At 38.2% G+C, this 71,571-nt stretch overlaps 2 protein-coding genes across 3 annotated transcripts; one reads left to right on the top strand and one right to left on the bottom strand.

Moving 5' to 3' along the window:
* The first annotated feature begins 16,643 nt into the window (after positions 1-16,643).
* On the top strand, positions 16,644-38,855 carry LOC308507824 (cytochrome P450 2C19-like). 2 transcript variants are annotated; one of them, XM_081073515.1, is made up of 10 exons: positions 16,644-16,823; positions 18,743-18,940; positions 20,161-20,323; positions 20,493-20,642; positions 22,316-22,476; positions 23,675-23,851; positions 28,419-28,560; positions 32,531-32,718; positions 36,213-36,354; positions 37,781-38,855. In XM_081073515.1, the coding sequence occupies exons 2-10, from the start codon at positions 18,773-18,775 to the stop codon at positions 37,960-37,962; spliced, it is 1,473 nt and encodes a 490-aa protein (XP_080929641.1). In that variant the 5' UTR covers positions 16,644-16,823; positions 18,743-18,772; the 3' UTR covers positions 37,963-38,855. The 2 variants fall into 2 exon arrangements, with proteins under 2 accessions (XP_080929641.1, XP_080929642.1); XM_081073516.1 differs by having other exon boundaries at positions 16,655-16,842.
* Positions 38,856-49,435: 10,580 nt separating this feature from the next.
* On the bottom strand, positions 49,436-69,494 carry LOC308508158 (cytochrome P450 2C21-like; the record flags this gene model as incomplete). The annotated part of the gene is made up of 9 exons (XM_081074529.1): positions 69,321-69,494; positions 66,783-66,945; positions 65,966-66,115; positions 63,223-63,383; positions 60,517-60,693; positions 59,439-59,580; positions 52,722-52,909; positions 51,730-51,871; positions 49,436-49,617 (listed from the first exon to the last, which is right to left on the bottom strand). The coding sequence occupies exons 1-9, from the start codon at positions 69,486-69,488 to the stop codon at positions 49,436-49,438; spliced, it is 1,473 nt and encodes a 490-aa protein (XP_080930655.1). The 5' UTR covers positions 69,489-69,494.
* Between the last annotated feature and the right edge of the window lie 2,077 nt (positions 69,495-71,571).

The following is a 71,571-nucleotide window of genomic DNA, read 5'->3' as shown; positions in this document are numbered from 1 at the left end:
GGAGCCGTTTCTCCTCTTCATGTTCTAAATAAAAAGAACAATTTACTGTGGCCGTCTCAGACTTTCCTTCCTTTGTACATAATGCAGATTTAAAAAAAAAAAGAAAGAAAATAGTGTAAAGGGGCCATAAAGGTGCTCAACAAAGGAACAATGGCTTTTGCCAACACTTCTGTCGGGGAGAAAGTTGCCCCTTCAACTCTCACTCAGAAGCCAGACAATTCAGTTCCTTCCTGTGTGTCCCTGGTACCGTTCAAGTACTACCCCAGTGCTGCAGCTTAGAGCAGGTGAGTTCATCAGTGAATACGTCCATGGTGTGGGCCCTTTATGAGGAATACCTGGGATTCCAGCAGTACCCTATCTCACTCAGCCACAATCTGCACAGGTTTTCATAACCAAACATTGCAGGGTCTTCTCTTCCCAGCACATTAAACCCTGTGCTGGGGGGCCCTGTGTAGGGTTGGGAACCCTCACTCCTCAGCAGGGTCCTCCGCAGCTGAGATATCCCTTCTGATTTTTTATCAGCACACGCAGGTGTGGGTCCAGCCCGTTCCACATCTCTGTCCCTCCTACCCATCTAGATTTAGCTTCTTCTGTGTATTCTTAGTTATAGGATTTCTATTCAGCTAGACTTTAGCCAATTCTTAATGATTATTCTCTAGTTTAGTTATAATTTGAGGTGGTCGTGGGAGGAGGCAAGCACAGTGTTTACCTGTTCCGCCATCTTGACCAGAACTGAGGACAGTCATTTCTTGGGTTAATAATATGCTATTTATATTTTGAAGCATTTCATAATTTCTATTTGTATTATTTCTCTTGTATGCTAACATATGGGTGCACACAGATGTATCTCAAAGCCTAGCTTGTATAATAATCACATGCATCTATATTATGAAATTTTCTCTATGTCTAGGTATATTTCAGGGCATATAACTGATATTTATAATGACATTGGGACACCGTCATATTTCTTCATCTATTCCTGAAATGGTATGCAAATGTGGTATGCATTTTTCTTTTTTTTCATCAGTCTTACTTGTGTCTTATTAGCTAAAGTCCAGGAAGAGATTGACTGTGGTTGGCAGGCACCAGAGCCCCTGCATGCAGGACAGGAGCCGCATGCCCTACACGGATGCCGTGGTGCATGAGGCCCAGAGATACATAGAACTTGTCCCCACCGATCTGCCCCATGTGGTGACCCATGACATTAAATTCAGAAACTATCTCATCCCCAAGGTAAGATGTGTTTCTCTTCTACTGATCTCAGTGGTTTTGAAGTTCCCATTTTCACAATATAGGTCCAGTCTTTTATGAACACAAGATGAAAGAAGTACAAAAATAGTATGTGTGGCAGCTGGATCGACTCTGTTGTTTCTAGTTTAGACTATAACGCTTTATAACAGGCTTTGATACCTGGCAGTGTAGGTCTTACAAATTTGTTATGCTTCATTTTCTTTTTTTTAAATTAAAGTTTACTGGGGTGACAATGGTTAGTAAAGTTACATAGATTTCAATTCTTCAATTGTGTATGTTCAGCTCCTTTCATTTTGTTTGGGTAATCATAGCTACGTACGTTTCCAAAAGAATGTTAGTATCTGTTTATAAATTTACCAAAATGCTCTGCTGGGAGTTTTATCAGTGTAATATTAGACCAATTTAGAAAGACTTGATAGCATGATGCATTAAGTATTTCATTTAAAGGATATGGTATAGGCTACTAATTTATTCAGGCATTCTTTTATTTTTCAATATTGTTTTGTTTTCCATCAGTGGCTTGCACATCTCTTTGTTTTTTTCCTAGAGAAATTATATTTTTGATGTTATTATATATTGTATAATTTTTAAATGCAATTCTACTTTTTGGTATATGGATATGTAATTGATTTTATTATTTTGATGTCCTTATATCTAGCAACCTTTCCAAATTCATTCACCATTGCTAATAATGTATTTGTGGATTCATTTGTAATTTCTTTGTACAGAATTCTGCAATCTCATCTAACATTTGTTTTATTTCTTATTTTCCAGTTGTCATGACTTTAATTTCTCTTTAATGCATTATCACAGTAGCGGGATTTGGGGGATAGTATTGAATACAAGTGATGATAGTGAGAATTGTTTCACTTCTGATATCCAGGAAGGGGTGGGGAGTTTAATATCTCATCATTAAGAATGATATTTGTGTATATTTAAAAATATTTCAGGGGCGGCCAGTTGGCTCAGTTGGTTAGAGCACAGTGCTCATAACACCAAGGTCACTGTTCGATTTCCAATGGGCCAGGGAGGTGCACCTTCTACAACTAGATTGAAAATAATGACTTGACTTGGAGCTGAGCTACACCACCCACAACTAGATTGAAAACAACAACTTGACTTGGAGCTGATGGGTCCTGGAAAAACACTATTCCCCAATAAAACAAACAAACCAGCTTTTAAAAAAAATCTTTTTTTATCATAATATGGAAGTACTCCCTCTTCCCTTATTTTTGTATAATTTTTTATATACTTTTTTATATGTAAATGTTATATTACACACAGAGGGGATGGTGCTCAGTCCTTCTTGGCTGCTGCCTTCCTCATGGCTTCAAGGACATTGCTCAGCTCTTCTGTCTTTCTGTTGGCACAGATTTCTTGCTGAGGGACGTTCATTATTGTTGTTGCGTGTTTTTTGTGCTGTCACAACAATGTCTGAGCTTCAATTAGAGCAATGAACAAACACTAAATTTTTTGTTAAACTTGGCAAGAGTGGGAGAGAAATGAAGGACATGTTAGTCAAAGTTTATGGAGATAATGCCATGAAGAAAATGGCCAAGTACAAATGAATTAAATGTTTTTCTGAGGGGAGAGAATACATCACTGGTGAAGAAAAGTCACGGTGGCCAGTAATGAGGAGAACTGATGAAAACATTGCAAAAATTCATAGAATTGTGCATCAAAATCATCGGCTGACTGTGGGAAGCATAGCAGACCAAGTAAACATTGATAGAGAAACAGTTAGGAAAATCTTAACTGAAAATCTTGTCATGAGAAAGGTGTGTACAAAAATGGTCCCAAAGGAGTTCACCAATGAAAAAAAGCAAAGGAGAGTCGAAGTTTCCAAGACCTTTTGGAGAGGCAAGACGTTGTTTTGGGCCAGGTTAGCAGTGGTGATGAAACATGGTTGTGCCAATACAACCCTGAAATAAAGCAGCAAAGTGCACAATGGAAGTCAGCCAATTCTCCATGACCAAAAAAGTCAGTCCAAATCAAGATTGTCAAAAGGATGTTGCTAACCTTTTTTGATGTTAGAGGTATTATTCACTATGAATTTCTGCCAACTGGACAAACAGTTAACCAAGTTTACTATTTGGAAGTGCTGAGAAGGCTGTGTGAAAAAATTAGTTAAAAACGAACTGAACTTTTCACCAACAATTCAATGGCTCTTGCATCACGACAATGCACTAGCTCATACGGCACTGTCTGTGAAGGAGTTTTTAGCCAGTAAACCAATAACTGTATTGGCACCCCCTCTCTATTCACCTGATCTGGCCCCCAATGAATTCTTTCTTTACCCAAAGATAAAGGAAATATTGAAAGGAAGATGTTTTGATGGCATTTGGGTCATCAAGGATAATACGACAACAGCTCTGATGGCCATTCCAGGAAAAGGGTTCCAAAATTGCTTTGAAGGGTGGTCTAGACACTGGCATCAGTGCACAGCTTCTCAAGGGGCATATTTCGAAGGTGACCATAGTGATATTCAGCAATGAGGGATGCAGTACTTTTACTATGATGAATGCTTGAACTTAATTGTCAGACCTCGTATTCTGACATTTTTGGTATCCTACAAGTTACTCTCATTTGAAGCCACATATATTACTATTATACAGGCTTTGTGGAAGAGCAGAAATTGCTGCTGAATACAATAAATGCTCAATATGCAAATGAATCATGACAATAAACAATTATTTTAAAAATTACATAACTAAAAATTCTACTTTGAGGGGGAAAAGGGTTGTGAGTTTAATAAGACTGAAATTACTGCTGCTGTCTTCTCAGGAAGAGGGAATTCTGAATATCTGTGTTGTCCCACTAGTCACTTATGTCTATTGAGTATGTGAAGTGTGATTAATACAACTGAGAAACTGCATTTTGAATTTTATTTACTTTCAATTAGATTTAATTTAAATATAAATAACCATGGATCACTCAAGGGTACTATGTTATACAGAGCTGCCCTAAGGGGGTTTTGTTTATTTGTTTGTTTTTTTCTGTAACACGAGTTTAGAAATCCCCCACACTTAATTTTGTAATACTAACCCTGCACAGCTAAAGAAGCCATCGACAAAATAAAGAGGCAACCAACCGAATGGCAGAAGGTTTTTGCAAACAACACCTCCTATAAGGGGCTAATATCAAAAATATATAAGGAACTCATACAACTCAACAACAAAAAAACAAACAATATATGGTGATGGAAGGAGAAGTGACTCTGAGTGGTGAACACACAATGGGATTTATAGATGATGTAATACAGAATTGTACACCTGTAATCTATGTAATTTCACTAACAATTGTCACCCCAATAAATTTTTAAAAAATGGGCAGAGGACCTGAATAGACATTTCTCCAAAGAGGACATACAAATGGCCAATAGACATGAAAAATTGCTCAATATCACTAATCATCAGTGAATTGCAAATAAAAACTACAATGAGATATCACCTCACCCCAGTTAGAATGGCTGTCATCAACAATACAAATAATAACAAGTGTTGGAGAGGCTGTAGAGAAAAAGGAACCCTCATACACCGTTTTTGGGAATGCAGATTGGTGCAGCCGCTATGGAAGGCAGTGTGGAGGTTCCTCAAAAAATTACGAATAGAATTACCGTATGACCCAGCAATCCCTCTCCAGGGTACCTACCCCAAAAATCTGAAAACATTTATCCATAAGATATATGTGCTCCGATGTTCATTGCAGCTTTATTTATGGTGGCCAAGACAAGGAAACAATGAAAGTGTCCTTCGATAGATGACTGGATAAAGAAGATATGGTATATATACACAGTGGGCTACTATTCTGCCATAAGAAAAGATGAAATAATGTCATTTGCGACAACATGGATGGATCTTGAGATTATAATGCTAAGTGAAATAAGTCAGAAAGAAAAAGTAGAGAACAATATGATTTCACTGACATGTGGTACACAAATTGAAAACAACAAAGGAACAAGACAAACAATGAAGAAACAAAAACTCGCAGACACACAAAATAGTTTAGTGGTTACCAGAGGGTAAGATAGATGGGGTAAAAGGGATCAAATATATGGTATGAAAGGAGAACTGACTCTGGGTGGTGAGCACACAATGTGATACATATATATATATACAGATAGATAGATAGATAGATAGATAGATAGATAGATGATGTATTACTGAATTGTACACCTGAAACCTATGTAACTTACAAACAATTGTCACTGCAATAAACTTTAATTAAAAAACAAAGAAGAAAAAAATACAGACACCATCGTAATTACTTGCTTCCTACTTTGTACTTCATAATGAAGACCAAATGACATATTGTTATCCTTTAAACCTTCTTTATTGACTATTAAAATGAAAAAAAAAATAATGTAAGTATTAGCAAATGTGTGGGCAAACAGGCAGTCTTGTGCATAGAATTTCAGATCCATTCTATTGGCTAATGCGATATAAATGGGAACTTAGTTGTGGGCAAGCCCACAAGGACTCCTTAGAGCTCTACTTGTGTTCCTCCTTTCTCCTCTTTCTACTCTCCTGAAACATTTTCTATGCTGTTTAGGGCAACTTCTGCCCTGCTGTTTGTCTCCACTATTATCACCCTGAAGTTTCCTTCATATGATGTCACACCATCAGAAGACCAGTTGTATTAATCATGTTATTGTTTTCTGTATTTTATGAGGCTTTGACATCTGGGGTCTCACTGACCAGTGAGAGACTACCCCTCCCAGGGTTAGCTAATTTCTAGAGGTCATAAATGACTTTGCTGGAGGCATGCATTTGAAGGGCAGACCAACCAATACTCCCCCATTTGCCCCCTCTATCTGGCTCTTACTCTCCAGAAGACACTATTCCTCTGCTCTAATCAATCCAGGGTCAGATACCAGGCAACCAGGGGCAGGACCTACACCTCAGAGCATGCTGAAGTTATTGAAACAGCCAATCCTAAGCTCACTTAGCAGACCTACCCTGCCTCACCCATCTTTGTCCACAAAAAGTATGATAAAGGCTTTTGCCTATGCTTTCCCCTCACCGCACTTCTGCCTCCCGACCAACCTGCATGCCTCTTCATGTCACCCGCCGTGTTGTGCCATGCCTCCAACTTCTAGGGAACTGAGAGCAAACATTTCTCCTGCATGACAATCATTTCTGTGTCGGTCTCACCACACCTGATTAAAACAAATCATGGGTACCTTTTAATGTAAGTGGTTCTTTTTTTTCTTTCTTTCTTTTTTTAATGTAAGTGGTTCTTAAAAGCGAATTTGTTAGGTTTTCTACATATAAATCCAAGCCTTTTGTGAAAAGGGAAAGTTTTCATTCTTTTTAATATTTTTATCTGTCTTCTCTTGTAGAAATGATGAGACTTTACCGTGTTCTCAATGGTGTAGGGAAACTTTTCCATGTTTCACCAGTAAAGACAATGTTAGCTTAAGACTTTTTATAGATGTACGTTATCACATAGAAGAAATTCCCTTCTATTTAATTTTGCTGTGAGTATTTTTTAGGTAATAAATGGGTGATGACTTTTTTCCAGTCATTTTTCTGAATCTAATGAGATTAATTTATCTTTTGTCTCTTTTACTTAATTAAGAAGAGTTGGCTTCAGATTGGTATTTTTAAAGGTTAACGTGCATTCCTGTTAATAAATGTCACTGCATCATGGTTTTAACCTCATCCTATCCTCATCATATCATGAATTGCTTTCTTATGAAAAAGCTGCCGAGATTTAATGATTATTATCTGAGATAATAATCTCTCAGATAATAATCTGTCAGTGAGAAGGTGAGACTGGATTAGTTACTCCACCATGAAGAAGGTGAACACTTCCATTGCATCATCCAACAGAAATGATCAACGATACCACAGCTCTTGCTTCAGAATGAGTTATTGGAGACAGCTCTGGGCAATTGTTTTATCCTGATTCCAAAGACGCCACTCCTAGTGGAAGCTTCCCGGACCACTGATAGGCAGCTCCTACTGTTGCACCCTGAGACCGATGGGGAACTTGAGACTCAGTGGTGGTCAGATAGTGTATGATTTCTCCAGCCCAGGGATCTGACACCAAGGATCTGTGGCACAGCTCCCCTGAAAACTCTGACAGCTGCTTTGCCCTAAATGTTTATGGATCTGGATCAGACTCAGGATTAGCACAGCTTGGTCTATTGTTTATAGTGTGGGACGAGCTTTGGCTTCAGACCAAGGACATTTGGCCTAGATACCTGACACTTTGGTTGTGCACTCTGCTCCCACACCCTCCCACGTGCCAACTCTGGAGATATATCTATCTCTGTCTCAGCTCTGGGCAGAGCTGCCTCATACCTTGGCCTTCAGTACCAAGGCCTCATACCCACGCTCTTAGGGCAAGATGCCGCTGAGAACATCATCATGTGAAGCAGGAAGACGCCATTTTGAAGATAGGGTGATATGGGGATAGGCCTGTTTTTCCGATGAAGACTGTGAGGGCCCTGGTGGCTACCCTGTCTCCTGGTGTGTAGGGGCAGTGTGAAGAGTGACAACCAAACCCACTTCACTGAACATCTACAATTATTCCAGCCTCTTTCAGAGCCCTACACAGCCAGAGGGCATTAGTCCTACTGGACTCTTCACTGCACAGACTGCCCTCTCCGCTCAGTCACCACACATTAGCCATTTTACAATTCAACTCTAATTAATTGAAACCATAAAGTAATTTTCATCTCTCTTGTAACACTCAGAGATAGAAATATTAACAGAGAAAAGAATTTCTATTTCAAGTGTCTCTGAAGATTAAAGTGCTCACAGATAATATTTAAGTTCAAGAAGAATGAATTGACTCATCAAAGAAATACTTACTAACATTTTTTAGAGGTATAATGTAAGGGAATTTACTTAAATGATCTTTGTTTTCTGAATTGATCCTGAAATCTACTCTAAAGATGAGAGAGGTCCGCAGCAGTTCCACGATGGTGGCCCATGGGGGGGGGGTGGCGGGGAGGCTGCTGGAAAACGCTAACCCACTCATCAAGGTGCGCTCTGGGGAGCGGCCAGTGACGGCAGGCGAGGAGGACCAGCAGGTTCCAGGCAGCACCCACGCACGTGAAATCTTCGATCTGATCCACTGCATCAATTATCCGGAGCATCCACTAACGCTGGAAGAATTGAACGTAGTGGAGCAAGTTCGGGTCAGGTGAGTGACCCTGAAGCACAGTGGCAGTGGCCTTCACACCCACCATTCCACACTGCAGCATGGCCACCCTTATTGGCCTGTCCATCAAAGTCAAGCTTTTGCTATCTCTTCCTCAGCGTTTCAAGATGGACGTGCACACTACATCGGGACCCATGCCTCAGAGCACGCAGTGAACAACAGTTGGCAGACAAGGCGTGGGTGGCGAGCACCCACATGCTGGAGGTTGCGAACCAGGGCCTGTCTGCCGGTTCCTGAGCCGGCTTTTCACCCCCAGGCCCACCCAGGACCCTGTGGCCTTATTTTCTTGAATCACTGACAATGAAAAACTAACATTAGGATTTGTAATAAACCCTTAATTTGTATATATATATATATATTTAAAAACGGTGACAGAAAGTAAGACTATTTGCAAAAAAGTGAGATTTCTGTTCTAAAAATGGATGCATGTGTAGTTCCATAATATTTTTAAGGAAAAATAAGAAACTCAGTGACCTGAAAGTCCCCAGTGTATTAGGAATTTTATGGTTAGTGTCATGAGGGAAACCCTAAGGTAACACACTTAGATTTTTAAGGATGGAGGTATTTAGGGGGGGAAAACCAGGCCATAATGGACAAAAACCCCTTGATGGCATGGGATTCATAGGCGTACACACAGCCATCCTGGAGTAGTAGAGCACATGCTCTTGCCAGATACTCCCCATTTGGATTGATGGGAAACATGAGTGGGAGAACGGAGCTGTAAGAGGAAGTTAGCCTGGCACCCAAGGGGAGGATCTAAGGAGAGGAAAGCAACATCCCATGCTGAGATTGGAAAGCCAATTTTCTCTGCCAAATGCTCCACTGGGATCCTCAGATGTCTGATAAACTTTATCAGAAGCTCAACTTTAATCCCAGTTAGGGGTTTTCTCAATTTTAATCCCAGTTAGGGTTTTTCTATGCCTGAGGTCTGCAACCTCTTCTCTGTGGATGATGAAGTTTCATTCAGTTTCCTTCTGAACTCTTAGGAGGTTTTACTTCTAAGGAAGAAGGAATGGTTCTCTCCAGCCTTTCTTTCCCGTCTTTGAATTGCTTTCTATAGGTCTTGAGCTCATTGGTTTCAAGGTTCATCAAGTCGTTTGCTCAGAACTTCCCACCTCTTGCTGCCACGTCACAATCTGCCATGACAGCTCATTCTGAGCTGCTCTTGTTTCTGTTGGTAAAGCTCAGTCATTCCTCCCACTCAGGATGTTGATCTGTCTATTTGATGAGGCTTCCTCAGTCTGGACATGTTTGTGATGTCAGGTGAGCTATTTCTCACCTTCACACGTGTTTGTATAGGATGGATTTTTCTTGTGATGTTGAAAGTTTGAATGTGCACTTGACTTTGGAGCATTCCACTGTACCTTCCTGGTACTTCTGACGGGTCACCGACATTCTCTCCATCCTGTGATTCCAGCTTATCACCTGTTTCACCTCCTCCAGGGAAGCTGTCAGGACTTTGATCTTCAGCCAGCCTCCAGCAGACACGTGACTGCACTCTCCACTCAGGCCCTAGAGCTCAGTGTGGAGACCATGAGCCTCTTTTCAGTTTCCCACAATAGATTTAGTTGTGTCTTAATCTTCTTCCATTTGGCTTGATGGGATTGGTTTCACCTTCCAGGGCCTGGATCTGTGTTTTGCAGGAACATACACCAAATGTTCTGTGTCTGAACACTGAAGGCTTGCTTTTCCCCCATGTTTTGCTTTGGTGCACGTCACAGGGTTGACGTGTCCAGGTCACCTGTCACTTCTGCATTTGCATCTCTTCTCTCACAGGATGAGACTTGTTGACCATTCCATTTTGCTACAGCTCATGCTGAACTGCCACTGGCAGGTTCCTTGTCTCCCTATAGCTGAAACCTGCAGATGACCATGTAACAACATTAAATAAAATTCACCATTTTGGACTACAGAAGATCCTCAGCCTTTTGAAAAAATCATGTGGTATAATACAGTACATTTCCTATAGCCTCATTTGAGTATAACTAAAGGCAAAGTGTGATGTAACAGAACAACTGCTGGGAAATAACTTTTGGATCAAAGAGGGCACCGAAACCACTAATGCACAATACTTTAAAAATACTAACCATGGCTCCGCTAATAATGAGCAGAATAGAGATAACATCATTCAATGAAGAAAATTTGTACCACTTACTACCTAACACTTATGACAAGCCTGTGAGAAGAGTAAAACAATAATGTAGAGAAAAAAGTTAGAAATTGAAAAGGAAGACAAAGAAGGCAGAGCAATGACAATAAGAACTTTTAGCATAGAACGTTTTAGAGCTCTGAGAATTGGAATGCTTGATACAGAAATGTAAGAATTGCTTGTAGAGTGGCTAACTTTTTTCTCTGAAGATTCCCAGGGAAGTCTGTGGACTCTGCAGAATGTTCCCCCAAGTAACAACTTAAACTCCAGTGGAAAAGTCACGTTCCTGGGAGATTTGCGGGGGGGTGAGGGGGGTGGGTTCTGTGAGCCAAACTATCACTCCTCAGAAATGGTGCTCTGTCCTGGGAAGCTGAGAGCCTTGTGTACAAATGTGGAGACAAGATTAGATGGGGAGCTGCTGTGTCCCTAAACCCCTGAACTTGCCCTCCTGGGGTGCCAAGGACAGGTCAGGCCATGTGACCCACCGCTTAGGAGTCGGGTGCTCCTGCTCGCTGGCTGTCACCGTAATCCATGATCCCCAGAGGGCACAGGGATGTCATGTTTACTACCCTTTTAAAAGTGCGTGTCATTCCTTATATTCTCCACTGCAGAGTATAAGACTTGCAGTTTTTCCACTCTGCCAATTCTTGTGGTTTTCAATCTTTTAGCATTGAACCTTTTTGTGAGGTACGAATAGTATCTTGTTTTCATTAGTATTTCTCTGGTGTATAATGATGCTGATCACTTTTTCATGTGCTCCTTTGCTTTAATTGCTTTGTTTCAGTTGTCTTTTCAAGTCTTAGGCCCATTTTTCATTTCTTTGTGTTTTTATGGTTGAGAGGTATTTATTGTGTATTGATTGTGGCAGTAGAGCTTGAATGGGGAGAGGAGGGTGTTGATACAGAGGATAAGGCTGCCTTGCTATGGGAAATAGAGTCAAGGAGAGGGGAGACGACATCCTCACGGAGGGCCAGCCAGGATGGGGTGTCACAGTCCAGGAGAGGTGAGGCAGATACAAGGACAGGTGGGGGAGCTGCCTGGTTTGTGGAGCCAGAGGCCACCCACCTGAAGAGTGTCAACATGATGGTGGCACCTTGACATGGGGAATCAGGATGAGCACGGTGAGAAGGGCTCCCTCACAGATGGGTGCCCCAGGGTGGCATATCAGAGCCTAAGCAGTGTCCACACCCGGGTGCGTCTGGCATGGTATATTGGCACCTTACAGGGTGAGTAGGGCATCCACAGGTAGGGTGGCCTGGTGTGGATATTGTAGGCCAATTAGGGCAAAACTTCCTTACCCCAGGAAGGGTTTGGTGGCAGAAATAAAAGATTGGTTCCATATAGGGGAATTAATCAAATACACAGATATACCAAGGAAAATGGGAGCCAAGTTTATCACTGTCAGCAAAGGGAGGTGTAAATATGGAAAGGACGCAACCCCTTAGGTGTTGGATTCGAATAGGATGTATCAGTTTGATTCATGTTCACCAGTACATGCAGGAAACTATAGTAATAAATGTAATACCCATATTATATTTCTATGTGCATATATATGAATACACACACACACACACACACACACACACACACACACTCCCTAATTCTGTCCACGGAGAAGGTCTGGGAGCTTCCCATAGCAATGAGCACACCTACTGCATAGATTTGACTTCTAAGACACATTTTTAACTAAGAACCACGGTCCTGGGAGAAATGGCTGACGGGAGCGCTGGGGCAGGAGAAGTATAAGATGAGACTGGACTACATTGTTGTGTAGACAGTGAGGAATTTCTCAAAGATAGCTGGGGAAATGTGTAAAGAACAAAGAATCCAGTCATGCTCTTTTTCGTGGTGCCTTGAAGGCAGTCGGCTGCTTCAGGATTGAGCTGACCATCTCTTTCCCAGCCACTAGCTGCTAGAAACTCATGAAGTGAACAATGAATGCAAACTTCGTACCTTTTTTCTTTAATTTTTCTTTTTTTTTTTAAATTTATTGGGGTGACAATTGTTAGTGAAGTTACATAGATTTCAGGTGTACAATTCTGTATTACATCATCTATAAATCCCATTGTGTGTTCACCACCCAGAGTCAGTTCTCCTTCCATCACCATATATTTGATCCTCCTTACCCTCATCTCCCTCCTCCCACCCCTCTTACCCTCTGGTAACCACTAAACTATTGTCTGTGTCTATGAGTTTTTGTTTCTCATTTGTTTGTCTTGTTCTTTTGTTGTTTTTGGTTTATATACCACATATCAGTGAAATCATAGGGTTCTCTGCTTTTTCTTTTTCTTTTTTTTTATTAATTAATTTATTTATTAGTTTCAGGTGTACAAAACAAGGTAATACTTAGACGTTCATCATTTATATCCCTCATACTGTGAACCCCCCTCCCCCCATCCACTATCCCTCCGACCTCACACTGAACCATCACATTATATATATAAAATTATAGTTGGCATTCATTAATGTTTAGCTTCTGATGTACAATGCCATGATCAGGTATCCACAGTATCCCTGAGGTGGTCTCCCAAATAGGACGCATGTCCATCGGATACCCAACAAAATCTTTACAACATTATAGAATACCTTCCCCAAATTAATTTTCAAAAGAAAAACCCTGAGGCCATCTTGTGGTTACCAGCTGCTTCCAAATCCCTTCACCTTTCCCCTTATCCCCAGGTTCTCTGCTTTTTCTGTCTGACTTAATTCGCTTAGCATTATACTCTCAAGATCCGTCCATGTTGTCACAAATGTTCCTATACCATCTTTTCTTAACGCCAAATAGTATTCCATTGTGTATATATACCACAACTTCTTTCTCCATTCATCTATCGAAGGACATTTTGGTTGTTTCCATGTCTTGGCCACCGTAAACAAAGCTGCAATGAACATTGGAGCACATGTGTCTTTATGGATAAATGTTTCCAAATTTTTTGGGTAGATACCAAGGATAGGGATTGCTGGATCATACGGTAATTCTATTTGTAATCTTTTGAGGAATCTCCACACTGCCTTCCATAACAGCTCAAACTTTGTACCTTTAATGAGAAGTGTGTGGTCACAAAGGTTGCTGCTGACGCTCTCAGTGAACACTGGAAGGGTTGTGTGATTTGAATCTTGGTAGGAACGAAAAACAAGATTTCCCCATGAAGCAGGGTGTCTTGACCCATGGCCTTGTCCACCTGCCACTGATTAGGGGCCATTCTTGTTATAGTCAAAGGAGGACTGGAGAAAGAAAGCACAAGTCTGTTTGGGGTTGCATTGTGTATGCCAACCTTACTGTTCTCAATTTGTTCATTGTGAAAATAACGGAGAATGATATTCTGGGTCTCACTGATTCTACTGTGCCTCGTTGCCTGGGGTCCCAAGTACCTAGCAGAATCCGCAAACTTTTCAGTCTTTTTATAGAGACTGAAGGAATGGAGGTAAGCAACCTAGCACCAAAAGCACCCAAGATTCAGCATCTTATTAGTCCGCACATTCTGCAACACAAACGTTGGCCTATTGCTCTGAAGAAACAGCGTACTAAGAAAAATAAGGAGGAGACTGCAGGATATTCTAAACTTTTGGTCATGAGTATGAACGAGGGCAAAGAAAAATGCCAGGAACAGATTGCCTAGAGACAAAGGCCGTCCTCTCTGAGAGCTTCTACATCTAAATTCAAATCCAGTCAAAGTGAGATTTTCTAAAACTAACAAATAAATAATATCAGAAATAGAAAAAAGAAGAAAAAAGTATCCAGTCATTAGGAGATGGTCTGATCACCAAATAACGATATAATGGATTGTAATCCATTGAAAGTAACTGAGTCCATAATTCCAAAATGATACAGAGGCACATTGATAACTTGATGATGAATGGATACTTGTAAACTTCCAAAGAATTGAACCATAAAATATTTTTAATTGCAAACTTCAGACAAACAACTTTATAGTTGCAGAGATTTCCAGACACAATCTTAGTCAAGTGTCAAAGTGAATATCACCCGTAATAGGACAGATTGAAATTGTTTGTCATCTTATAAGATGCCAGGAAAAGTAACAACATCATTCTGTTATATCACGGCCACAGATGGATAACCTGAATTTAATCACAAGGCAACATCAGACAGATCCACTGAGTGACTTTTTACAAATACGCGGTCGCCTATATTCTTCAAGAGTGGCAAGGTCAGGAAGCCCAGGAAAGACTGAGGAACTGTTCCAGACTGAAGCTGACTATGGAGACATGACAATTAATAGCAACATGTAAGTCTGGGTATCGGAAGTGGATTCCTAACTGGATATAAGGGATATCACAGATACTTTTGGTGAAACACTAATAGAAATAAAGACGAAGTGGTCCAAATGCATCAATGCAAATTACCTCAATTTGATGGTTGTATTATGTGTATATAGGAGAATCACACTGTTTTTAGAAATACATACCAAAATATTTCAGGTAGAGAATTTCAGGTCAGCAACTTACTCTCAAATATTCAAAATAAGGAAAATTCTTTAATACAGGTGTATACCACCAACTTTTCTATACACTTGGGATTTCAAAAATTATATATATGTATAAAAATATTATATATATGAAGACAACAATGGGTTCATATGTGAACTATGCAAACCCTTCACCAAAGAAAAATAGTGCCAATGCATACATGAATCAAAACTACAATGAGATATTACTACAGACCCATGAGAATGGTGAAATGAAAACAGACAATATAGTTAGTTTTGGGAAGAATGTAAAGCAGACAGAATTTTCATACAGAAATTCATGGTTCTCTCTATATTGTTTTTCCTTGTTGTGCATACTTCATTCCATTTTTCCAGAAACAATTATAGATTGGTTAAACCCCTTGGATAATTCTTTAGCAGTATTGACTAAAGCTGGAAACACATACATATCCAGCAAACACACCCGTAGGTATAAACTGAAGAGAAATCCAGTACCGTGGGATACAAAAGAGACACGTATAGGAATGTTCATATCAGCACTATTCATAACACCACAAACTGGAATCAACCCATCTTTCCATAACAATACAATGAAAAGTATAAGTGTGCAATAAATGTAAGATAGACCACTACACAGAGAGCATAATTTTACTGCTATTTGCAACACTATGAATGAATTTCACCAACACAATGTGGAGTGAAGCAACTAGATACTACAAAAAGACATGATGTATGATTTCATTTACGTAAGATATACAAAGAGGCAAAACTAATCTTTGATGTGATACTGGGTATATTTAGTACTCAGGAAGGTACTGAGTAGGAGGAGATAAAGGGGCCTTTTGGAAACCTGGCAAAACTATTTTTCTTGACCTATGTCTCCTTTACACAGTATACGTTCAGGTGGTAATTCATTGAACAAGACATTTAAGACTTTCTCTGTGAATTATGCTACACTGAAAAGATTTATTCAAGAAGAAACAGTGCTGATTCACAATTCTACCCTAGCTGAAGTTTGTAGTACTTGCTCATACGGAGGATTTTACACTGATGCCTCCCGGCCATCCATCTGGGAAGTCCCTTCGATGTGACATTCACTGAACTTGGAAGTAGAAAGCTGGATTCTAAGACAAGGTCTTGTACTGATGAGTTCCTGATGTTTCACCTCACTGAGTCACTGAATTCACCTCATTCCAAAAACTAGTGTAAGGATTAGGCTACAGATCTCTGATCCTTTCTGTCTCTGACCATCTATGACTCTTTCATTCTACAAAAGAGAAAGGGCCAGGCAGAAGCCTCAGCAAGAGAAAGGAGGAGCAGAGCAGGGCACCCATCTCTCAAGGAATAAAATGGTTGTTTTAAAGAGAGCCATTGAGTTCATTTTAACCAACACAAGGTAACACAGGCCTTTTAGAGCTGTGTTATGCAGTAAATTAATGCTGCCCTTTGTCCTGGATAAAGGGTTTATCTACACTTGGACTCACCCTTGTTGTAAAGGTTATAAAACTAAACTTTTCTGACCCCTGTCTTAGTAAACCTGTGTCACAATATCGACTCAATTAATGTTTATTTGATAGTTACTGATTAAGGTTAAGTCACAGAATACCTCATACTCAGTATACACTCAGCAAGTACTGGGAACTTGCTTGAACTGAATGTTTTGCGTGGAAGGAAGCTGCAGAACTCCGGGGATGTGGACCTGACTCCACCCCCTGCAGTCTGTGTGTCCTTGACATAGGTGCTGAAACTTCCAGGGCAGCTGCCTCATCATTCAGGTGGGAATTATTCTACCTTAGGCAAAGGTGAGTGAGTGTATGAAAGGTAAGTGACTGATCTGTCAGCCTCCCTGTAACCATGAAGAATAAACTATATGTTATACATGGGGTCCTCACAAGTCTTCACTTTCCTTACGAAAAGAGCTTAGAAGTAACTGCACTAATCAGTTTAGGACCGAGGTGATGCTGTCTTTACAGAAAAGTCTTTGTACAAGCATTACTGTTAGTGATGTAGTAACGTGTATCAGTCCAGTGATATTTGGAGCCTCACAACCAGTAAGTGTCGTCTCATGGTCAAGTCTGCCTGTCATGCTGGTTCTCGGCTATGAGTTAGTTCCATGAAGTCTTCCATGCTCCACAGAATCCATGCCTGTTGTCCTGTCTGAAACCTCCCCTCCTTGCTGTGCATTCTTCATTCCATTATTTCTGACAACGACAGGCCGTAAAAACACCAGAAGCAGCTGTTTGGGAGGGTAACAGGGGGGTTGGGAAGTCCTGGATGTTCCAGCCTTCCCCCTTACACTCTCTGACATGGGCTCGTCCCTCAGTGACCAGCACACGTTTCACCCCTGCATTGACAAGAGGCCCCATCTCTATATTTTATTTCTTCTCTTGAGAACCTATAGCCCTTTTATCCTTGGAGTCAAATAAGGGCTTCTATTTAACGTGAAGCCTATTATTTTGTGACCAGTCGGAGGGTGCACATTCAGAGAAACAAATGTTTTGGACTTTGGTTTTGTTTTCCTAACATTGTGCTCAAAGCACCTGTGTTATAAGCCATAGTGCACCACAATGGGCATTAGAAAATGCAAGTTCAAATCGTAGTTTTGTCACTAATGAGCAGTGTGACGCTGGATTGGTGTCCTGTTCTCTCTGAGTTTCCCTTTCTCCATTTGAAAAATAAAAATTAATAATTCCTTTTTGCAGTGTTTTTTTTTTTTTGGTGAGGTGAGACTTTAATGTTATAACGTATCGATGTATTGTTGCTTTCAGTTTTATATCCCACACATGAGTGAAGTCATATGGTCCTTGACTTTTTCTGTCTGACTTAATTCACTTAGCATGGTAATCTCAAGATCCCACCTTGTTGTCGCAAATCACAGTGTTTCATCTTTTCTTATGGCCAAGTAATATACCATTATATATATGCAACAAACGAACATGACAAAGAAACAAACAAAACTCATAGATACAAACAACAGTTAGTGGTTACCAGAGGGTAACAGGGAAGAGGAGGTAATAGAAGAAGGTAAAGCGGGTCAAATCTATGGTGATGGAAGGAGAGCTGACTGTGGGTGGCAAACACACAATGTAATATATAGATGATGCATTATAGAATTGTACACTTATAACCTATATAATTTTACTAACCAATGTCACCCCAATAAATTCAGTTTTAAAAGGAATAAATAAATAAATTTAGAATGTGTAAATTTACTTCGCTAATTACTTGATGCATATTTGGACATTCAAGATTAATGAATTTTGTTCCCTAGTTTATGTTTAGCTAGCTATCATGTTAGTACAGTACCCTGATATAATTCAAAAGGCTTTCATTGTCAAGGGTAAAGTATACTAATATTTGATAAAGAATTAAAGGATAGATAAGGACTTTTTTTATACAAAGATTGCTCCCTAAATTATAAATTCTCAACTGGTCATTAATCTGATAATCCAGAATGCTGAGCAATTGTTTTGATCACTGTGTTAACTTCATTGGTTCTCAACCACATGTGATGTTTTGAAGAATAGTTAATACCTGGACTCTACCCCAAATGTGTTAAACCAGAATCTCCAAGGTATAGCATTGCAAAGAAGGAGAACAGTGGGGCAAAGTTTTTTATAAAAAGAGATTGAAGAGTATCGATCTAGCTGATTAATTACATTAGGAGTCTAAGAAACATATGTTGAATAGCAGGGAGAATCACAGAAGTTTGCATTTTAAGCTCACAGTTGTGTAAGAAGAGGAAGCTGCAATGGATCCAGTTGTCTTCCTGGTGCTCTGTGTCTCCTGTTTGCTTCTCCTTTCACTGTGGAAACAGAGCTCTGGGAAGGGGAACCTTCCGCCGGGCCCCACTCCTCTCCCAGTTATTGGAAATATCCTGCAGCTAGATGTGAAGAACATCAGCAAATCCTTAAGCAGTGTAAGTATGTTTTCTGTTCCTCCAGCAGCTTGCAAAGGGTACGTAAATTAACATCTACTTTTATGTAAAATATCATTATTAAAATATATTGAAATAAATGTTAGTATATTAAAATAATTGAAATATTTAAATAATTATTTTAATTAATCATTGGGGACTTAGTCCTCAATGAGTATTATTTTTGATTTGTCCTCGTCAAGAATAGAACGAAATAGTGTGTTTTGAGCATGAAATACACTTAGGTGTTTGTCTGGTGAAATCAAAATAATAAAGTGGCAAAAGATGGAAGACCTGCTCTTTTTTGTTTCACCACCATTTACTATGATTTTTGGCTGAAGGTAAATGGTAAGGGAAGTGTTTTTGATTAGTGATTGCATTCAAGAAGTCATCTACCATGTAAACAGTGTGTTTGGTTCAGAACAGCCATGAAAATTGAACTTCTCTGAAGAAGACAGTTAATAATGATGTCAAGGAAATAGCTTGTGATTAGGACCAGGATGAGAGAAAAAAGTGACCAGGGCCACTGGATGGTAACAGGATCCTTTTTCCTCTGCACAAAGCTGCTGTCCATACCCTATAAATGCTGCAGGTGACAGACATTGTTCTCCCAGGAGATGCTGCATGTCCGGGCACTGCTTCTGTGGGGCTCACACGCTTTCTGTGCTAGTGATCCCAACGGATCACACCTGGGCTGGGCCTTTGAGGCACCTGGGGTGATATGAAACATACAGATTTCCAGTATTCATCACAGGGCTACTGAATCAGAATTCTGATGGGAACAGTGGTACCGGTGATCCTGAGCTAGGCAGCTGGGCTTTGGTCCCAAGGTGGGCATCGAGGATCGATGGGCTCAAGGATCAGAGGTCAACTAAGAAGAGGTTCCAATTTCAATCTTCTAGGTAGTAGCAAGGGGATGCTGGAAAGGAATTGGAATTCTTTGACATTGGTTTCCTTATTTATAAGTGGGGCAAATGAACTTAGTGAAGGTGCTGCTTTGAGGATTCGTTGTAATCTGTACTCTCATTAGCCGGCTCATTGCCTGGCACATAAGTGGCAGTTATTAGCATTCACCCTCATAGTTATGAATTAAATTCAGATAGATTTTAGACTGTGTGTTGTAGAATAAAAACAAAAGTAGGATGATGATATCATACTGAATCTGGCACAATATATTATTAGATAGTGATTTCTTTTGCTAATATCTGCATCTCCTTTCCCAGCTCTCAAAAGTCTATGGCCCTGTGTTCACCGTGTATTTTGGCATGAACCCCACTGTGGTGCTGTATGGATATGAAGCAGTGAAGGAAGCCCTGATTGATCTGGGAGAGGACTTTTCTGGAAGAGGCAGGTTCCCAGCATTTGACAGAGTTAATAAAGGATTTGGTAGGTGTTCGTTGTGCACGTTCAACATTGGTAATGAAGGTGGGGTGGATTGAAAATAGGAATATGAAGATCTCCTGTGCAAAGCTTGGCCCATCATGTGACTGCCAGGTGTCAGCCTCCACCTCCTTGCCTAGGACCTCCGTCCCAGTTTCTGTTTCCCTCCTTGTAGGAGTCCTTTTCAGCAATGGAAAGAGATGGAAGGAGATGCGGCGCTTCTCTCTGATGACCCTACGGAATTTCGGGATGGGGAAGAGGAGCATTGAAGACCGTGTTCAGGAGGAAGCCTGCTGTCTGGTGGAGGAGTTGAGAAAAACCAATGGTGGGTGACTCTATACTCTGCTTCTCTGCAACTCTGACCTCAACAGACTGTTCTCTTCTCTGATCTCATCCTTGGAAATGTTTCAGGGGGACCATATGGGTAGTGGCCACCAGCCCTCATGTGGAGGAGGGAGGGTTTGCAGCAGAGAGGCCAGGGAGGTTTTGTGGATCTATGCTAGCTGTATGTGTACATTCAGGCTGTGTATACAGTGTGGGAATAAAAGGTCATTTAATCCAAACCTGTCCCTGCTTTGTTTTCAAATTAAAATCATCAAGATTTGTCTTTTCTGAAGGGGTTAGGGAGCAATGTTTTCCTAAAACATAAATGTGGTTTATTTATTCCAGAGCATTTTACCAGGTGATATTTGTCAAGTGGATATGGTGGGAATGACCTCATCAGATTCTTACAGAGCATGTAATAAGTGACATGTGCCTTTATTTAATTAGATTGTATTTATATGGTCAGCCTCACAAACATATCTTAGAGTTACTTTCAGAGCCCAGGTCCACAGTCCTAGCCAGTAATAATGCCATCTATGGTTTCAATTGCTGAGGCATATTAAATTCTCGTCACCAATTTCTCTGTAAAGACAGCACTATTTTAAAAATATCAGCATTAATTGTTTTTGTTACCAAATACTCATTGTATTGATGTATGTATTTTGATTATATACTGCATCGTAATTCTTTAAAATATGCAAATGCCTAGTTACAAAATGTTTCACTTAAGTAGATTTCAATCATTACCAATAACCACTTACCCTGTGTTCTCTACGTGGAACTCGGCTGTTTTCAGTCCCCTAAACTTTGCCCTAACTTTACTAGATTTTGGTAGCAACTATATAGTGATTATTTATCTTCCACTGCCAGATGTAATGACCTCTAAAGTGCTTGTCAAAAAGACTCTGATTTTTAGTTTGGATTACAAATTGCCGTGTTTTTAAATTCTTTCTTCCATAGTAAGTGAAAGGAAAGATTGAAAATTCGAATTCTACATGTGAATCACATACAGACAAAGAAATGTCCAAGGCTTTTCAAATTATCCTCAACCTATCTAGCTAAAATAAGTTGTTTTAAAGCTTAGAGCCCTGGTATATTTAAAAGAGCCTGGCATAGAAGCCACTAACTACACATTTCCTTTTAATGCCTGCCCTACCATTTCTTGAGTTTGACTACTCAAGTTAGATACTTCATGTAGATGATATTATACAATATTTGTCTCTCTCTGTCTGAGTTATTTCACTTAGCACAATGCCCCCAAGGTCCTTCCATTATTTAAGTAGCTTGTTGAAATGGTCTACCAGGTCAAGGGAAAGTGATGTGTTGATTTTATGTGCATTAAGTATTTTGTTGTTAAGGGAATTTATAGGTGAGATATTGCTTTAATGTTTCTAAAATTACCTTTACCTGTGATTTCATTAACAAAGTGGTTTGTTTGTTTTAATTGGGGAATATTGGGAAACAGTATGTTTCTCCAGGGTCCAACATCTCCAAGTTGTTGTCCTTCAATCTAGTTGTGGAGGGCTCAGCACACTAGCTCATGTGGGAATCCAACTCCCAACCCTGTTGTTCAGAACTCACGCTCTAACCAGTTGAGCCATCTGACTGCCCCATAAACAAAGCATTTTATATGTATATTTTAATGGTATTTTAAAATTGTTTCTTATTCTTTAGCTTCACCCTGTGATCCCACTTTTATCCTGGGCTGTGCTCCCTGCAATGTGATCTGCTCCATTATTTTCCAGAATCGTTTTGATTATAAAGATCAGAATTTTCTAAACATAATGGAAGCTTTTAATGAAAATGTCAGCATTGTGAGCTCTGCATGGATGCAGGTGAGGCCAAGATTGTTTCGTCCCACAGAATCCTTTATGCTTTTCTCCAAGAAGTCTAAGTCTGTGTATGAACCAAGCTGTGAAGTGAATCTGTGAACACCACAGATCTGCCCAGAGCTTCGTCTCATGGAGTTCTCATCTAGGAAAGATAGCTAAGCCCTTTAGTGATGGACAGGAAAAGACATGCACAGAATACAAAACTGGAATTGAATCCCGTTGACCTTGTCCTGTGGTTTTTTTCACCAAAGTTCAAAGCCCAGTTTCCCATAAAGTACTTTGGTAACTTTCCAAAAGTATGCCTACAGCACTAAATGAACTCCTGGATTCTTCTTGAAAGGCTCCCATTACCCACAAGTCTTGTCATCCAATCAACACTTAGTGACTTCGTTGGCACATTAGTTGACAGCAATAAGAGTATATGCATTTAGGAAGGAAGAGAATATATCCTTCAAGAAGGGAAGATATTGGGACCACACATGCTGCCAGGGAACACTAACAGGGTAGGAGTGTTTGATGCTTCAGTTGGCATCCTAACTGACAAAGTAATTGTTTTTAGGATGACAAATTGATTGGTTATATGGTGTATAAACCATAAACAAACATGATAATTTTACCTGTGCTCAACTGACATGTTCTATACTCTGCCTAAAATATAATGATGTGATCTTAGGGAAGTCACTTAACTACTCTGGTGCATGGTTACTTTATGTATAAAATGTTGAGTTGTGTTTCATGGTATCTTCAGGACGCTCCCAGTTCTAAAATACTGATTCGATCGGTGTCTAAGGCTGCAGGGCAGAATTAGAAACAGCAGGGATTCACTCTGTGCTCTTTCAGGTTGTCCAAAATCCCTTCACCTCTGTTGTCATCTACAAATTGTGATTCATAGTATTTTATGCCATCCCATATTTCAAGGTTGTAGGGAAGAATTGATGTAAAAAATGAAAGACTTGCTATAAAGATGCTTTTATACTATAAATATGATTATCATCTCTGATCCCCTGGTCAGAATTTTCTTCTTTAAATACACTTATCAGTGTGGAAAATTACATATTTGTAAAATAAAAATTACCCTCAAGACAGACACCATATTTATTAATATTTATAGTACAGTTTCTAATCAGGGCTTGGCATATGGTATATGTCTCTATTAAGTGTTTTTTTTTTAAATCTAATAACCTATCATTTTCTCTTCTAGATCTGCAATACTTTCCCTGTTCTCTTTGATTATTTCCCAGGGAGTTATACCAAATTTCATAAAAATTTTGATTTTGTAAAAAATTATGTTATGGAGAAAACAAAGGAACATCAAGAATCCCTGGACGTTAACAATCCTCGGGACTTTATTGATTGTTTCCTGATTAAAATGGAGCAGGTAAAATTTTAACAAGAGCTCAGTTATTTGATTGCCTGTGCATTTTATGGTTCACTGAATATTTCTGTATTTACTAGAGATGTTTCAATGGTCAAGCTAGTAATTCTGACAAGCATTTTAAGGACCTATTCTGTTCATGAATCTACACTAAACATTATGGAAGATATAATACTAAATTTTTAAATAAGTGGAATATATTAATCCTGTTCTTCAGGTACTAATAATTTACCTGACAACCTCAGGTGAAATGAAAACAATTACAAACAAGTTAGAAAATGCAAGAGACTATGCCATACTATGAAGATGAGCAAGGTTGTTAAACACAATGTTAAGAGAATGGAAAAGAATGGCTTGACCTAGCTGGGCTTTCTGCAAGTCCAGTGGTTGGAAATAAATCTTAATATATTTGCAGCGATGGACGAGGGAGGTTATTTCAGATGGAGGAATGATATATACAGAGTTGCAGAGGTTGTGGTGGGAACGAATAGGTGGATGGAAAAGAGAAGACTTAACTGAATGTAAAATAAAATGAATTGGCCTAGGTACGAAGTTGGAGGTTGTGACCCTAAGCATGAATCTTGCACCATTTGTTGAAACGACTATTTTTCCCACATGAATTACCTTGAAAACCTTGTCAAAAATCCAATAACTGAAAATGGAAGGATTTATTGGTTCGATTTCAATTGTATTCCGTAACTTATATGTTGGTCCATCTGCCAGTAGCACACCACCTAGTAGTCTTAATTACTAGCTTTTTAGGAATCGGGAAGTGGGAATCCTTCAACATTGTTGTTTTGCAAGATTGTTCAGGCTATTTTGGGTCCCTTGAATTTCCACATGAAGTTTAGGATAAACTTGCCAGTTTCTGCAAAGAAGCCAGTGGGGATTTTCATAGGGACTGTGTTAAATTTGTAGGTCAATGCATGGAGTAATGCCATTTTAAAAATTGAGATGAAATTTATATACCATACAACTAACCATTTTAAAGTATGCAATTTAGTGGTATTTAGTGCATTTGCAATATTGTGCAACCACTAGCTCTCTCTAATTTGAAAACTTTCTCATCACTCTGCAAAAACATACCACACCCATTAAGTGATCACTCCTCATTCTTTTCACCCCATCCTGTGTTAAACTGTAATCTGCTTTATGGATTGACCTATGGTGGATATATCACATAGAAAGACTCATAGCCTGGTGATCTTCTATTTCTGGCTTCTTTCACCTAGCATAATGTTTTGGAGGCTCAGCCATGTTGCAGTATGTGTCAGTACTTCATTAATTTTTATGACTAAATAATATTCCATTTAATGTACATACCATGATTTGTTTATCCATCATTCATTGATAGACATTTGTGTAGCATCTACCTTTGGCTCTGATTCTTCTTATGAAGAATGAAACATGTTTTCATTTTTGTTGGGTACATTTCTAGGAGTTGACTTGATGGGACCATATCATAATTTTATATCTTACATTTGACGAACAGCCAAACTTTTCCATAGTGACTGCATCATTTACATTCATATTTTCCCACATAGTAGCCAATGCTTATTTTCTCTTTTTTTGTAATTATTAAAGCTTAAATAAATAAATTAAAAAAATAATAATAATAATATAAATACAAGAAAAAAATTATTAAAGCTATGCCAGTTAATATGAAGTAGTATCTCATTGTGGTTTTGATTTGCATTTCCTTGATGACCAATGATGTTGAACATATTTTCTTGTGCTGTTACCCATTTATATAACTTCTTCGAAGGAATGTCCTTCAAGTCCTTTGCCTTTTAAAAATTGAGATGCTTAAAGAAAAAAAAATTGAGATGTTTGCCTTTGTTGTTGAGCTGTAAGAGTTGTCATACATGCTGGTCATCAAACCTTTACACACATATGGCATGCCAATATTTTCTCCCATACTGTACGTTGTCAATTCATAGCCTGAATTATGTCCTTTGATGCACAATTATTTTTATTTTGATGAAGTCTGATTTATGTATTTTTTCTTTTGTTACTTTAGTGTCAAATCTAAGAATCTATTGCCGAATCTGAATTTGTGAAGATTTACCCTTTTAAGAGTTTTATAGCTTCAGATATTATATTTAACTTTTCATCTATTTTGAGTTGTAGTTTACATATGGAGTGAAGCAGGGGTCCAACTTCATTCATTTCCATGTGGTTATCCAGTTATCCCAGCACCATTTGTTTAAGAGACTCTTCTTTTAGACTGAAGAATCTTGTACCCTTATTGAAAATAATTTGGCCATAGATGTTTTGGTTTATGTCTGGATTTCAATCCTATTCTATAGGTCTTGTTTTCTATCTTTTTGCCAGATTTCATTGTTTTGATTGCAGTAGCTTTGTAGCAAGTTTTCAAATTGGAAAGTTGAGTCCTACCCCTGAAGTTCCATATGAATTTCCAAGACTATCTTTTCCATACTGCAAAATCATCTTCGGAATTTTGATGGGGTTGCATTAAATTGTTATGTTGCTTTAGGGAGTATTACCATCTTATCAATATTAAATCTTTCAATGCTTACATATGGGATAGTTTTCCATTTATTTAGATAATCTTTTTTTTGTTTAGCAATGGCTTAGTTATCAGAGTACAAGAATTTTTTCCTCTTTGTTAAGTAGATTACTAGAGATTAATTTTTTAAAATGCTGTTGTAAACAAAATTATTTCCTTAATTTGATTTTGAAATGCTCATTACTAGTGTAGAGACACACTAATATTTGTGTTTCACTGCTGGTGTATAATGACACAACTGATATTTGCTTTGGTCTTGTAGCCTGCAAGTTGTATTGAATTCATTTATTATCACCAGTAATGTTTTTGTGGATTCTCTGTGATTTTTTTATATGTAGAATCATGTAATCTGCAAACATATAGTTTTACTTATTTCTATCCAAATGGGATACTTTTAAAAAGGCGAAAGATTTATACGATCTGAAGAGAAACCAGAGTATAAATGGGATACTTTTAATTTCTTGTTCTTGCCTAATTGCTCTGAGTCGTTCTTCCAGTACTATTTTTTTTTAATTTATTTATTGGGGTGACAATTGTTAATGAAATTACATAATTTCAGGTGTACAATTCCGTATTACATCATCTATAAATCCCATTGTGTGTTCACCACCCAGAGTCAGTTCTCCTTCCATCACCTAATATTTGATCCCCCTTACCCTCATCTCCCTCCCCCAACCCCCTTTACCCTCTGGTAACCACTAAACTATTGTCTGTGTCTATGAGTTCTTGTTTCTCATTTGTTTGCCTTGTTTTTGGTTTATATGCCACATATCAGTGAAATCATAGGGTTCTCTGCTTTTTCTGTCTGACTTATTTCGCTTAGCATTATATTCTCAAGATCCATCCATGTTGTCACAAATGTTCCTATATCATCTTTCCTTAACGCTGAATAGTATTCCATTGTGTATATATACCACAACTTCTTTATATTCCAGTACTATTTTAAAAAGACTTTTTTTCAAGCTTTATTGAAGGATAATTGACATATAAAAATTGTATGTGTGTAAAGTATACATGTTGTTTCGCTATATGTATACTGGAGGCTACTATGCTCAGTAGTTGGGCAGGGCTACTGACTTCCTTCCCTGGCCAGGGAAGCCATAAAGTATTCTCTGAGGCTTCTAGGTACTCTTAGATGAGCAGGGCTTTGAACTTGCTACTCTGCCTGAGTGGGCCACAGGGTGTGGTCAGCAGCTGCCCGGTAGAGTAGTCTCCCCTTATCCACAGGGGATATGATCCAAGACCCTCAGTGGATGTCTGAAACCACAGATAGTACTGAACCTTATGTATTTCATGATTTTCTTATACCAGCATACCTATGATAAAGTTTAATTTATAAATTAGGCACAGTAAGAAATTAAGAACAATAACTAATTATAAAATCGAACAATTGTAACATCTTTCAAGATATGGCCTTAATTTACTTATATCTACTAATTAAGATTGTGTTTGCCTACAAATAAATGAAAACCTATTAACAATGGCTTTAACAAATAGTGGGTTTATTTATTGAGCATAAAGGGAGTCTTGCAATGTGTCAGTGTAGGGATAGTACAGAAGTCCTGAAAAGTCAGTCAAATACTTTCCATTTTTCTTTACCCATACTTAGAATATAGGCTTTACTTCATGATTAAATCCTCCAGCCCCAAGATGAGGTCTACTCGCCCTCTTCTTTCACATCTTTGTTTTGAGTAAGAAGGAGAAAGTGGAACCAATAGATTTCGGCTTATATTTCACTTGTAAAAACTATGCTGCATGGCTTACCTAACTGCAAAGGTGGCTGATGAATGAAACTTTTAGGCAGGAGAGGGATGAGGCAGTAGAAAGTGATGCTTAAGTCAGCTAATTTATAGTCTCTTGTATACCACGTAGTAGGTTTTCTAAATGTGCACCTTTTAATTGTTGTAAATTTAATAAGCCAACATATAAAATTGTGGTTTATATGTTGGCTTACTAAAATTATAACAATATGAGTTATTTTGGATTAACTATAATTTTGGCAAATTAATTTGACAAATAATTCCATCCAATTATTCCTAGGAAAAGAACAATCCACAGTTGGAGTTTACTTTTGAAAACTTGAAAAACACTGTAACGGATTTGTTTGGAGCTGGGACAGAGACCACGAGCACCACGCTGAGATATGCTCTCCTGCTCCTGCTGAAGCACCCGGAGGTCACAGGTAGGCCCAACATGGCGGGTCAGGGGAATTTCACAAAAGATGTTGGAAGGATACTGCTAGTGCATTCCATCTTGTGTTAGAGAGCTTCATTCTTGAACTTTCTGTTTCACCTGCTTAGTTTTTCCAAATTTAAAGAAGGGATAATAGTGGGACATTGTTATATAAAACAGGCTGATGACTGAGAGAAGTGAAGACACTATGGGCCATAGCAAAAGCAATAAAACAGTGTCTCCATTTCGTGGGAGGTTATATATGGCAGGCACTTAGAGCATATTTTGGCCTGGACTGCATATTGGTTTTATTACAAAAAGGCCACTAACTTTGAGCAGTAGGCATATTCTAGGTATATTCTCTCCTCATTCTGAAAATTCAGTGACATAATGGAAACTCTCCTTATTGAATTATAAGTAGAAATCCTAGAGATTTATTAGGTTCCCTGAGATAATTTCCACAGTCCAGGAAGTGTTATAAAAATTAGTGTCACAAAGAAGCTAAAAACATACAATGGAGGAAAGACAGCCTCTTCAAAAAATGGTGCTGGGAGAATTGGATAGCCACGTGCAAGAGAATGAAACTGGACTGCTATCTGTCACCATGTACCAAAATTAATTCAAAATGGATCAAAGACTTAAGCATAAGACCTGACACAATAAACTGCATAGAAGGAAACATAGGTATAAACTTATGGACCTTGGGTTCAAAGAGCATTTTATGAATTTGACTCCAAAAGCAATGGAAGTAAAAGCTAAAATAAACAAAAGGGACTATATGAAACTTAAAATTTTCTGCACAGCAAAAGAAACCATCGACAAAATAAAGAGGGAACTGACTGAATGGGAGAAGATTTTTGCAAACAGTTCCTCTAATAAGGGTCTAATATCCAAAATATACAAGGAACTCATGCAACTCAACAACAAAGAAACAAACAACCCAATTGAAAAATGGGCAGAGGACCTGAAGAGACATTTCTCCAAAGAGGACTTACAAATGGCAAATAGACATATGAAAAAATGCTCAACATCACTAATCATCAGAGAAATGCAAATAAAAACCACAATGAGATATTACCTCACCCCAGTCAGAATGGCTATCATCAACAAGACAAATAGTAACAAGTGTTGGAGAGGCTGTGGAGAAAAAGGAACCCTCATACACTGTTGGTGGGAATGCAGACTGGTGCAGCCACTATGGAAGGCAGTGTGGAGGTTCCTCAAAAAATTACAAATAGAATTACCATATGATCCAGCAATCCCTCTCCTGGGTATCTACCCAAAGAATTTGAAATCATTTATACATAAAGACACGTGTGCTTCAATATACATTGCAGCTTTGTTTACGGTGGCCAAGACATGGAAACAACCAAAATGTCCTTCGATAGATGAATGGAGAAAGAAGTTGTGGTATATATACACAATGGAATACTATTCGGCGTTAAGGAAAGATGGTATAGGAACATTTGTGACAACATGGACGGATCTTGAGAGTATAATGCTAAGCGAAATAAGTCAGACAGAAAAAGCAGAGAACCCTATGATTTCACTGATATGTGGTATATAAACCAAAAACAACAAAAGAACAAGACAAACAAATGAGAAACAAAAACTCATAGACACAGACAATAGTTTAGTGGTTACCAGAAGGTAAGGGGGGTAGGGGGAAGGAGATGAGGGAAAGGGGGATCAAATATATGGTGATGGAAGGAGAACTGACTCTGGGTGGTGAACACACAATGGGATTTATAGATGATGTAATACGGAATTGTACACCTGAAATTATGTAATTTCATTAACAATTGTCACCCCAATAAATTTAAATAAATAAATAAAGATTTTTTTAAAAAAGAAGAAACTAAGAAAAAGAAGTCTATTTCCAGAAAGGTGGTGTTTCTCACCATAAGAATTTTGGGGGAGGGAGGTCAATAATTTTATGTTTTACAAAACGCTTTATTTTAGAAATTTACCTTTAAAGAGTTACAGTTATGCATAGCAGTTTAGAAATATACATTATCCTGTCCTGTTTCAGGATCCCACTGAAATGATAATAATCTATTACAAATGTGAATTTGTCTTTTGAGCTGGCTAAGAGAAGGTCAGAAAATAGCCAGCAAATCTTCAACAAATTCCTGAAACACAGAAAACATATTGAGGAGAAATCATTAACTCGAGAGGATGCAGTTGTAACCTCAGTGTCAGAAGAGAAAGTTACATGATGAGGAAAAGTTATTTGTGTTCCTACATCCCTATTAGTTTTAGTATTTAGAAATACCAAGTGTCAAAGACGGTCAAGGGAGAAATAGGCTGAAAATGGTAGCTCTCCCTGCCCAGGTCCCTTTGATAACTCCTTTTTATCAGAAAACTGTTTTCCCCCCTGCAGGTAGAGGGAGGTTTACTCTCTAGAGAAACTGAAACTAAGAGGCCTACACTCAGGGAAACAGTGAGCTGTAGGCTGAAAAGACAGGTTAAGTAAGAATCTGATTCTTGAACTCAGAGACTCTGAGCTCCTTTCTCCGTCCTGCTTTCTGAATTTCAGTAGCCAGATAAAAAAACACTCTAGAGAGCGAACAGCTCTGGAGGGAAGACCTCTGTATTTGATCATGTAGGTAGAAAATTTATCATGTAGATAGAAACATCAGAGTGAATGAAACAGAAACATCGACCCTGAGACATAGGGTCATGGAATTTCAGAACACCAGGATTAAAAAGAAAAGGACAAAAACTTTCAGAAAACTAGATCACGTCATGTGAAAGGATTAAGATTCATAATACCATCAGAATTCAGAATTCTCAACAGCAACTACCAAATTGTATATTAATAAAAAGAGTGTATTTTCAGACTTGTGTGCTTGACAAAAATGTTACCCCGTTTTTCCTTTCTCAACCAATTGTCTGACATCATGTCAGAAGAAGTCATGGACTCAAGGATTCAGGAGAGCTCCAAGAATAAAAGTGTCAGGAAGGTTGCTATTCACCAGGCCTAGAAAATATCCACTGCAGTATGGTTAGGTGGGTAAAGCAGGTGTGAGGGGAGACACCACGAACAAAAGAGAGGTGATCGGTTTTCCTAATAATAGGGAAATTATTATTAGGAGTCTGAAACATCTACCTGAGTATTTGGAAACAATTCTAAACTGAGATATAGAAAATTATGAGATGAATGAAAGACATGGTTAAGTCCAAATAAGTACCCAAAATGAAACAATAATCATAGTTGTCTTGCCAGGGAGCATTGTTTATGTAGTCGGAATGATGTTAAAATAAATATTCTAAGAGCCAAAAGTTGTGATTTAACTATATTGGGGGAAGTGGAATAAGGGGAATTGTTTGTATGTGTATATTTTGTGTAAGGTGAAGATGGAGAAGTAAATTCTCACGTACCACACTAGGAAATCAGACATTATCTGAAAATAGTAGGTTAGTAAGAAATAAAAACAGAGAGCCATTGTTTAGAAATAGAACACAAATTTCAAAAGAAACTGCTAGAATGTTTAAATGGGTAACATTGGAAAGTTGGAGGATAAAGAGAGTACCATTGCAAATTACACACAGATATACACACACACATAACACACAAATACACAAAACACATGCATTATAATTTTTCAATCCAACTATTATTTGATATAAAATTAATATTGGATTCCTGTTTTCCTTTCCGTAAGAACAGTGATTTGTTGACTTAATTATGTTCTCTTTATAGTTTGAAACATTTCATCATTTCTGTTTAGATTATCATGTATGCTGATATATCTGTATGCTGATACATATGTGTCGATGTACTTAAGCGTAACTTGTAGGAGTGATATGTATCTATTATGGGAATTATTTCTCTATATCTAGGTATATTTCTGGGCATATAGCTGATATTTATAATGACATTGGGACACCTTAAGATTGTTTCACGTATTCCTGAATGGGTATGCAAATATGGTATGCATTTTCTATTTTCATCAGTCTTACTTGTGTCTTATCAGCTAAAGTCCAGGAAGAGATTGAGCATGTGGTTGGCAGACACCGGAGCCCCTGCATGCAGGACAGGAGCCGCATGCCCTACACGGACGCCATGGTGCACGAGGTCCAGAGATACATAGACCTTGTCCCCACCAATCTGCCCCATTCGGTGATCCGTGATGTTAAATTCAGAAACTACCTCATCCCCAAGGTAAGATGTATTTCTCTTCTACTGATCTCAGTGGTCTTGAAGTTCCTATTCTCACAATATGGGTCCAGTCCTTTATGAACACAGGATGAGAGAAGTACAAAAATCGTTATGTGTGACAGCTTGGTGGATGCTGTGTTGTTTCTGGTTTAGACTATAAAGCTTTATAACAGGCTTTGCTATCCGACAGTGTAGGTCTTACAAATTTGTTCTGCTTCTCTAATATTGTTTAATCTTAGCTGCTTACATTTTCAAAGGAATGTTAGTGTACGTTTATATATTTACCAAAACACTCTGCCGGGATTTTTATCAGGGTGATATTAGACTAATTTAGAAAGACTTGACATCATGATTCATTAAATCTTTCAATTAATAGATATAGTATAGGCTTCCAGTTTTGGGTGGCTTTCTTTAATTTTTTCCAAGCGTTTTTTTCTTTTTTTCTTTTCAGTGTATTGGCTTGCAAATCTTTTGTTTGTTCTTTTCCTAGGCACTTATTATTGTTGTAAATTTTTATGTCTTATTTCCATTTTTTAAATCTGGTACTTAGAAATATAATTGATTTTATCATTTTGATGACCTTATATGTAGCATTTTGATGACCTTATATGACCTTATATCTCTAAATATAAAATTATTGCTAATAATTTCTTTCTAGATTAATTGCAATTTCAACGTACATTATCATGCTATCTGGGTTAATAGCCTTATTTCGTTTTGATTTGTAGGAGAGTGGAGGTTTAACATCTCACTATTGAGAATGATGTTTTACGTACATTTTGATTGATATTCTTTATCAGATTAGGAAATTTACCTGCTTTTTTTATTTTTATGATTTTTTTTTTGTCACGAATGCATATGCAATGTTTCCTTTTTTTTTCGATAGGGTGTATGCAATGTTTTCATATCGATTTTCTGCATCTATTGATATGGTTGTATATATTGTCCTCCCTTTCCCACTAAATACAGTGGTACCTCGGTTTTCGAACATCTTCGTTGATGACCATTTCAGTTTACGAATGCCGTAAATTTTATGGAACTATGGTATCATTAGACAGTAAAATTCATGCTGAATTTGCAGTTTAGGAGTTTATTTTAAAGGTCTGGAATGGATTAATCCATTTTGCATTACTTTCTACATGGAACCCATGCATCGGTTTTCGAACGTTTCAAACTCGAATGGTCTTCTGGAATGCATCACTGTACACATAAGTATACATACAGCTGGATTTGATTTGCTGCATTTTGTTCAGGACTTCTGTATTTATATTCATAAGAGAGTTTTAGTCTACAGTTGTTCTTCTTCAAAATTTTTTTGTCAAATTTCTGGCATCCAGGTAATGCTGGCCTCATAAAATTAGACGAGAAATGTTTCCTAATATGGGTTTATTTTTATTTCTTCCCTCTTCTAGTGGCCATTTAGTTGTGTCTTTGAAATGCTTAATAAGTTTTGGTTATATACCAATTAGATAATAGATGAGATAGATAGGTAGATAGATAGATAGATAGATAGATAGATAGATAGATAGATAGATAGATAGATAATGCATAGTTTCACATGTTATTGTTTTCCAGAAAGGGCTCTTCCCTCTCCAGCCAGTCAGAATCATGCAACACCCCTGTTTTGATTAAAATTTGGACACAGACACAGACTAAAATTAACTTTACGCGTCAGGTTACCTCTCTGAGTTTCTCCCAACTATGGAATCTTTAGACAAATTTTTATCTTGGTAGATTTCCAATGCTTTTTAACACATAATTTCTGTATATATTCAGGCTTTCTATTTGATATGCTGCAAGCCCCTCTAGTCCACTTAAAGCAGAACATATAACTATTACATTTTAAAAATAACATAACAAAATTTGTACTTTGTTGGGGAAAGAAGTAATGAGATTAGTGAGGCTACAAGTACGTACCAGTCATTGGAAAAGACGGAATTGATGACTTGACTAACAGGTCATGGGGCTTACCTTGATGATCACAGATTTGGTACAAGGGGCAGGACTTCCAGGCCACTGTATTTTCAGCAAAGAACACAATGAGGAGAAGACTTTTCTTTTTCAGTATTGGGATCTGAGGATAATAATTAATCAAACTTGTTTCTCTTATTTCTAAGTAAATGGGAAATTTCTAGAATATCATTTATAGTTTAGTTTTGTTTGTTTTTTCCTTGCAATTCAGTCTCCAACCAAGGGACACGCATGTAATTTAGTTACCTTTTCCCTTTAGTCTCATTATCAATTCCCTTTACTCTGTTTCTTTTCTTTAGTATATTTAACTTTGTGAAAAGTCTAAGCAAATAATCAAGTATTCGTCAGGCTGGTTTTATGTGATTGTTTTAGGTTCCAATTACAATTTTGGCAGGAGAATGACATAGGTGCTTTATTTGTCCCACTGAAATTCACTGGGGAGGTGGGGCACATAACGCCACTTATCCCATTATTGGTTATGCTACGTTCCTCACCTAAAGTGGTATCTGCTGATCTCTCTATGGCAGAGGTTCTTTCTTTTACTTTTAATTAATAAAAATCTATTGCGTGGTACTTTAGGATTTTCTGAACATCGTGCTTTCCAACTACTCACCCAAGAGTTTTAGCATTAATTGATAAAACTTGCCTGAATTAATAATCCTAAACTGAGTTGTGTCAAAGTGAAGTTTTTTCTAATTTTATCATTCTTTCTGTGTTTGTAAGCCGGATTAATCTGTAATGAAATCTACCCTATATTTATTTTTATTCATTTAATTTCAATTTTTTAAATTAAAGTATAGTTGGTATATATTATATTAGTTTAAGGTGTATAATATAGTGATTCAACATTTATATATCTTATGATGTGCTCACACTAGTCTGTCACCACCCAAAATTATCACTCTGTTATTGACTCTCTTCTCCTTCATGTTTTCATCCATCCCTCCACCTCCCCCACCCACCTTCTGGCAACCATCAGTTCGTACTATGTTTCTATGTTTTTAAATTAAGACAAATATCTACATGGAAATGATAACACTAAAATTTGTCACTGTACTTATTATCACAGAAGATATTTTAAAATTTTGATCAGATGTCTATTTATTATAAAAGCCCTATGAACAGATAACTTATAGACATTCCAAGCTCTAACAGAGATTCTGTTTTAAACCGCAATCCACATATGAGATGGATAAAAATTGAAGTAATAAAATAAAGCATGTGTTGCAGACTTACACGAGCATCCAAACATGGTGATGAGCAGAATGGATTCAGAAGGTCTAGTACCCTAGAACCCATGTACTCAGTACTTCACATGCTGTTGGAATCTCTTTTGGCAACCTCACTGCCACTGGTCTTCACCTTATCCACATCACTTGTTCTCTCTGGCTCTAAATGCTTGTGACCTTCTTTGGATGTAGGATTCCTCCTCTGTAGATCGTAAAATTGGACTCAATGACTTCCAACATTTCTTCCAGTTCCACAACTTCTTCGTAACTCATTTTATCTTCACCTGTTCTTTCCAGGGCACGACCATATTCACGTCTCTGACTTCTGTGCTACACAGTGACAAAGAATTCCCCAACCCAGAAGTATTCGACCCTGGCCACTTCCTGGATGAGAGTGGCAATTTTAAGAAGAGTGATTACTTCATGCCTTTCTCAGCAGGTAATAGACATTGATTTCCTTCAGTGCTTCAGAGGACAGACACCTTTTGGGGATCAGTTGGAACTTACTTACATAGTACTCACTCTAATACTGGTAGAATTGCTCTTTGTCCATGGTTGGGAGTACCAATACCCAATGCCAATGCCAATGCACTTCTCTCTTCATGATACATCTTCATTAGGCCAGATCACTGCAGCTTTGGAGAATTGACTCAGTTCTTCCAAATGCACAAATTTAATTTGTGCTAGGTACTGAAAATATAAGAGAAGTGTATCCTAGCCAGAAAAAAGTGTTATATAAAACTTGAAACTTCATGGTGTATTGGAGATTGATAAAGAGTAGGCATACTTGGAGCGAGAGCAGAGGCTGTGAAGAACGTGAAGAAAAATCATGAAATATCACACTAGGAACAGAAAGTACAACCAATGTACCATATTATGCCATGTATAGTGCATACTTTTTTGCCCAAATTTGTGAGGGAAAAATAAGGATGAACATTATACATGGGTAGTACTAATTCTGTATCTATATAAATGTTTTTAATTCTTTTATTTATGCTTATGAGTTAGAAGTGTAACTCTAGAAATCAATAATGATATCCGTATGCAAAAATAATACCCTAGAATACAGTAGGTTTTGTTGAACTTATGAAGAACTTGCAATGACAAAGAGTTCTTGGCCTTCTATGATGCGTAAATATCGTAAACTTATTACCAGTACATAAAATGTCTTGTATTTTGTATCTGTTCTTATGTTTTGTAATTATTTGTTACATAAAATTTCTTGTGCCATAATATGTTAAAAAATAAATGCTGGGTGGCTGGTTAGCTCAGTTGGTTAGATCGTGGTGCTCTTAACAACATGGTTGCTTGTTCGATCCCCACATGGGCCACTGTGAGCTGTGCCCTCCACAACTAGATTGAAACAACTACTTGACTTGGAGCTAGTGGGTCCTGAAAAAACACACTTAAAATGAATAAAAAATTATTTTAAATGCTAAAATTCCTTTACAATGCAAAACCAAGTACCCAAATGTAAACAAATAAAAGTTTGAATGAAAAATTTAAAATGAAAGTTTTTTTTCCATGAAAGTTTGGGCCAAAAATGTGGGTGTGCATTATACACGGCAAAATACAGTATGTGTGTTTCTGGAAAAAGATTGCTGGAAACTTGAAGAGCAGTTATAATGTGAGAATGCTTAATGAAATGCTTGACATGGTGTTGACACTCAACAAATGTTTGTTGGAAGAAGAATACTTGTTAGGACAGGATGTTAGGTAGATAGCATGTACATCTGTCTATGCACCCATTCTACCATCCATCCACCTATTCAACCATTAATCGGATATTTATTGCATATTTGATTTCTAACATCCAGAAGCTCAGTGTTCAAGGAGTATTTACTCTCTGTGTTTGTTATTTTCAGGAAAACGAATATGTGTAGGAGAGGGCCTGGCCCGCCTGGAGCTGTTTTTATTCCTGACCACCATTTTACAGCACTTTACCCTGAAATCTGTGGTCGACCCAAAGGACATTGACACCACTGCAGTTCTCAATGGGTTTGTTTCTGTGCCACCACCTTACAAGCTCTGCTTCATTCCTGTGTGAGGAAGGAAAGACCATCTGTCTTCTCCTGTGATGCTGTCTGCAACTTGCTCTCATCTGGGCATCATTCACCTCCTTCCCTCTCCATCCCCTTCCTCGGAGTTTCTTCTCTGGCCTCTCCTCTCCTCGTCACCTCATTCTCTCAAGATCTGGGAATATCCAACCTCCATTAAAGGCGAATTTCCTGAGTTTCACTACAGAAATGTACATGCTATTCTCCGTACTCTGAAACATTTGTATTGGCCATCATATATGCTCAACTTATCTCATAGTGAGTGGTACTTTGCAGCCCATGTGAAATAGAGCAAGATGATTAGTGTATGCCAGTGCGGAGCCATTTCTCCTCTTCATGTTCTAAATAAAAAGAACAATTTACTGTGCCCGTCTCAGACTTTCCTTCCTGTGTACATAATGCAGATTTAAAAAAAAGAAAGAAAATAGTGTAAAGGGGCCATGTTGGTCCTCATAATAAAAAGCACAGAGAAGACAAAGGAGATGAGGGCAGAAAAGCTGTGTTGGCTGAGTGTCAGAGTTACTTGAGGTTTGGATATAAGAGAGAAAAGCTATTCAGGAGCAGCTGTATCATGCAGGGAAATGTTGAGATCACTGATGCTGAGGAATTAAATGCAAACAAAATAAGCCACACAAAACTGAAAATAAATGTCGAGGAGAAATTGAAAAAAAAATTGTGAACAGGAAATCAGTATAGAAATACAATGAAAATGAAACTGGTTTTTGGTTTTGTTTTTTTGGCAAAGTTCAATAGAATGGTTAAACCCATAGCCAGGTTACCCCTTAAACAAGAAAGACACAAATTACTAATGTCCAAGTTAAAAGAGGGGCCATTGCTTTGATACTATAGACACTAAACGAATAATAAAGGAATACGATTATATAAATGAGTCTGTGCCCGAAAATTTGATAACTTAGATGAAATTGGGTGTTTCCTTAAGTACACAATCTGTGGAAACAGACACAAGAGGGAGTAACATCAGCAACGCGTCGAAATCGGAAGCCCTAAACTTTGTTCTTCCTATGGACACACTGATTCACAGCAACACATGAATCAATTCCCTTTGTAAACAAAATCCAAGCTCTAGTTGAAAGACTCCTGTAACCTGAGTAAATGTGAATCTAGCCACATCAAAGCCAGAAAGAACAGTGGAGATACACACTGGCCACACTTCCAACCCCGGCAATGTGCCATATAACTGGGAAGGAACCCAACAGCTCCCATCTTGTCCCTGAGGCGCAAAGGAGCTGGATGGCCCATCTGGCATCCCAAACTTTCACAACTGTCAAGGGGAGCTGCATGAGGAACTGGCTTCTGTTTTACTTGTACTGGAACACTGATACCACTCTGCATACTCTAGACAACTTGTGGCTACTAGAACCAAAAAAGCATAATCAGGACTGCTAATGGCATCAGCCCTTCAAGAATGAAGACCTGGCTCACCTCACCCATGAAGTCAATAATCATGATGAATCACGGTGTCCAGATTGGAATGGGCAGTAGAAGAAAGAAGTTACACAAATTAGCTAAAAATCACGTGACCAGTCACAGATTGAGAACTGCAGTGGTTATAAGTCTTTTTTCTTTAATTTGATACGAATTTAGTTGGATATGTCGTATAATATCACCCGTTTTTCTTTATTTTATTGCCTTCCCATTTTCTTGCTTGCAAGTACAAAAATGTGTTAATAGTGGTTAAGCTCGTATCTCAGGATATTAAAAGTAGAGTTTGACCTAGCTAGAAAAAAGTTAAACATTCTCCAAAGGTAGATAAAGTGACATATGGGACTTCATTATTCTCTTCTAGGGAGAGGATTAGGGTGTTTTGGGTTGTAGGAATAGTTGAATCACATTAAGTGGAAGCAAGATTTTGCTACTGGGAGTTAAAATTGACTAAAAGAGGTGAGTGGGACGCCAATTTGACAAGGGGTGGGGGCAGTGCTGGTTTTGCATGATGTCACCTGGCCTCAGTTGAAACTATATTTCCTTTACAGTTTGATGTTAGAATTGGCCAAAAGATACCTGTGTATGATCCAGAAGGTGGAAGCAAACCAGCAGCCAAAGTTCCCTGTAGGTAGTGGTCAGATGCAGCAAGAGGCAGAAGCAGATGTGCTCGTGGGTTCTAGCTTGTGCTTGCTCTCCTGGTTTGCCACCAGCTCTTTTTCCTCCTGGCCTGCTCTGCTGACCAGCAGCAATCCCTGGCCCACCATCAGATGCAGAGGTAACAGCCTTCCATGGACCTCAGCTCCCCTCTGTGTCCCATTCTTACAGCTGGATGTGCTGTTCCCCTTATTGCCCTGTGTGGGGACAGAATCCCAGAGAGCAGTTTTCAGGCTCTCGGCCTCGAGTGAAAAGGTGCTGGCTCTGTTATTAGATGGCCATCCGCTGTGGCTGGGTGGCCATCAGCTGTTACCAGTTAGCCATTATCCACTAATATAACTGCTGAGGCTACGCTGGCGGATTGGTTGGTTGGTTGGTTGGTTGGTTGGTTGGTTGGTTGGTTGGTTGGCAGAGAAGAGGACGGCAGATTGCCGATCGTGTTGATCCTACTTCCTGTGTCTCGCCTGGCCCCCAGCGACACAGAGGTTCAGGGGGACCCCTCGTTGTGATATTGGCGGATGTTTGCTGTTGTGTCTCGACCAGCCGCCATCGAGAATATAGTGGTATGACTCCCCTATCTATGGCTTCGTTGGTGTTCCTTTTTGGCCTGACCCTGTCCTGCATTATGGTGTGAAGAGCGGGACCAGAGTCCCCGCATGACACCCTGCAAGCTCTGAGTTCCCCCACACGACTACTTTGGAAGGGCTGAACACTGGCTTTTCTCTGCTCCTCACCCTCCTCAGTCTGGACTACTTCCCCATCTTCTCCCATCATTGTATAAAGCCTTAGACCAGGGGTGTTCAAACTGTGGCCCGCGAGCCAACTGTGGCCCGCGATCCACTTTTAATTGGCCTGCAGCAAATTCCAAAAATATATTTAGTTTACTTAAATAAACCAGGTGAGGCAATATGTACTTCACCTCGAGTGAGTGGCCCGGCTGTTTGTGTATTTTACCACATATGGCCCTTGGTGAAAAACGTTGAAAAAAGTTTGGACACCCCTGCATTAGACCATAAACTCTACTGCATGTATGAGTCCCAAATACCTAGAGCCCAATGCTCAGAGAAAGGAACCATTAGACCCACTGAGAAGCTCCACTGCCCACAGTCAACTTCGTGGCTTGGCAGACACTTGCACCTCTGGAGGCTGCCAAGACATAAACCAGCCACACTTGGTCTTTTCCTTTTCTCCTCTCTGTGAGTCTTACCTTGTAACTCTCCCTGTTTACTTCCCTTTATTTATTCATGGAAACAGCCCTCTGAGGCCCTCTAGAGAAGCGCAGTGTTTCTCAGGTGACAGCAGGGGAGCAAAGCAGATTATGTGAAGCAAACCCTGAGCATTCTTGTCCCTAATTCCTGGATAGTCCTGACAGCTTCCTGAGACTCAGCTTTGTCAATTTCTTTGGGATCAAAGAATTGCAATTTTGGAAATGCAGATTTGGGTAGCAACCCAAACGGTGTCCTGCTAGGGAACAAAAGTCAGGGTTTTTTAAAAGGCAAAAAGGGAGGTTTGAGTAGGTCATTTGCAAAGAATTTTCATTGGTACTGGCAGCAGAAAGCGAACCTTGGCTAAATATGAAGCTATGGTTAAGTAAAAGGCTGTCACTGTAACAAGTTGCAGCTGTTCTTGCAGTGTTCTCAGAATGTTTATGGTTTGGCCCAGTTTGAAAGTTCATGTTCTGTCTCATGCGGACATGCACAGGACAACTTACTCAATGGACCCCCAGCTCCATTTTAAAGCTCCTTATTGCAGTGGTCAGGTGTAGATGCCCCCTGGAGCTGAAGTAGAATAATATTGAATGTCAACTATGATTAAATATATATACAGACGGTGCCAAAAAAATGTATACACATTTTAAGAAAGGAAAAAACTTTACTAAAATTGTAATACTCAGTATATACCAATAACAAACCATGAATACAAGTCACGTGTATACATTTGTTGGCATCTCCAGTATGTACCGGGGGTGCCAAAAAATGTATACAAGTGGACACTTAGGTCAACGTTGCTCAAGCAGTAGTTGGCCGTAATCAGAAGTGTCTGGACACTGATGGTAACTACTTTGAGCACCTCTTGTAATTGCAGAAGTCAAAGGTGACTTATTCATCTTTTGTTATCGGTGTATATTGAGTATTACAATTTTAATATAGTTTTCTTTTCTTAAAATGTGTATACATTTTTTGGATATATATATATAGTCATGGGACGTAAAGTACAGCATAGAGAATATAGTCAGTGGTACTGTAACGGCTATATACGATGTCAGAGAGGTAGTAGGTTGGGGGGTTATCACTTTGCGAGGGGTGTAAATGTCTAACGTGCTCCAGAACCCTTGCTCACCAGCTGCACAGAGATTAGGAAAGACCTCCTTGCCCATACTAGAGCCAAAAAGCATTTGAGTACAAGTCTGACATTGTGGTCCAAATGTAAACATCATAACACAAATAATTTTGTGGTATAAGTCTGTCTCTATAGGACATACTTATCCTTAAAAAATAAAAGTCTTTATTATCTGAAATACATATTTAAGTCAGTGTCCTCTATTTTTATTTGTGAAATCTGGAAACTTATCTGCAGGACCACCATTAGTACAGATAATGAGGAATTGCCCTTGTCCATGATTCATTATTTGGCTCCACATCCTTTCAATCAAGGAATGTATCTTACCAGGAATGTCACACCTGTCCAAGGCATCTTTTAAAATCAATTTCTGCCGCTTTCAGATACATCTTCAGTGTGTCTGACAGAGGGATCGTTCCACAAGAAAAGTAGGACAAGGTTAGTACCAGGGAATTACTGGGAGTTCTGTGCAGGTGACTGGTGTGACCAGTGGTGCGCTCCCACATGGAGGCAAGGGCACTAGAAGTAGGGGTCAGACCAGAGGTCCCTGTCTCAGGTGGAGCAGAATCCATAGAATTTGGCTTCTAATTCCTGGCAGGGGCTTCGGGCTCCAACTGGATATCGAGCAAAGGTGATTGGGGTACTGGCTCAGAAGTGAGCCCACAACGGGGTCACAAGAGAGTTAGGACAATGAAGAATTTGGTGTTGTTTATGTTGTATTGTTGTCCCTGCAGGTGGAAGTTTCAAGGAGTCTTTCATCAAGAACTGAGTCATGCATCCTCTGAGCAGAGGCTCCCCGTGTGAAGGGGAGGGAATCATCCAGGCTCAAGGTCACTGCGCCCAAGGAGCAAGCGCAGGGCACAGGGAGCAGAAGGAGTCCCTGTGGAGCTGTTGCAGCTGCTGCTGAGAGCCGAGTGAAGGGTCTCCTGGATTCCTCCAGGTCCTTTGAGAGGTACACATGAATCAGGGGGAGAGGCCTGGGGTCTTCCTGGGAACCTTCCAGGGAATGTGGGCAGCTCTGAGTGGAGAAGGGAAACCCCTGTTGATGTGGAGTTGATACAAGGAATCCCATTTCTGAGCCTATCCCCCACTGTACACAAACTGCCGTGCAAGGCTTGCTACTGCCTGGACCCTGCACATCCAGGAGCTCCAGCTTTGGGAGTGTCCAGTCTCTGGCCCTTAACAAACCTCCCACCACTCAACACTCAGTTCAAAACTGTTCTTTAAATCAACAGATATTTATATAGGCCCAGAAGTATCTTTTGTCATGGTCTTACAGGAAACATTAAAAGAGGGAACAGTATTTTGATATTTCAATTGATTCTGGTGGCTGAACTGCTCACAGAACATATATTCCTTAGGGAAAGTGGACTGACCTGTTGGATTAAGATTTGCTGCTTATATTACCTATGCGGTTGGACAATTAAGTTCATGAACTTATCCTAGAAAAAATGCTACATACCTCATTGCTGAATATCACTATGGTCACTTTCAAAGTACTCCCCTTGGGAAGCTATGCACCAACGCCAGCACCTAGTCTACCCTTCAAAGCAATTTTGGAACTCTTTTTCGGGAATGGCCATCAGAACTATCATTGTATTATCCTTGATGTCCTGAATGTCATCAAAATGTCTTCCTTTCAATATTTCCTTTATCTTCAGGTAAAAAAAAATAAGTCGTTGGGGCCAGGTCAGGTGAGTAGGGAGGGTGTTCCAATGCAGTTATTTGTTTAGAGGCTAAAAACTCCCTCACAGACAGCGCCATGTGAGCTGGTGCATTGTCGTGATGCAAGACCTCCTTCAGGACCATTTTTGCACACACCTTTCTCATGCCAAGATTTTCAGGTAAGATTTTCCTGTTTCTATCGATGTTCACTTGGTCTGCTATGCTTCTCACAGTCAGCCAATGATTTTGACGTACAATTTGGCAAATTTTTGCAATGTTTTTGTCAGTTCTGTTCATTACTGGCTGCGATAACCTCTCTTCATCAGTGATGCATTCTCTCCCTTCAGAAAAACATTTAATACGTTTATACACTGCCATTTTCTTCACGGCATTATCCCTGTACACTTGGACTAACATGTCCCTGATTTCACTTCCACTCTTGAAAATTTAACAGGAAATTTAATGTTTGTTCATTGCTCTAATTCAAGCTCAGACATTCTCGTGATGGCACACAAAAACATGGAACAACAATAATGAACGCCACTTGATGGCGCAAGACACTGCCACACGATGACACGAACACAGCTGTGAGATGCTGATATACCAAGGTTATGAAACCTTACTGAGCTGTTTGTACAGTGCTGCCAATGTAAGCGCAGGGTGGCAAGTTCATGAACTTGATTGTTAGACTTTGTATGTGTAATGTGGTACATAAAATCCAGAGACACCATGACACCTCCACACAGCCTACTCACTCCATGAACCATGACGTTCGTCTCACAAACAACTTCTTCCACAGGATAAGACTTATTTTCTTTTTACTCTTTGTCCCATGTCCTTGCATGCCCCACTTGCACAGTAGAATTGGAGGTTTCTCGAAACCTGCACAACACGAGTAAAGAGCAATAGTGGAAATGAGGACAGATGGTTGTCTTTAGAGGTCAGAATTTGGAAACGGTCTGAAGTTCTGAGGTTGCTCTTGACCTTGCCCATTATTAATTGGTTTTGATTCTTCCAATGGTGATTTCCAATGTATAGAGGGAAAGGCTTTCCTTTTTTAGGCTAGTCTCTAAATGTAGTAGGATGACATGTTGTCTATCTCTTGAAATTATGATCCTTCATAATTTCTAAGTTTTCTCCTCTGTATCACTTCTAAATGTAAGTCAGGTGTAGTAGACTAATTACCATAGCCTCCTTTTCTTGTCACAGATTTCTAGGCATGACATAATATATGCATATACAAATATATACCCACACACAAACACAGATGCACCTGTATTTGTTCTAAAGTCTACAACCGCCTTGGGAAAGAAAAATCCAAAACTCGCACACACAAAAATCTCTTGAGAAAATAACGTAAAAGGACAGACAATAACAACAAACAGGAAAGGGCATTGCTGTCTCAAAAGCTAAAAAGATTCCACGATTACCCAAAGCCTGAAACGGATGGAGGGGTCCCATCTTTAATGTCATGGACGGGAAACCACAGGAGGTGTGGAAAACCTAACATAAACCCCCAATCTCTCCTCTTTCCAGGACTCCTGGAGGAGAATGTGTTTGTTTTGAAGTAGAAAGTCCGTATTAGGACTGAATCCATAATATTGAAGGCTAAGAGGCTAGGGCTTTTATGCTCAGATTCTGGAAAAGCAGAGAAGAAAACTGGAAAGGGGGGCATGGACATCAGGATGATTTTAGGAGGAGGAAGGGAGGCCATGCCTGTGAGAGCCACAGCCCAGGGGGATTACAGTGAGGCGTCTCCTCAGAAAGGAACCTAGCACACTGTAAAGCTGGAGAGCACACATTCTGGAGTCAGAGCTTCTGTTCACACGCCAGCTCTGTCACTTGTAACTTTAGACATGTTAATAAACATGTTTGTGCCTCAGTGTCCTTCTCTGTTAAATGAAGATGAATTATAATTGTACCAACCTTACTGAATTATAAGGACTGAATGAATTAAGGTTTTCATATGATGAGAATAGATCCTATCACATAATGAATACTTCAAAATTACATAATTGTGAAAATCATTTTTATCTACTGCCTCTGTGTCCACCGTAAAGATGCCCCCTAATTTACTACCTCCAGTAGGACTTTTTTCCAAATCTATTATAAATAATCATAAAATGAACATCTGCATACATATTAATTAATGTATACATTCAAGGATATCCATGAAATAAATACCTAAGAAGTGGAATTGCTTGAAAGATGGGTATGTGCACTTATATTTTAATAGACATGGTCAGATTTCACTTTTTTATGGACGAGTAATATTCCATTGTATTTACATACCCTGTCTTCTTTATCCAATTCTCTATTGATGGGCACTTAGGTTGCTTCCATATCTTGGCTGCTGTAAATACTGCTGCAGTGAACATAGGGGTGCATATATCTTTTCGAATTTGTGTTTTGGGTTTCTTCAGATAAATACCCAAAAGTGGAATTGCTGGGTCATAAAGTAGTTCTAGTTTTAATTTTTTGAGAAAACTCCATTTTCCATAGTGGGCGCACCAATTTACAATCCCACCAACAGTGTATCGAGGGGATCACTGAATAAATTATATAAATGTCTAACCACTATGCTGTACACCTGAAACTAATATAAAATAGTACTGAATGTCAACTGTAACTGAAAAAGTTAATTAATAGTAATTAAGAAATAGATATGGGCAAATTCTACTTCAAAGGTAATGCATGAATTTACACCCGCACAGATAATTCACTCATTCATTCAAGTAGTCATTCCTTTATCAAATATTTATTGAGCCCATATGTGCCAGGCACTGCTCCAGATGACTGACATTCATTAGTGATTAAAACAAAGATTCCTGCTCACATGGAACATGCATATTTTTAGTGGATGGTACATATTAGTAATTCATCATGGTTTTAAAAGTTTTATTTCCCACCTAATGAATTTGGGTTCCTTTTATCATGTTTATTGACCACATGAAAATCCTCTTGTGTGAAGTGACTATTCAAATGTTTCTGCCAATTTGAAAAATATTTTGGGTGTCTTTTTTTATGGTCTTTTATATAATCTACTATAAGTCCTTTCATGGATATATATTCATTGCAACTATTTCTCCCAGTATGTAGCTTGCCTTTTGATTATTTTAAATGGTATATTTTGATGAATAGATAGTTTAAATATTAAGACCTATTTGTAATTAGTGCTTTTTGTGGCCTATTTTCTTAAGCTTTTTTAAAAATTAATTTCAGGTGCACAAAAAAATGTAATAGACATTTATCATTTATATCACTCACACAGTGACAACCCCCCCATTCAGTATCCCTCTGACATCACACACAGGCATTACATTCCCACTGTCTCTATTCTTAATGCAGTACTCCGCTTCTTGTAATATATATATATATATATATATATATATATATATATGTATGTATATATATATAATATATATTATGTATATATTATATATATATTAACTTGTAGTTGACATTCATTATTATTCAGCTTCATTATTATTCATTATTATTCAGCTTCAGCTTCAGGTGTACAGTGCAGTGATCAGGCATCTACATCATCCCTGAGGTGGTCTCCCTAATGAGACAAGTGTCCATTGGATACCCTACAAAATCTTTACATTATTGGTTACATTCCGCAAATTGACTTTTGTGACCCCGTGGCCATCTTGTGGTTACTGACTGTGCTTTCTAATCCCCTCACCTTCCTCCTTATCCCCACACCCCCTCCCATCTAGCAACCCTCAGTTTTTTCCTCTGTGTCTCTGAGAGTGTTTCTGATTTGTTCATTCATTTATTCTTTTCTTTAGATTCCACATATAAGTGAGATCATATGCTATTTGTCTTTCTCTTCCTGACTTATTTCACTTAACATAATGTTCTCTAGGTCCATCCATGTTGTTGCAAATGGTAAGATTTCATTCTTCTTTATGGCTGTGTAATACTCCATTGTATAAATGTACCACAGTTTTTTAATCCAGTAGTCTACTGATGGGCATTTCAGTTGTTTCCATGTCTTGGCTATTGTGTATAGTGCTGCAATAAATGTAGGGGTGCATACATTTTTTTGAATTAGAGTTTTGGATTTCCCTGGATAGATACCTAGGAGTGGAATTGCTGGGTCATAAGGTAGTTCCATTTTCAGATTTTTGACATACCTCCATACTGTTTTCCATAGTGGCTGCACCAATCTGCAATCCCACCAGCAGTACACAAGGGTTCCCTTTTCTCCACATCTGCGCCAGCACTTGTTTGTTGATTTATTGATGATAGCCATTTTGACTGGGGTGAGGTGATATCTCGTTGTGGTTTTTATTTGCATTTCTCTAATGATTAGTGAAATTGAGCACTTTTTCATATGTCTGTTTGCCATCTGCATGTCCTTTTTAGAAAAATGTTTCTTCATATCCTCTGCCCACTTTTTAATTGGGTTGTTTTCTTTGAGTTGAGTTGAGTTTTTTATAAATTGGGATATTAACCCCTTATCGGATATATCATTGGCAAATATCTTTTCCCATTCAGTAGCATCCCTTTTTGTTTTATTAATGGTTTCCTTTGCTGTGAAAAAACTTTTTAGTTTGATGTAATCCCACATGTTTATTTTTTCTCTTACTTCTCTTGCCCAAAGGGATATATCAGTAAAAATCTTACTCCGGGTAATGTCTGTAAAGTTTCTTCCTATATTTTCTTCTAGGAATTTTATGGTTTCAGATCTTACATTTAAGTCTTTAATCCATTTTGAATTTATTCTTGTATATGGTATAAGGAGGTGGTCCAGCTTCATTTTTTCACATGTGTCTGTCCAGGTTTCCCAGCACCATTTATTGAATAGACTGTCTTTACCCCACTGTAATTCTTGCTTCCATTGTTGAAGATTAAATGACCATATAGGCATGGATTTATTTCTGGGCTCTCTATTCTGTTCTATTGATCTATGTGTCTGTTTTCATGCCAGTACCATGCTGTTTTGATTACTGTAGCCTTGTAGTATAATTTGATGTCAGTATCGTTATACCTCCCACTTTGTTCTTATTTCTCAAGATTGTTGTGGCCTATTTTTTTTAATCTTTGCAGAGTTCAAGGTCACAAATACTTTCTCTTATAATATTATTGACTATAATGCCAACTGGAATTGAAAAAAATTTGAAAAAGAGACTTTTTCTTATGTTTCACACTAGAGGTGTTATAGTTTATTTAAAATATGGTTTATTTTTTAAAGGATGGGGAAAATTTGAGGAGACAGTGTTGAGGAATGTCATTCCTGCTATTAGAGGAGAGGTAGATGATAGCTAACACACTGGACAGAAAGCATCTGGCTCGTTCAGATGAGTCTAGAGAGTCTTGCTCTGCAATTTGGTAGCCTCCCTTTCTTTAGAGTGGAATGAAACAGAGTTCATATTCAGGTGGCACAGAGCCTAGCCCAATGGCAACTGGGGTGGTGTCAATGTCCTTTGGGTCAACCAGAGATTTCAAGGTAAAATGCTGTAAAATGTGGGTCAGTAGTAAAAAGAGCTCCATGCGGGCCAGGCCTTCTCCAGCACAAACTCTTTTTCCTAAAAATGACACATAAATTAAATATTCATTTAATTCCATTTCTGAGTTAGCACACAGAGTGACTTTAAAAATATGAAACAACTAAATAAATATATTAATAAAAGACTAATTAACCAATGGATTCTTCTAACTACATTAAAACCTGGCTTTCTTCATTTTCTCAGCACATATTTTTGCATGCGTGCTATATGAAAAAAATCTTTTCTACGTACCCACGTTGGATTTGCTTTGCTGAAGCTTGTCAGTGACATTTTTCTACACACACACACTTTCACATATCCCAATTGGCATGAGACACACAATCTACTTTTCCATCTACCTCCAACCCAAGACTCAACAGCAGATTTACTACTCCTACTTATCTGGACTCTAAAGGATAATCTTAACTTTGTCACGTCCCTGCTTTAAAAAATTTCAAGAGCTTACCATTGCCCAGTATAAAGAGAAACGTCACAAACTAGCCACAAGCTTTACTAATTATTTATCAATCCCAAACAGACTGGCAATTTCAAATGTTATCTCAGATTCCAAGTCATTCCTCCAAATGAAATAGTCTTCCCCTCTGCTCTGCCTGCTGATACTCTCCATATCCTTCTAGATTCAGCTCAGGTGTCTTTTATTGTATGGAAACTTCTTTGACGTGCTTAAGGTACATAATTCACTCCCTTATCTTTTCCACAACCCACAAATTAATGCTTCTAATATAGCACACTTCACATGAAATTATAATTATTCATCTGTCTCACAGATTGGAATATAAACTCTTAAGGTAAGGCCTTAAATCTTGTAATGGTACCCACAGAGTCAGGACAAAAGCAAGCCTGCAAGCCCTGTGATATAAATGGAAATCTTGAGCAGGCTCATTAGGTAACAGTGGCCCAAATACAAAAAGAAAGATAAGGAGGAGTACAGCAGTGTCTTGCTTTGCAATCATCTCTGGATATTGCACGTGATCTTGGGAACACAAGACCAAGGGTTACTTGATACCTATTTTCTTAGATATTTAATCAGGAGCAAATCTCCAAATTTTGACTCTGTTTCAGTGACTTCTATAGGAAAGGCCCTTCACCCTGTATTCTTCCCACTGTTTCTCCTTTGGAGGGTGCTGAAAATTCTTTCTTCACCCTTCCAGGCCCATTCTGTGTGTGTTTGTCTTTTATGTTTACTCTGTGATAAGGAGATTCCTATGGAATGCATAAACCCAGAAGTTAGCTCCCCGCTGGGTTCTGAATAAATTTAGAGGATTAGATGTTGACACAGTCAGAGTATTACTTGCTCACTCCCACCCTGCCAGGCCACAGCAGCGGCTATATTCCTCTACCTAATGACGCATCTCCTGTTGAGGGATCCACTCCCTCTTTGCTAAGGATCTCTTTAGTTTCCAGTAATACCCTCCTTCCCTCGTTCCTTCCAACCAAGGATGGTAACGTCTTGCTGTTGTTGCTAGCCCCTGAGTACTTTACAATACCTTCTTACTTCCCATAATCCTGCTCAGACCTCTGAGAACAGTCTTTTTATTAAACTTTCTTTAATTGACCTTTTTGTGTATGCCACCTATGTCTTTCCAGCACCTTGACAAACTAAAGGAAGATACTCAAATGCTACTTTCTGCAAGAAGTTTCCCCTTACCCTACATCTGCTCTGCCCTCTGCCCCTGCCCACTTCAAAAGGCAAGAATCAGGAGCTTCCCTGTCTGGGTTCCCACAACAGCCCCTCGAGAGCATTTGTCTCTCTGGAGTCTCATTGTTAATTTGCCTGCCTCTCTCCTAGAGAGAGGATTTGTTGTTCACATTTATACCCTTGGATTTGAACATGAGTCTGCTACACATACGGTCCTCAGTGAAGTGTACTGAGTGAACTGGCTTCCCAGGGCAGGTGAGAAAGTTCTTCGTGGAACTGGACGTCTGGGAGGAGCTCGTAGGAATCTCAGTAGTGGGTTACGGGACAGAACTCAGGGAGCAGCCTCCAATCCAAGAAGAACCTGGACTTTGGGAGTGGTGCCTCTGGCCTCCTACAAATGACAATTTGTCCAGACCAGAGTCACCTCCATGCAAAGTCCTGCCTCATGTCATTTGATCCCTGATGTACAGATAAAAATGAAGCTTGCTTGCCTGCTGAAAAAGCCATGAAGTAGTCACTCTTCTTAAAGTTGCCCTTTTCATCCAGGAAGTGGCCAGGATCAAACTGATCAGGGTTGGGAAACTCTTTGTCATCGTGCAGGAGAGAAGTCAGAGATACATATATAGTTGTGCCCTGACATAAAGAGAAACAGATAAATTGGATTATAAAGAAGGTCATAGATTATAGGTCATAGATTATAAAGAAGGTAATAGATGAGGAGACTGAGGCATAAAAAGGAGAATTTATTTACATCATGTCATGAAAGAAATTGATGACCAAGCTTAACAAGTTTTGAATCATATAATGCCAGTCCAGGACACTGTTCACTGATTCCAAGGCCATCTTCTTTAGTTTGTAGCCTGACACCAGCACTCGCTTTTCAGAAAATTTAGGAAGATCCCTGGAGTACATTGTTCTTAACAAATAAATTGCACTATTGTCTAAAAGTGCTGATGTCACTGAAAATCCAACTCATTCTCTTTGAAACCAAGTATGAGATCTTCTTAAAATTCTACTTGAGTGGCCATATTCTTGAAAATCATTTATTTCCCCATCAGGATGAGAGTCTGGTAAGTATCCCCTCCTCCTACTATGTTCTTTCAATTGAATTGTTTCATATTTTATTCATGAAAATTTTGACAAATAAGAGAAACAGATAGTTGGTGAGGCAAAGGGAGTATAGGCTACTGGTTAAGTGACAGAAGTAATAACACATACCCTAGAACGCAGAGAAGTGGACAGCAAATTGGGCTAATGGACAGGCAATGTACTGAAAATCCTGTGGTAATCTAAGCAGTATTGTATTTATAAAATTGTATCAACAAACTAGAAGGAAAAGAGTATGTGGTCAGAGGGTGCGATACCTGAGTTACGATTGGCAATACCTGTAGAAGGTTAGGCCACTTGTAATTCTACTACTGTGATAGTTGATAACCTAAGATTCTTAAGGAGGAGTATAGATGAAATACATAGGATTTCTCACCTTGGGGAGAAGATATTCTCTAAACGTAGTATCCTGAGTCACCAAATGGGGCAGACTGTTGGGGACAAGGTCTATGTATCTCTGGATCTCATGCACCACGGCATCCGTGTAGGGCATGCGGCTCCTGTCCTGCATGCAGGGGCTCCGGTGTCTGCCAACCACACGCTCAATCTCTTCCTGGATTTTAGCTGGCAAGGTAGGAGTCAGAATTAATGTGAAATGGAAAAGACATGAAATGATTTTCTTTTTTATTATTTTTCAATTACAGTTGACATACACTATTATATTATTTTCAGGTGTACAACACAGTGATTAGAGATTTATATAATTTACGAAGTGATCACCGCGATAAATCTCATACTCATCTGACACCATACCTAGTTATTACAATATTGTTGACTACATTCCTTATGCTATGTTTTACATCCCATGACTGTTTTATAACTACCAATTTGTGCTTCTTAATCCCTTCCCCTTTTTCCATCTCCCCCAATCCCCAATGCCTCTTCCATCTGGCCACCATAAAAATGGTCTCTGTATCTATGAGTTCATTTCTTTTGTGTTTGTTAGTTTTTTTTGTTCTTTCAATTCCACATAAAAGTGAAATCATATGATATTTGTCTTTCTCTGTCTGACTTACTCCACTCAATAAAACACCTTCTAGGTCCATCCATGTTGTTGCAGATGGCAAGTTTTCATTCTTTTATATGCCTGAGAAATATTCTATCGTATATATGCACCACCTCTTCTATATCCATTCATCCATTGATGGACACCCAGGATGCCGCTATATCTTGACTACTGTAAATAATGATGCAGTGAACATATGGACGCACATGTCCCTTCTAAGTCGTGTTTTCGGTCTTTGGATAAATACCCAGAAGTGGGATTACTGGGTCATTCTTTAGCTCTTGGTATAAATAGACTTTGTTTTAAAGTCTATTTTGTCTGATATGAGTATTGCTACCCCAACTTTTTTGTTTGTTTGTTTCCATTTTCATGTAATATCTTTTTCCATCCCTTTACTTTCAGTCTGTGTTTGTCTTTCAATCTGAAGTATCATGTAGGCAGCATATGTCAGGGTCTTGTTTTCTTATCCATTCAGCCACCCTGTCTTTTGATTAGAGTACTTAATCCAGTAATGTTAAAAGTCATTGTAAATATATAGTTATTGCCATTTTACTATTCATATTTTTTATTGTTTCTCTTCTCCTTCTCCTTCTTAAAAAAGTCCCTCCAACATTTCTTGTAATACTGGTTTGGTGTTGATCAACTCCTTTAGCTTTTCTTGTCTGGAAAGCTCTTTATCTGTCCTTCGATTCTAAATGATAGCTTTGCTGGGTAGAGTAATCTTGGTTTTATGTCCTTACTTTTCATCACTTTGAATATTAGGTGCCAATCCCTTCTGATCTGCAAAGTTTCTGTTGAGAAATCAGCTGACAGTCTTATGAAAGCTCACTTGTAGGTAACTAACTGCTTTTCTCTTGCTGCTTTAAAGATTCTCTTTTTGTCTTTAACATTTGGCATTTTAATTATGATGTGTCTTGGTGTTGGCCTCTTTGGATTCATCTTATTTGGAACTCTCTTCGCTTTCCAGACTTGTATGTCTATTTCCTTTGCCAGGTTAGGGAAGTTTTCTATCATTATTTCTTCTAATAGGTTTTCATTTTTTTGTTCTTTCTCTTCTCCTTCTGGTACCTCTATGATGAGAATGTTGGTATGCTTGATGTTGTCCCAGAGGCCCTGTAAACTATCCTCACTTTTTTTGGATTCTTTTTTTCTTTTTGCTGTTCTGATTGGCTATTTTCTGCTACCTTATCTTCTAAATCACTGATTTAATCCTCTGCTTCATCTAATCTACTGTTGATTCCCTCTAATGTAGTCTACATTTCAGTTGTTGTATTCTTCATTTCTGAGTGATTCTTTGTAATATTTTCTAGCTCCATTTTCATGTTTCCTATTTCTTTATTGAAATTCTCACTGAGATCATTGCGCATCTGTATAGTCAGTGTTTTGAAGTCTGCGTCTGGCAGACTGTTTGTTTTCATTTTGTTTAGTTCTTTTTCTGGAGCTTTGTTCTGTTCTTTTATTTGGGACATGTTTCTATGTACCCCATTTTGGCTGCTTCCCTGTGTTTATTTCTATATATTAGGTAGGACTGTTATGTCTTCCAGTCTTAGTAAAGTGGTATTATGTAGTAGGTGTCTTGTGGGCCCCAGTGGCATAGTCTCCCCAGTCACCTGAGCCAGGTGCTCCAGGTGTGTCCCTTGCGTGCCTTGTGTGTGTCCTCCTGTTTTAGTTGAGCCCTGGTTGCTGTTTGCACATGAATGGGAGGGACTGACCCTCAGGCTCACTGGCTGAGGACTGCCTGTGACTACAGTGGAAAAGCTGTTGTGCAGGGGCTGACAATAAGGAGCAGGATTTGCTTCAGCAGGGCTCAGGTGCCTGCCCAGTCTTTCCTTTGGATGTGTCATTCTTGGAGGCAGCTGGGTGGTGCTATAGCTAGGTCCAACGCTGGCCACCTGATGTGCTATTCCCGGGGCCCTCTGGGAGGGGCCCCACTGCAGGCCAAGTTCAGCTGCAGCCCGTGCTCTGCTGGGGCCCACCTAGCATCAGCTACAAAGCAATCCACAGGTGGCTTCCAACTTCACTGGGCTTGGAGGTGCCTTGAGAGTCTAAACTGTGAACTGAGGCTGGCTGCTGCTAGTGCCAGGCTTGGGGCTGCTCAGCAAGTGGTACGGGACATGCGGAGGCCAGATTCTGCTTGTTTGGATTTTGAAAACCCTTGAGAGATTTCAGGAAAGTCCACCGCATGAGCCAAAACAGGCTGTTTAAGTGGTAAAGCCAGTTGAAGTGGCTTGGATGTGCCCCAACACTTCCCCTCCCAATTTTTAACCACCATATGTGGCTGTGGGACCCGTCCATTCTGTGTCTCCGTCCTTCTTACCAGTCTTGAGGTCGCTTCTTCTGCATGTCCTTAGTTGCAGGACTTCCATTCACCTAGACTTCAGACAATTTTCAATGATGGTTGTTCTGTAGTTTAGTTGTAATTTTGATGTGGTTGTGAGAGGAAGCAAGCACAGTATTTAACTACTCTGCCATCTTGACCTGGGCTCTGAAATGATCTTCTTAATTATAGTTACATAGTGGTGGGAGATGGGGAAAAGGGAAAATTACATATAGCTACTTCCATGAGGGATAAAAACAAACAGAATTTCAGTTTCCCAGGCAAATTGGAATTTCATTAGAGACTTAAATATATATACATAAAACATAATTGTACCATAAAATTCATTTGTCAACAATGATTCTCTATTTTGCGTACTGTTGTTTGATAGACTTAGGGGTCTAGGATCTTGAAGGCCATGTACAAACATTGTAGTTTAACCCCTTTTTGTATGCCAGGTTTTGTTTTAAATATGTATGTTCCAAGAGGGTAAGAGCTATCCAGTAAATACTTAATAAATAGAGCAATTAAATAAGATGTTTAGCTGACTCGGCACATAGGAACAAGAACTAAGTTAACATTTATTTAGAAAGCAAAATTCAACAGGCATGCTGTATTATTTATTATATAACTTTATAATTCCTCAAAATGGCTCAATGTGTTGAGTATTATTTCATGTAAAATGAAGAAACATGGACAGACACATGCAAAGAAATGAAACTGGACCACCTCCTTACACCATACACAAAAATAAATTCAAAATGGCTTAAAGACTTAAAGGAAAGATCTGAAACCATAAAAGTCCTAGAAGAAAATATAGGAAGAAACTTTACAGACTTTACCTGGAATAAGATTTTTACTGATATATCCCCTCGCACAAGGGAAGTAAGAGAAAAAATAAACATGTGGGATTACATCAAACTAAAAGTTTTTTCACAGCAAAGGAAACCATCAATAAAACAAAAAGGGATCCTACTGAATGGGAAAAGATATTTGCCAATGATATATCTGATAAGTGGTTAATATCCCAAATTTATAAAAAAACTCACTCAACTCCAAAAAAACAAACAACCCAATTAAAAAATGGGCAGAGGACATGAGACATTTTTCTAAAAAGGACATACAGATGGCAAACAGACGTATGAAAAAAATGCTCAACCTTACTCACTAATCATCAGAGAAATGCAAATCAAAACCACAATGAGATACCACGTCACCCCAGTCAAAATGGCTATCATCAATAAATCAACAAACAACAAGTGCTGGTGCGGATGTGGAGAAAAGGGAACGCTTGTGCACTGTTGGTGGGATTGCAGATTGGTGCAGCCCTATGGAAAACAGTATGGAGGTATCTCAAAAATCTGAAAATGGAACTACCTTATGACCCAGCAATTCCACTCCTAGGTATCTATCCAGAGAAATCCAAAATTCTAATTAAAAAAACTTTATACACTCCTGTGTTTACTGTAGCATATACACAATAGCCAAGACATGGAAACAACTGAAATGCCCATCCGTAGATGACTGGATTAAGAAACTGTGGTACATTTATGCAATCGAGTATTAAGCAGACATAAGGAAGAATGAAATCTTACCATTTGCAACAACATGGATGGACTTAGACAACATTATGTTAAGTGAAATAAGTCAGACAGAGAAAGACAAATAGCATATGATCTCACTTATATGTGGAACCTAAAGAAAAGAATAAATGAATGTATTAATCAGAAGCAGTCTCAGAGACACAAAGGAAAAACTGAGGGTTGCTAGATGGGAGGGGGTGTGAGGATAAGGGGGAAGGTGAGGGGATTAGAAAGCACAGTCAGTAACCACAAGATTGCCATGGGGTTACAAAAGTTAATTTGAGGAATATAATTAATAGTGTTGTAAAGATTTTGTAGGGTATCCGATGGACACTTGTCTCATTAGGGAGACCACCTCAGGGAAGATGTAGATGCCTGATCACTGCACTGTACACCTGAAGCTGAAGAATAATGAATGTCAACTACAAATTCATATGTGTGTGTGTGTGTGTGTGTGTGTGTGTGTGTGTGTGTGTGTGTATTTACAAGAAGCAGAGTACAGCCTTAGGAATAGAGACAGTGGAAATATAATGGCTGTGTGCGATGTCAGAGGGATAGTGGATGGGGGGAAGGGGACTGACACAGTGTGAGGGATATAAATGATAAACGTCTAAGTATTACTTTGTTTTGTGCACCTGAAACTAATAAAATATTTTTTAAAAAATGAGGAAACAGATTCAGAAAAGTAAATATATTTCTTAAGGACATCAGGTATTATGTGGTTTTTCTCATTTCCAAACTCACAATCTCAGAAATTGAACAAGACTGAAAGTAATTTGTGTTAGTGAATTATATTTTTCCTTTACCTACAAAGTATATCAAGTTAATGATACATAATTTAAGTAGGACTATCTATTAGTTAAAACAAATGCTTATTAACTTTTCTTATGAGGGAAAGACTCTATGAATGTTAGGAAGTATTGTCATCTCCCTTAAACAGATGAGGCACCAGCATACCTGGAAAGAGGTAATCATGAGTCTGGGGTCACACAGCTACTACTCCAATACCACATTGCCACTTTGGTCAAATGGTATTCAACTACAGCCTGAAGAATGTCTTTGTAATGGAGCATATGAAAATTCTATGGCTTAATAGCTATAAAGAAGGTTAGGAATCTTAGAGAAGATTTAAACTTCACCTTCTTAGGTTGAGATGCTAGACTTTTGTCTAGAAACAAGTGATTATATAAAGTGGTTAGGAACTGTTTATAAAATCAGATGCTTAGTAGAATGGCACAGTGAGAGATGAAGATGGGAAGAAAGAAAAGGAAAATATAAATGGACGTGATGCAAGAAAAAACCCAAATGGGAACTGGAAATGGAAGCAATGGGGAAATATGACACAAGAAGGGTTTTTGCAACATATACAAGATGTAAAGGGTTGGAGAAAAATGGCATATACTATTTATAGTCATAATCAATATAAGTCTTATAAGAGTTAGTGAAGCTATTTGGCTAAAAGAGTCTGTGTCACGTGAAAGAAATATATCACCATCATACCCCACAATGAGCACAGGCAAAGCAATTGGAGGCCAAACTTCTAAATGGCACCATTTGGAAAGCATCTCACCTGCTGTGGGAGAGCAGAAGTTTAAACAGAGTAGAAAGATCTGGTGCTGATGTCATGGAGATAAGCTTTATGTACTTTCAGTTGTACTAAAAGTGTCTTAATGTGCCAAAACATGATATAGTGGTGAAGGAAATAATCCTCTCTGATGAGGATTCAATAAAAAAGAGGAGGAAAAATGGAAAAGTTGCAGTTGCAAGAGAAATCATGTTTGTGAGGAAAAACCTGTTTCTTCTAAAGCGTATAATTGAAAACAATTTTTCATTTTTTTTTTTTTATTTAGAGAATAAGTCCCTTTGGTAGAGAAAGACTGTAATTTTGTTGAGTCAATCTTTAGATTGCAAACTCATTTGAATAGAAGTATCTTTTGATGAAAATATACTTATCTGGACATGGAAGGGTATATCAAGTGATATCTTTTTAGAGAATGAGGAAGGCTAATTCTTTCCAGATCTTAAGATAACTCTGCTTACTTCACATGTCCTGATGCAAATCAAGGACACGCTACAATTTACAATTTTCTTGTATATTCTTTAGGCAGGTGAAGAACGGGATACTCATCAGTGTTACCTGCCAATTTCTACCTGGAATTTCATTCTGCCCACCCTCTGTGATCATACCTGTGACCTGCGGGTGCTTCAGCAGGAGCAGGAGTCCATATTTCAAGGTGATGCTTGTTGTCTCTGTCCCAGCAGAAAACACATCCCACACGGTAGTGATCAAGTTGTGCATGGTAAATTCAGACTGTTTATTGTGCTTTTCCTAGCAATGATATGTTAGAATTACTTGATAAATAAAAAGAGCCTTAAAGATAACATAAAATGACTCAATATAACATCATTATTTGCTTAATTTGCTTATTTGGCAAATTAAGGCAGACATTCGAGAAGACTATCGCTGAAGGTAAAGTTAGATGAGTTGTTAGGATTCCTTCAAATAGTTAAAATAAGTTCAGAGTTACAAACTTCCAATAAGTCCTTTGTGATTCCTCACTTTCTTACTCACAAGAGCAGATCAGTTCTTCCACAATTCTCTCAGATGTAATTTTTATCAAGTTATCACTGCTACTCACTGCCATTTCCAGCATCTATTGTCTATTTTATCGTGTCCAACTTTCTCATTCAAGCCTCCAGAACCACCCACCCCTAAATGGCGTCACTATTCCCAATGTTATCAGTCACTACACCCAGAACAGTTCCTCAATTACAATCAAGATCCTATGAGAGAGCACACTTGATCACTGCAGTTATCATTCCCTAGACTTAGAGTTTCCTCTACACCTACCTTATCTGAGAAGACTTTCTAGTGTATTTCCAAAGGTAAGTCTTTCTAGATTTCTATCCATTCCTGTGTTCCCTCATAGGTTACATCTTCCATTCACGGAACTCATTTTATGAATGACAATATGTGTTTTTTTTATCATTAACATTCCATGTGTACATGCTTGGTTGTGTGTGTGCTTCAATCTGCTCCTAAATAAAGAACCAGCTTTAACATGGTAAATATAAAACCTTCTAAATTATTTTTAGTGAGAACTTAGAAATATCTCAAGCCACCCAATATGGTGTGCACCAGCAATTAATACATCCTCAGGAGGAAGCATTTGTTTTACTATCCCAGTTTTACTGGGAAGATCAAAGCTAGTCCATGAATCACATCACCCACAAAGATGAAGTAGCAGGTCAGGGTCATTTATACCTTTTCCATTTTAATCAGGAAGTAGTCAATAAAGTCTCGAGGGTTATTGAAATCCAGGGAATCTTGGTGTTCTTTCACTTTCTCCACAATAAAATTTTGTTGTTCAGAAATGTTTTTAAATAAATCATTATGACTTCCTGGGAGATAATGCATTACAAAAGGGAAAGTATTATAGACCTGAAAGAGTAAAGAATCATTCATTAATACACTCAGCAAACTATTACAGGCCCATATCAGACACTTTGCTATATGCTGAGTGGATGAAGATGAATAAAACATGCTTCTTGCATTAGAACATACAGTATTTTACCGTATATAATGTGCTCCCATGTATAACATGCACCCACGTTTTTGGCCCAAATTTGCAGGAAAAACCTCTTTTAAGTTTTCAATTCAAATTTTTATTTGTTTACATTTATGTACTTGTTTTGGGTATTATAAGGGAATTTTATCATTTATTTTTTAACATATTATGGTACAAGAAAATATATGTAACAAATAATTATGAAACACAAGAACAGATACAATGTACAAGAAATTTTATGTACCAGGGACAAGTTTATGATATCATTGAGCATCTTTTCATATGTCTATGGCCATCTGTATGTTCTCTTTGGAGAAATGTCTATTCAGGTCCTCTGCTACATTTTGAATTGGATTGTGTTTTTGGTGTTGAGTTGAATAAGTTCTTTATAAATTTTGTATATTAACCTGTTATCAGATGTATCATTGGTGAATATATTCTTGCATTTAGTAGGCTGTCTTTTTTATTGGCATTTTAATTATGATGTGTCTTGACACGGGCTTCTTTGGGTTCATCCTCTTTGGGACTCTGTGCTTCCTGGGCTTCAATGTCTATTTCCTTCTCTAGGTTAGGGAAGTTTTCAGTCATTATTTCTTCAAATATGTTCTCAATGCCTTGCTCTCTATCTTCTTCTGGTACCCCTATGATGCAAATGTTGTTATGCTTGATCTTGTACCAGAGGCCTCTTAAACTATCCTCACTTTTTTGGATTCTTTTGTTGTTGTTGTTCTGATTGGGTGTTTTCTGCTACCTTGTCTTCCAAATCATTTTGATCCTCTGCTTCATTTAGTCTGCTAGTGATTCCATCTAGGGCATTCTACATCTCAGTTATCGTATTCCTCACTTCTGACTGGTTCTTTTTAATGGTTTCTATGTGCTTTTTTATGCTTGCTATCTCGTTGCTGAAGTTCTCACTAAGTTCCTTGAGCATCCTTATAACCATTTGTTGAACTCGGTATCTGGTAGGTTGCTTGCCTCCATTTTGTTTAATTATTTTTCTGGAGTTTTCTCCTATTCTTTCATTTGGGAGATATTTCTTTGTTTCCTCATTTGGGCTGCCTCTTTGTGTTTATTTCTATGTGTGAGGTAGGGCTGCTATGTCCCCCAGTCTTGGTCAGGTGGCCATATATAGTAGATGCCCTGAGGAGCCCAGTGGCACACCTACAGTGGGTGCTCCAGGAGTGTCCCTCATGTGGGTTGTGTGTACCCTCCTTTTGTAGTTGAACCTTAATTGCTATTGGCACATCAGGTGTGATTGACCCTCAGGCTGATTGATTGTCGAGTTTGGCAACTTCCACAGCTTATGGGCTACTATGGAGGAGGCTTACCCTGTGGAGTGGGATTTGCCCCAATGGGCTCCGGTGCCTACTGACGTTGACCTTTGGGTGTGTCACTTTTGGGGCTAATTGTATGGTGCTCTGCTATGGTCTGAAGCTGACCTCTGGGTATGTTGGTCTGAGGCCTCTTGGGAGGGCTCCAGTACAGGCCCAGGCCAGCCACTTCCTGTGATTTGACTGGGACTACCTGGTAGGCTCTACAAAGAAATCCATGTTTGGTCACTGCCTGTGATCACCTGGAGGCATGTGGGAGAGGCCACACTGCAAACCAAGGACAGCTGCTACCAGTACTGGGCCTGGAGTAGATCTACAAAAAGTCCAGGGCACCCCAAATTAGCTTATTTTTCCTTAGGCACTTTATACCCTCAAGAATGTGTACATTGCCCTTCTTCATCTGGCCATTCCCAATCCTAGAATTTACTGACTCTGCTTTAGACAATACCTTCATGACTTAAGGGCACTTGGTAGGCACTGAAGCAATTTATTCAGGTTGGTAGCTTGTATCAAACTAGATAGAGAATCGAGAAATCTATATTCTAGGTCTAGCTCATTTCTTGTCTTGGCTAGGCTACTTTGGAAATATGCATAATAGCTCTGGTGATAATTTCTTGTTCCAAAAAATGAGGAGTTGATTGTTTTGTTCTCCAGGGTCCTTCTCAGGTGGAACACTTTATGACCTTATGATCCACAAAGAATTTTAGTTGTAAATGATTATATATCATAGGTTACTAACATTTTTTTGACAGTGTAGTACAGTAAGAAATACATTTTACATCACCACTCTCTTCATCTATAGATATAAAACTCAGAGAAAAAAAAGTTTCTCAAAAAATACCTTATTATATTTTTGATGCACTATGATATAATATTTTTCTTTCTATTACTATATTTCATGTTTTAAATTTCATTTCAATTCATTAAATTGATTGATAACTCACTAAGTGGTTTCAAATGATAGTTTGATAAACATTACTTTAGCAATTTTAAAATAGGGTAAAGGGATGGGGTAGGCATGAGGAATAGGTTAGAAAATTATTTTCCATTTAAAGAGCACTTTGACTTTACCTGTATCCAAAGGGAGCTTACAATGTTGAAGTTTTCATGAAAATTCTTTAGCAAGGTTGACAATTTCTCATCACTGTAATCAAAACGATTCTGGAATATAATGGAGCAGATCACATTGCAGGGAACACAGGCCAGAAGGAAAGAAGGATCACAGGGAGATGCTAAAAACAATATAAGTTAAAAGTTAGAGGGATGGCTAGATGGCTCAGTTGGTTAGAGCACATGCTCTTGGCAACAGGGTTGCCAGTTCGATTCCCACATGGGCCAGTGAGCTGCGCCCTCCACAACTAGATTGAAAGACAACAACTTGGAGCTGATGAGCCCTGGAAAAAACACACTGTTCCCCAATAAAAAAAATTTAAAAATTTAGAAAAACAGATAAAAGTTAAAACAGAATTTTAATATACATCTTAAGTTGACTGTTTAAAATAATTAAGAAGATTGACTTCTAAGATTCTTTAAGTATAGGAGCTACCTGGACATGCCATCATCACTATAAACTCAACAGGCCTAAAATAAAATGTATTGTCTTTCCCAAAACAAAACTGTGTAATCCAGTCCAATTTATTTATTAAGTTTCCCCCAAGTATTCTCCCACTTAACAATATTCTCCAAATAAGAGCCACAAGGTAATTTACAAGAGGGAGGTCATTAAAAAATATCTTTAAAAGTGTAAAATTTAGCTCTCCGTGTGAATACTTCTTCATGATGCCCATAAGAAACTGAGTGACCTAATAAGTAAATCAAGAGACTACGGAGACTTGAAATCATATTTCACAAAACACAGTTTTAAAAAGTTGGATATACTTTTCTTATAGAAGAGAAAATAATGAGAAAAATTAGAATTGCATTCAGATATTTGAAAAAATGTTATAGCATTGTTAATAGTTTTCTATGTATAATAAAGACACCACATTTTGGTGTCTTTATATATATATATATACAGACATATATATATACAGACATATATACATATATACATATATATATATATATATATATATATACACATATATATAGACACCATATATAATAAAGACACCATATATAAAAACACCATATTTTGGTGTTTGGCTGCTGACAGCTTTTAAGCTTTACCTTTTCTTCCTCTACTCACATCTGGACAAACTGATAAAAAAGCTCAATTGTTCCCTTCTTGGGCACAGTAGGGTGTTTAAACCAAACAAACCCTGGCCAGCACACAGAACCCTCATCTCTACCCCAACCCCCTTTAACCTCCATAAAAAACCTCAAGCCAGTATCCGTTCCCTACCCTGTCAAGCCATTTTTGGAGCCACCCTAGCCTCCACAGAAAGCCTCATTATGTCAATAATGAACCTTTTCATGTACTATTGAGATGTGCTTGGAACCTTCAGTCTCAACATCGAAACCAAATTTTGAGTGGGTGGTCCATCCTGCCTCTTGTGTGGGAACTTCCAAAACACTACAACTCCAAAAACAAACACTTAGCAGGGATCAAAAAGCAAAAGTTACAAGGAAAAAAGGCTCTACTCAACATGTGAACGAAAATTCCAACAGTTATAGTTATCCAGTGATGAAATGGGCTACCCCGAGACTGTGCGGTCCCTATAGCTAGGTGGAATCATACAGTCTGGGTGATCAAAGGTCAGGAAACTGAGAGAAGGTCATATTCACTATGAGAAAAAAATGAACCAGTTAATAATAAATTCTGCTTGAAATATAAATTAAGTGCACCAAATAATTCCCCAGATAATATGTATCGAAACCCAACATTCGTTGACTTACTAATTCCATTTCCAAAATTTTATTCTAAGAAAGTAGTCAGAAATAGGCAATGATTCATATGGATTGCATTGTTTTCATATTAATAGCAACAAAGAACTGAACAGTTTTCTGGCCAAAATTAAAAGACTGGTTAAATAAACTATGGTACATCCAAAATAATGGAATATTGTACTAATCCGTTAATAATGTTCTTAAAAAAGCATTTAATATTAAACATCTGAAACTATTTAATATACTAAATTTAAACACAAGGTTACAGAACAATATATGCAGTATAAGGCTCATATTCTTATTCCTTCTTTTTCTAGGTCTCCCTTCCATTCCTAGATAATATGTGTCAAAAGTCCAAACAATGTTCATTGATACTCTACCACCATTTCCAGAAATTTATTCTAAGGAAGAAATCAGAATTATGCAAATATTTGTAATAATTGCATTTTTAATATTAGCAAAAGTAAAGGGAAACAATCCATCTGGATAGTAATATAACACTGGTTTAAAAACATGATGGCAATTCGAGATATAGAATATACTATTATTTAGTTAATAATGTTCATGAAAAATATTTAAATATTGAGGTTAAAAACCACATGTATCTCATGATCCTGATCTTACTCCTTTCCTGCCAAGTCTCCTGCCCACTCCTTTCTCTTCTATACCCTCTCCTAGTCCCACATGTGCCCACACATATACACACTGTGCAGATTTATGCTATTGCAGCTGACTCCTTTCATACCTACACTCTATGTGAGCTGCAATGCAGCCCTATGCATGCAGAAGGTTTTGGCATGAATTCTACCACTGAACCACCAACGCTTTTTTTTTTCAGTTTTACTGAAATATAATTAACTTTACGTCTTACTACTTTATGTGAGCAAAAAGTAAACTTTTATTGTACATATCTCTCTGTAGTCTTTTTGTAGTAGCATGTAGTCTAGCCAAACTACGACCATTAATTACATAAAGAAATACACACCATTGGTTTTTCTTAATGCTTCCACCAGACACAAGGCTTCCTCTTGAATTCTGTCTTCAATAGTCTTCTTTCCCATTCCCATATTCCGCAAAACCATGAGGGAGAAACGCCGGGTTTGCTTCCATCTTTCTCCATTGCTGAAAACAATTCCTATTAGGCCAAAAAAAAAAAAAAAAAGAGAGAGAGAGAGCGAGAAGAATAACTTCCATTGCCATGAATTATAGCCAAGAGTCTTTATCTGAGGAAATAAGAATGACACTTATGCAGAGATATAAAAATAGGCTGGGCCAGCCTCAGGAATTCCCATTAAGCCCTAGTTCACCTGCTTTCTCTCTTAACCCAGCCCAGGATGTTACCATCAAGACTCTTGGTTTTACAGAGTCTGAAAATATTCCAAACTTACGTTGGTTCCATGCATACTATGCAAGCTTCCTAAAATAGCTTTTGGCAACCATGACTCAGGACATAAAACAAAATATGTGGTGAACAGGATCATTTAGTCAATTTCGTCTCCCCTCTTTTCTCTCTTTCTCATTATCTTTACAGGCTGTAATTTAAAATGAACATGACTTAGTCACAGATTCACAGAACATTAATGGTTGGTTGGTTTGGTCTCATTGGATTTAATGTTTCACGGAGACATTGTGTTACCTTCATAATTTTAAATATTGATTAATGATCCTGTATAGAAAAATGTCATCATTATGACATTTTCATAAATTTCTCTAAATGTTTATAATGTCTCAATTCCTTAGCCTATTTGGAATCTTTGCAACTTACAAATCTACACACACACATCCCCCAAATTGAAGCATACCTGATCCCTGGAAGATTTTGTCTATCACTGGAAAACTGCCTCTGCCAGAAAACTCCTCACTCCGATCAATCAGGGCTTCCTTCACTGCTTCATATCCATACAGCACCACAGTGGGGTTCATGCCAAAATACACGGTGAACACAGGGCCATACTCTTCTGCTAGCTAGCAATGGAACAGAAGATACAGGTTAGTGAGAATTTCAAAACTAAAAATGTAGACAAGTGAGGAAAATACTTTTAAACTTACCAAAGAGACATTTTAATATTCTTTCAGCCATTATAAAAGATTTCCACCTGAAACTAATATAACTAATGTAATATTGTATACCAACTATCCTTAAATTTTTTAAAAAAGAAAAAAAGTACGTATTTTGGAAAAAATAAGAAAATACAAGTCATTGAATAAAAAAAAGTTTTTAATTCAACTTCTAGAGCCAGTAATCTAATAATAAATCACTTTACTTAAATGGTAATTATCATTATATTATTTGCTACTATTCTCACCATCAATAGTTATCCTTTATTCAGCTCCTACTGTGTGACAGGGTCTGTATCATAAATGTTATGCATATTATTTTATTAACTTCTTTTCTGCCAAACCTGTAATTGCTCCAAATTTCTCTTTCCTTCCTATAGGTACAATAAATGATATGTTTCTCTTCCTGTTTAAGGGAAGTTCCTCCATCTTGTCACATGTGTAGACTAATAATCATCCCTCATCATCCATTCTCTACATGTTCTTTTAGCACCAGAGACCACTACATTTTAATAATACATAAAGACATGGCAGCGTAGTCATGGACATTTCCCTGCTTCCTTATGTGGCCACGTGAATAAGTTTCCACGAACTGATGTTAGCAGAGGTGATGTATGCAAATCCTACACTGTTGCATAAATGGTCACAGCATGCTCTCCATTTCTCCCCCTACCCATGGGTTGAAATGGTATCATGGAGATGGCCCTACCCGGACCATGCAAATGAGAACACTAGCCTAGGGACCCAGGATGGTAAACTGCAAGACCGAGAAAGACTGGTTCTCTGAAAGATCTCATAGAACAGAGGCAGTCCACCAGCACTCATCTCTATCATTATGTGAAATAGAAATAAACTCCCATCTTCTCTAAGCCATTGTATTATTGGAGTCGTTCTCTCACGGTAGCTTATTCAGTTTACTATATGATATAGGACTCGTACTCTTTTATCATGTCCAATGTTAGAGTCTTTCTGCTACTTGACAATTCATTCTCCATAAAGCAACCAGAATGATCTTGTCACAGACAAATGTTACCATGACAGTCCTTTAAGCACTTGATGGCATCACATAGCTCTCATGCTAAAGACCAATATCCTTAAAATACTTGTAAGACCTACATACTCGGGCCCCTGTTTACCTCTTCAATCTCATCGCACACTGTATTTTTACTTATTCTCTGGGTTACAACCAAATTGGTCCTTTTTCAGATACTCCAACCAGAAATTCTCCCATTTGAAAAAGTCTGGAACAAACTTTTATCTGTTGTCTGGCTAATGCGTAATCATTCTTTAGATCTCTGCTCCAACTTCACTTCCTAAGAGAACCCTTGGCTGACTGTTCCTCCCACCCCTGGTCCTCCAAGCTATATTGCCTCTTTCTACTATATCCCTGATACATGGCTTGTAATCATACACTTATTTGCATGATTATTTTATAACTACATGCCTACCCTCTAGATTGTAAATTCCATAATGCTATGGTCTTTTTTCATTCACCATTGAAAATCCCCAGCATCTAACATAGTGCCTAACACCAAGTAGGCATTCAACAACTTGTGGAATATATGATATACTAATACCTTGTGTGAAATAATTATTATTCACTTTTTAAAGAAATGGAAGTTAAAGCTCAGAGATATTTTTTAAACTTGCCCAAAACTGTGAATTAACAAGTGGATGCACTAGGGTGCTGACACAATCTTTTTGAATCCAGAGCGAAAACACAAGGAGCTTCCCAGGGCCGTTGTCTGATAACTAGCCATCTCAGGGAAGACAAATTTCAGATAATTCTGTCCAGATTTAAAGAGCTATTGTTGTATAAATAGCTAATAGCAGAGCACTTATTCACTCATTCATTAATCGCATATAATAGAAACTGTGAACGTTTCTGAACATTTAGTTATTTCCTCGACTTCACATCAAAGTGTACTTTTAGGAAAATTTTAGTGCTGTAACTCTGTAATCAGTAACATTTTTTAAAAATTAAAAGCAGTGTCATTACCATTAGAGTTCACCAAAAGGTAATGACTAAAAAGGGGACCTTGATCACAACGTGGACAGGAAATCCCCTTTCTGGCAATTTCAACAGTCATCTCATGGATCTCATTCTCTTCTGCCAGCCTTCCAGCTGTACACCATTTAAATTCACGTCTGGGTATCCAATGGACACTTCCTTTTAAAACCACTTCTTTAAAACATAGTGTCTGGGACCATATTTTATTTATATATAGGGCTGTCTTATCTACTCATTGCCAACAACTGGAATAAAATTAATCATACTTTACCTTGCTTAAGGATTTGGGGATGTTCTTAATATTTATCTGTAGAATATTTCCAAAGATTGGGAGAGGAGTGGGGCCAGGTGGCAGCTTCCCTTTGGCATAGCTTCGGTTCCACAGAAAAAGGAGAATCAAGCAAGACAGACAAATTATCAGGACTGTGAAGAGCTCCATTGATGTACTCTGTGTAAAGTCTATTGAAAGCTTTTTAATCCAATGATTTTATAAATGAGTACACCAAACATGTACTGATCACCAAACATGTAGCTGATCACCAAACATGTACTAAGCCTTTGAACTTTTGGATAAACACTGTTTATCTTCAGTGTACTTTGTGATACTGGTAGAGATTAACACGAAAACAGACAAAATATAAAAAGAACAAAAAACAAAATCAAATATCAACAACAGAATGGTGGTTACCAGAGGGGTAGGGGGGTAAGGAGAGGGCGAAGAGGGTAAAGGGGGTCAAATACATGGTGACCGAAAGAGACTAGACTTTGGGTGGTAACCACACAATAGAGTATACGGATGGCGCATTATAAAGTTGTACACCTGAAATTTATATAATGTTTTAACCAATGTTACCCCAATATATTTAATTTTAAAAATAGTCACCTTAATATTGATAAATATCTGGGTTTTCAGTGGAAATCATAACTGAAAAATAACTCACTTCATACGATTTCACTTATATGTGGAATCTAAAGAACAAAATAAACAAAAGAGAAATAAACTCATATATACAGAGAACATATTTATGGTGACCAGATGGAAGAAGCATTGGGGGGGGGGCAAAAAAGGAGAAGGGATTAAAATATACAAACTGGTAGTTATAAAATAGTCATGGGATGTAAAGCATAGCACAGGGAATATAGCCAACAGTATTATAATAACTATGTACGGTGTCAGATGAGTACGAGATTTATCAGGGTGATCGCTTTGTAAATTATAAATCTTTAATCACTATGTTGTACACCTGAAACTAGTATAATATTGCATGTCAACTGTAACTGAAAAAATTTAAAGATTTAAAAAATAACAAAATAAAATATGCACCTCCTGAATACACTGCCCAATAACCACTATGGACCAAATACACATGAAGACTAAAAGTGAATTCTGTGTATTAAAAATTAAGTGCAAAATAACAATGATGAAAACAACAAAGTTAAGTGGTATACACAATAGTTCTAGAAGGTTCTTTATTACTAGCAAATATATCAATAACATTTATTTTGCATACATTTAAATATTATTTTAGATAACATTTATTGAAAATAAATAGAGGTTTTTGAATATTAAGTAGCCTAATTTAATAATATAGCTACAATATACAACAAACATTACCAACACCAGAAGAGGCAATGAAGACATATTTTAGTGGCTCTACTGTGCCAGATATTTTCCACTCTGTTAGCTCATTCAAAGAACTTCAAAAAATGCTTTATAATAGAAAAGTTGAGGCTGAGTTATTTTGAAAAGATTCAGATACCTCTCTTCCCAGTTAATAAAGAATAGGACTGGAATTTCAATCTAGGACATCTAACGCATCATGCATGCTAATTATAATTTAAGAAAAGAAGAAATGAGTATCAATACAACAGCAGCCTGGAGGGAAAGAAGTCCCCCACTTAGGAGTCGTGCAGATGTGGAGCCCAACACAGGACTCCCAGTGGTTTAGGCTTCCACACTGCTGGTGATGAAGCGTGCTCAGTCCTGCAGCAGGAAGAGTCAATCTCAGAGGAAGTCAGCAGGCAGGTCCTGAGAGAGAAGAGCTTCCCTCCATAGCTTCTGTAGCAGCAGAGAAGCAAGGCTAATAAGCAGTCACCAAGTAGTCAAGTTTAGGGTAGAACTAACTACATCAAAAATACCTCAGTCTAGAAAGGCCACCATATCCAGAGTTCACAGACAAGAACGTATCAGTTTGGTGCAAAAGTAATTCTGGTTTCTGCAATTATTTTTAACCTCTTAAACCGCAATTATTTTTGCAGCAACCTAATAATATATTTAGAGCACTTTCTAAGTGTAATAAATAAAAATGCCACTTTATATTACATGAAAGAACCTACTTTAAATAGTCTTCTGTAAAACCACTATTAGATATTTCAATAAAGTGCTTGGAATCTCAAAGTGCTTTATAAAAAGAAAATAAATTGCTTTCTTTAATTCAAAATCAATAATTCTTATTTATAGAAGTCTGTGAAGTTTATGAAGCACTTTTGTGAATATCTTATTATTTGAATCTCACAACTCA

The sequence above is a fragment of the Rhinolophus hipposideros genome (assembly GCF_964194185.1).
Source record: "Rhinolophus hipposideros genome assembly, chromosome: 15".
NCBI classification, from domain to species: domain Eukaryota; kingdom Metazoa; phylum Chordata; class Mammalia; order Chiroptera; family Rhinolophidae; genus Rhinolophus; species Rhinolophus hipposideros.
This window is presented reverse-complemented; position numbering and strand designations above follow the sequence as displayed.

Coding starts and splice junctions, on each gene's coding strand:
- LOC308507824 (XM_081073515.1), top strand. CDS start 18,773: ATGGATCCAGTTGTCTTCCTGGTGCTCTGTGTCTCCTGTTTGCTTCTC. Junction 22,477..23,674: donor TGAGCTCTGCATGGATGCAG/GTGAGGCCAAGA, acceptor TTTCTCTTCTAG/ATCTGCAATACTTTCCCTGT. Junction 32,719..36,212: donor GAAACTACCTCATCCCCAAG/GTAAGATGTATT, acceptor TGTTCTTTCCAG/GGCACGACCATATTCACGTC.